This window comes from Chelonoidis abingdonii, chromosome 6, assembly GCF_003597395.2.
Source record: "Chelonoidis abingdonii isolate Lonesome George chromosome 6, CheloAbing_2.0, whole genome shotgun sequence".
NCBI classification, from domain to species: Eukaryota; Metazoa; Chordata; order Testudines; family Testudinidae; genus Chelonoidis; species Chelonoidis abingdonii.
In genome coordinates, this window is record NC_133774.1 from 4,777,710 (window position 1) to 4,848,439 (window position 70,730).

Consider the following 70,730-nt stretch of genomic DNA (forward strand, 5'->3'; position numbering starts at 1 on the left):
CTCTGTAACCCTGATTCTCTAAATGTTCTCCCCTTCCAGTCTGTTTTACTGTATTTTAGATGGGCCACTCAACTGCAAGTGGAGCTGAAATTGGGCTGCAGGTACCACTGGAATGGGCAGGGGTTTGGCTCAGTCTGAGGCACATTGAAACTGGGGCAGCAACTTGTAGGAAATTTGGATTGAACAAATGCTGAAAATGACTGACCCGCTCTGCCCCCTCCAGCCCCAAGGCCCTGTGAGTTAAACCTCCTCCACGCAGCCACTCCTGCCTGGGGTGCTGCCCTGTGCCCCAGCTGTCACTAACACAGCTGTATTGCACCAGCACAGAAGGTGCTGGAGTCTTTGGCAGAAGATGGCGGGTGGTTTGAAACCATTGGCACTTCTTTCTACACAGCCACAGATGGAGAGAAAAGGACTTTTCATGGCTCCATCTCCTTCTGCTCCTGCCCCACATCGACCCACCCATGAGGCCAGGAGATTCAGATGATTCTTTCTAATCCAGCGTCTCAAGTACAAGGATACGTGAGAAATATTTCTTGTCTCTCTCTGTTGGTTCGTATACCGCCCTTATCACTGTAGCATCTATGTGCCTTCCAGGAGTGCATTGACTGATGGGGCTGACATCTGTCTGATGTGATTTGTTTTTCCTCATATCATCTCCCCAGGGAGACAACTGTGAATTGTGTAGGGATCGCAGATGGGCTAGTGTTTTGTTTTGGTAGGTTTGCTGTTGTTGTTTTTTTAATGTACACACTGCTCTATGCTGATGTTGGAGAAGGCAGATCAGAGAAATGGAGACATCTTGTGATGGTCCTTATTTTCTGTGGGAGTTCATTCCACAGGCTCTGACTATGGTCTTGATAAAAGACCTCTCATCAAAAAGTGAGGAGGAAAAACTCTCCTGATCCTGGGAGAAAGGAAAGAGATGGCAAAGATGGCATCCTGCTAGGTAGCAACCCGACACTGTGTCGGGGATGGATATCAGTGACACACAGACACAAAGGAATCAAATCCCAGGCAATGTGCATCCCTACCATGGACAGATGTTACTTATCTCTGAAATATACATGATGTCTTTTGTGTGTGTGTATACTTTGCAACACCTATAGAGTTTGTCATGCCACCAATGTCTTGAACTGAGGGCCACTGTGCTTAAAGAACCTGCATCCACAGGCCTCTGCACTGCCCACAGGAGGGAGCTGCAAGACTAGAAGAGAGCAGACTTCCCTCATGTAAAAGTGTAGTGCTGTGTGAAAGCATCTCTGGCTGACAACCCAGTTCATCCTTTTCTACTTCCAAGAGATTCACTGCTCAGTCAGTTAGTCTGAGGAAAGGCTCTGGCGAGTGTAGTCATCATCTGCCAGCCCAGGATGGCCAACAAATTTCTGTTTCGAGAACAAAACTATTGTTGTTGTTGTTGTGGTAGCACCCGAAAGCCGGTGAGGGTGGGCCAATTGTGCTTGGTGCTGTGGACGCACACAACAAATGACAGGCCCGTTCCAAAGTAAAATAAAGTAGTAGAAGAAAGGGAATAATTTAATGAGACTTTCAAAAGACCTTTGACAAAATCCCTCTCAAGAGACTCCTACAGAAACTAACTAATTAGCTATGAGATAAAAAGCAAAATATTACCATGGATCAAAAATTAACTAACAGGTAGAAATCCAAGAGTAGAAATGGTCAATTTTCTTCATGGCAAAAGGTCAACAGTGAGATGCCATAAGCTTCTGAACTAGGACTGATATTAAGTATATTAATGTCCTGGAAAAGTTGGTGAGCACGAGGTGGCAACATTTTGCAGATGACATAAAATGATTTAGGTTAGTTGAGACTACAGAAGACTGTGAGGCACTTCAGAGGGACCTAACCAAGTTAGATGGACAACACAATGACAGATGAAAGTCAATGTGGACAAATGTAAAGTCACTAATGGGAAGCACATGGGAGCTGCCTGGAATATTTTTGTGACTATTATATATTCTTTTTGCCTGATGGTTATTGCAATGTTTTCTATTTGATTACCAGGGGCTTAATTGCAGCAGAAACTGACTTGCACAAAAACAATGCAGAAAATCAACTGCTCTGCAGTGTATACCCTGTCACAGGCTCCTCCATGGCTACCCAGTGTGCCGCGCTGTCTAGCCTATTTCTGTTACCTCCTGGCCAACATACACACAGGCTGTTTTCCTTTTACCACATGTATCTTTTATTCCTCTTCGCTTTTACACATGCCACATAACATGGACATTGTGTAGCAGGAACTTTCCACATAGCTCCTCTCCTCAGCTCAGCACAGCTAACTTTCTGAGCGTCCCTTGCTTTCTGTTTGTTCTTCTTGTATCCACCCTATTTCTGCCAATTACATAATTAGCCCAGTAATTACCACCCAGGTGCTCATAACCACCCAGACAGAAAGTGTTCAGTTGCTCCCAGCTGGCCCTGAGCCCTCTTCTGTGCTGCCCTAAAATCAGTGATAAGATGCCTCTGTTACATACTCAGCCTCCTGAAAAGCCAACCACATCAGTATGGTGAGGCTCAAGAGGCAGAGGAGAAAAAAAAGGACTGGGTGGATTTTGTAAAGGGGCACACTCTAAGTCAGAGAGAGAGGTAGAAATTGCTGGGGTGCAGATTGTGGGAGCAGACCAGAGGTGGGGTGTGTCTGGGATAAGCTAGGCCTACCTAGACAATTGGTAAGAAGGATATATGCCTATGTCTTCTGTTGTTTTAAAACCCTTTCCCCTTGTTGTGCTGTGTCCTGCTGTTGAGATTAAACAATACTTTGTTATGAAAAGGCTCTTTAGGGTCACTGCATTCAACATTGGCCACAGCTCCCACAGGGAAGGCTGGCAGGTAGCCGAAGCCAGGGGGACTTACTGAGCAATCAGGGTTAGAACAGAGGGTGTTGCACCCCAGGGAATGAGTGGGAGAATTGCAGAATCTCATCCCAGGACAGGTGAAGGCAAAATGCCAAATGCCTGACGGGGATGCACTCACAGAGAATGGGTGATCAAAGGAACAGATAGCCCTGAGTCATGACAATGTCTAACCCACTGATGAATGTGTGTTACAGGTTCCCCCTCTGTGCCAATCCAGACAGGACAAGAGTTGTTACAGTTCCCAGCTACTGAGGCTTGGCCCTTAAGCTTAGCTTGGTGTAGTGGCTCACACTTTTAGCTCTGGAGGCCCCTGGTTCATTCCCCAGTGTGTGGGCCAGCACTAATTGCTCAAAGGAAGGAATGTTTGAATGACTTATACACCTTGCTGGGTTTTAAATTAACTGTAGCAACTGAAGGGAAGGATTTGGACATCAGTGTAAACAGCTCACTGAAGACTTCTATGCATATGAGTCAGTGGTCAATGAATTAAACAATGTTAAGGTGCATAAAAGAGGAAATGGAGAATAAAATTTAAACTATTATGATGCCCTTGTATAAGGCAATGGTGAGTTGTCACCTGGAATACTGAATTTAGTTCTGGTCAGCCCATCTCAAACAGATGTAGAGAGAAGTAGAAGATTGCAGACGTAGCAGGAGTACAGAGATGAGTCGTGAGAATTAGGGGAATGGACAAACTCTCATGAAGAGAAACTGAAAACATTACTATAGAGCAGCGGCGGGCAACCTGCAGCCCATCAGGGTAATCTGACTCGGCCGTGAGACATTTTGCTGACATTGACTATCTGCAGGCACAGCCCCCCCGCAGCTCCCAGCGACTGTGGTTCACCATTCCTGGCCAATGGGAGCTTTGTAAAGCAGTAGAGATTCTGTCTCAATTCTGCCACCTCCTGCCTGGCATCCCACAACAGAAACAATACACACAGCCCTTATAGATACTATGTATTGGGACCATCTGAGCTATGCCCAGGTTGGATGGACAGACTTGGTATTCTGTTGGTGGCCTACCCTTTTGACTTCTCTCAGCCTGAGATTTTCTGTTCCAAGTGCTGCCAGCAAGACCCTTGTATTGAGAGCTGCAGTGTGCCTGAAGGCAAGAGTCTTCCTTTCATTTGAATTTCAGAAGTTCAATTTCTTCCCTTTGAAGATCACTTTCCCTTAACATTTTATGCTGCTTGTCATCCTCAAATGCAAAGGCTTCATGATCTCTCCTAAAATATTCACAAAGGCCCCTTCAAGCAGAGCGATAGCCTCACCCACGAAAACAAGGGGAAGGAAGAGCTGGGTTTGCTTTTAATAGTGGGATGTTCATCTGAGGCAGGGGTTTCCTTCCTTTCAAACAAAATCTTTGAAATCCCATTAGATGTGAAGAGCTCTTATTCTGTTAGGCCAGATCCCTGAAGTTTTAATTGGGTTCTTCCAGCCCTGAGATCAATGCCTCTACAGGGCTCTGCAAGGCGGTTCTGGAGCAGTGCTGTGGTTCTGTAGCAGTGCTGGTGGTCAAGCATTGGGAAGAGGAGGGTGTCCTGCTTGCCAAATCCAAAGACTAGGTTATTCAGGAAGCTGCGCTCTTCAGAGTTGCTATTAAACATATGTCATTGTGATGGGAATGCCAGGACAGCTGGTGTGTTGTGACCACTGATTATCATGGTGATCACAGTTATCTTATTGTTCCCTTGTGCTCCTCTCATCTGTCTGCTGTATCCATCTGTTTTCCCTCATCTTATACTTAAACTGTAAGCTCTTCAGGGCAGAGACTGTCTTTTGTCCATTGTTTGTGCATCCAACAATGGGACTGGAGTCTGTAGATGCTACTATAATGCAGATTCATAGATTCATAGACTCTAGGACTGGAAGGGACCTCGAGAGGTCATCGAGTCCAGTCCCCTGCCCTCATGGCAGGACCAAATACTGATAAGTCTCTCTTAGTATATAAATATATACTATCTATAGTATACAGTATCTCCATTGACGGTACTCATCTTAAAGTAGTGGAGAACTTTAAATACCTGGTAGTGTCATATCCAGTGATGGATCACTGGATAATGAGATCAATGCACGAATATCCAAAGCAAGCCAGGCACTTGGCTGTCTGCGTATCAAAGTTTTAAACAACCACAACATCCGGATGTCAACAAAACTGCTTGTGTACAGAGCTGTTGTTCTCTCATCTCTTTTGTACGGGTGCGAAACATGGACACTATATAGGTGTCACATGAAGCAGCTTGAAGCATTCCACATGCGCTGCCTCCGCAACATCATGAAGATCCGCTGGCAAGACAAAGTGCCCAATCTCGGGATCCTCAAGAGAGCCCAGATGACACGCATTGAAATGATGATCATGAAGTTACAGCTACGTTGGACTGGTCATGTCAGCCACATGGATGCCAACAGAATCCCCCGCCAGCTTCTGTATGGTGAGCTCTCCCAGGGCATCCGGAATATAGGTCGTCCGCGGAAATGTTACAAGGACACCTCAAAGCCAAACTGCAGTACAGCAGTATCAAACCAAGAGACCTTGAGGACGCCGCCAGCGACAGAACACAGTGGCGTGCAACAGTCAGAAATACCTGCATCGCCTTTGAGGAAGACACTGCTGGCGTCTATAAGAGGCACGCGAACGACGTCACAGAGCATCAGCAGCGCACAATCCACTGACCGCGAACTTCCCATGCGCCATCTGCAGCAAAATGTGCCCCTCTAGAATTGGCTTGTACAGTCATCAGAGGGCACATCATGAGACCAACAATAGATGATCTGCACAGATTTGTCATCATTGGATCGATGGACTACCAAGAATATATGAATTATATTATTTTTAAAGCCCACTCTGTTCCTCAAGTTACCATACTTGGACACTTACACCAGTTTTTTGATCATTTTATACTTGACGTGTAACTTAAGTTGCTTACATCACCTGCAGGAGCCAGGAAGGGTTTTTTTCCCCCCGATGCACAATTGGCTAGATGTGTTCTGGGTAGTGGTAGTTGTGTTTTCCTTTCTCTGAAGTATCAGAGATTGACCGCAGCTGGAGTTGGGACAGACTAATGCTCTGAGGTGGTACACAGAATCCTTTCTAGTTGATCAGATGGTGTTTCTTGCTCACAGGCTCAGGGTCAAACTGTTTGCCAGATCTGGGGTCAGGAAGGATGTCTCCCTGGGTCAGATTGCCAGGGACTGTGGGTTTTGTTTTGTTTTTTACCTTCCTCTGTAACATGGTGTCATAAACAGATAGCTAAGGGTTAATGTTTCTTTTACCTGTAAAAGGTTAACAAAGGGAACCACACACCTGACCAGAGGACCAATCAGGAAACCGGATTTTTCAAAGCTCAGGGAGGGAATTTTGGAGTGTGTGTCTTTTGTCTGTCTCTCTGTCTGTTGCTCTCGGCTCTGAGAGTGAACTTTCTCTCTTCAAGCTTCTGTAATTTTCTGTTTCCAAGTTGTAAGTACAAGTAGACAGAAGTAAAACTTCTATTGTTTTTTTGTATTTACATGTGTGTAGTTTGCTGGAAGTGTTTAAATTGGATATCTTTTTGAATAAGGCTGTTTATTCATTTTTTAAGAAATTGACCCTGTATATTGTCAACTTTGATACAGAGAACATTTTTATGTCTTTTTCTTTCTCTTTTATATAAAGCTTCTTTTTAAACCTGTTTGAGTTTTCTCTGGGTAAGGCTAAGGAACGAAGGGAGGGGGAAATCTCTTTGTGTTAGATTGACTAGGTTTGAATCTGCATAGCCTCTGGGTGAGGGGGGAGACACTTGATCTGTCTGTGTTTGCATTTCAAGGACTTGAAACAGTTCTCCTAGGGCCAGCCAGGGAGGGGAAGCCGGGGAGGAAATAAAGAGGAGACCAAGGGGGAGGGGGTTATTTCCCTTTGTTGTAGACTCAGGGCATCTGAGTCTTGGGGTCCCCCAGGGAAGGTTTTGGGGAGACCAGAGTGAGCCAAACACTGGAATTTTTGGCTGGTGGCAGCGCTATCTGATCTAAGCTGGTAATTAAGCTTAGAGGATTTATGCTAGGCACCCCCATTTTGGACGCTAAGGTTCAGAATGGGGATTTATGCTTATGATACATGGTATGCGGACCTCTTGGGCACACTCACCTAATCAGTTCCCTGCCATTGCAGGAGCCTCAGGCATTGGTGGCACTTTGATGTTTCCTGTTCTATCTGTGGCAAGCTGTTTAGCCTCTTGAGGTTTGAAATGCTTTAATCTAACTAAAATCTTTGGGCTTAATATAGGGGCATCTGGTGAAAATTAATGGCCTGTGATGTACAGAAGGTCTGTTAGTTGGTCTGGATGGTCTGTTGGTTCCTTTTGGCCTAAAACTCTATGAAACTATCTCCTCTGAATTTGTCTCCAAAAAGCATCCATTTACAGTAGCCCTGAAACTAGCTCATTAACTAATCCTTGCAACACCCTTGTGGGGTAAGTGCTATTATGCACAGTTTACAGATGGTGGAACCTCATGGACTGAGTCAGCATCAGCTCATTGGTCTAAAATTTCCAAGACACAGAGTAGTAGCTGAGCAAAGCTAATAACAAAACCATCAAGGTAATATGCATGGTGCAAGCCTATAGAGCTTTGCTACAGTTAAGTGGCATGAAATCCGCATTTCTCACATCACATTGACGTCTGGGGGTCTCTAATAGTAATGACTCAATAATGAGGTGCTAAAAATCCTAATGTTGAGATGATGGAAGTTATATTTTTGCCGCTGATCATCCAATAATTTGTGCAGTTAATTCAGTCTTGGTAAACTGTCAACAAACTGAGTTCCCTATAATTCATTATTGCTACTATTTCATTTTAAGGCTCCATTGTTCTAAGAAACTATGATTTCATTACTCTATATTTGTTTTGGCACTCAGCCTTTTCATTGGTGTTACTGCAGTTAAATCTTTAAGTAATATATTCTACTGAGATATTCATATGTCCTAGAAGCCCTGCAATAACATCAGCTCAGACTAAGAACTTGTTGCATCTCAAAAACTAAGCGGTTTCAGACTGAGCCCAGATCTATACTTAAAAATTCATCAACCTAGCTATGATGTTCAAGGCTATAAAAAATTTTGCACCCTGTGCTATGTAGTTAGATCAACCCAACCCCCTGTACAGACAAGCTAATTCAATAGAAAAATTCTTCCATCACCCTCACTATTGCCTCTCAGGATGGTGGATTAAGCAATGGAAAAACCCCTTCCATCCAAGTAGAAAGCATCTACACTACAGTGCTACAGCAGCAGTGCTGTAGCTGTGCAGCTGTAATGGCTGTAGTGTAGACAGTCAGTAGTTGGATTTGAGACATCCAAAGAAAATCCAAATTGCTGAGGTGATTGAGTAGCTGGTGCTCTTCTCTCTCAATCAGAACTAAACAAATGTGCCAGGATCAAGATCTAGGTCCATGTGTTGGTGAAGGTGCGGTCTTTTGAATGAAATGTAAAACCAAAAGGCCTTGAATACTTGTCTTCACTGAAGATCCCAAGATATTTTTTCTGCCAGTAGGATATAAACATTCTAGTATCCTGGCCAGATTCCAGACTGGGTGACATGTCACTATTATAATTTATTTCTATTATTGTGACACCTAGAGCCTGCAACTGAGATTAGGGCCTCACTGTGCTGGGCACTGTACACGCACGTAGCAAGAAGAGACAGTCCCTGCCCTGAATAGCTTAGTCTAAACAGACAGACAAAGGATGGGAATGGGGAGAAACAGAGATACAAAGGGATAAAATGACTTGCCCAAATCACAGCCAGATTGGCAGAGCCAGATATAACCCCCCAATTTCTCTGCTCCCAGTCCGCTGTCCTATCCAGCCTCCCTCCTGCTCCCGGGACTCCCCCTCTGGTTTTCATTAGCCACCGTAGTCACTTCCTGTCCTACACTCCCTGCGGCCAGTCCCGGGAGCCGTTCCACCGCTGACCCCCTTCACCCCGAGGGGCTGGGGACAGGACAGGAGCCAGAGCTGGTGTGTGGGGGGGGGTTATAACCTTCCCAGGCACTGGCCAGCTCGGGGGTGTCTGGTCCTGCCTACAAGCATCCTGGCTAGGTGACGTCACGCACATCTGTCGTCATAGTAACCATTGACGTCACAGGGGTACCCTATTCGGTAGCTGAGCAGCAAGGGCTCCATGGAAACGGCGGGGGAAGGCGGCACAGGGCGGGGCGGGGTCTCCTGATAGGCAGGGGGCAGGCGCTACGGCCGGGACCCAGCGGGGCCGCCATGACGCAGCAGCGGCAGTTGAGGAGGGAGCGTGAGTGACGCCAAGCGACGGCGACGGCGCACGGGGCATAAGGCGCTCACGTGACTGCGGGGGGCGGGGCGGCCAGACTCGCGGCCGTTGGCGCGCGCCGCGCGTCCCTGCCGACGTCATTCTGCGCCCCACCCCCCACGTCGCCCGCGCGACGCGCTCTTGAGCCGGAAGCCGCGTCTGGGTCTGCGGTCGGTTGCGCGTGGCGGCGTTTCGCTCCGCCCGGGAACGGTGAGAGCGGCGGGGCGGGGTAGGGCAGGTCTCCCCCGCGTTAGCTCCGGCCCTCCGCCCTCCCTCGGGTCCCGGCCCTCAGCCTCGTGATGGGGACACAGCCCCCGCACCCCGAGGCGACCGCTCCTTATCTGACCCCCTTCCAGCCTCAGACAAAATCGCCGATCCATCACCCGCGCGGGACCCCAATACCACTCCTCGCCCCCCGAGCAGGGACCCCCATTCATCTCAGCCCATATCCACAACCCTGAGCATGGACTCCCCATAACCACTCCCGCCCCTGAGCAGGACCCCCGTATCCATCACCCTGCGCAGGGACCCCATAACCACCTCCCCGCCCCGAGCAGGGACCCAGATCTCAACGCCGCAGGGACCCCCCGTATCCAACCCCGCGCGGGACCACTAACCACCCTCACCGCCGCGCAGGGACCCCCCGTATCCATCACCCGCGCAGGGACCCCTATCATCACCCCGCGCAGCGGACCCCCCGTATCCATCACACCCAGCGCAGGGACCCCATAACACCCTCGCCCGCCCCCGAGCAGGACGCCCCATAATCCAGCCATATCCACCACGCTGAGATGACTCCCATAACACCCTCCGCCGCCCTGAGCATGGGACGCCCCGTATCATACATCACCTGCGGAGGACCCATAACACCCTCCCGCCCCCCGAGCAGGGCCCCGTATCCATCACCCGAGCAGGGACCCCATAACACTCCCGCCCCCGAGGGACCCCCGTAATCCCTCACCGAGCAGGGACCCCATACACACCCTCCAGCCCCGAGCAGGACCCCCGTATCCATCACCCGAGCAGGGACCCCCATAACACCCTCCCTGCCCCCGGGCAGGGACCCCGTGACCATCCACCCGAGCAGGGCCCCCATCATTCAGCCCCTATCTCATCCACCCGAGCAGGGACCCCATAACACCCCCTTGCCCGCCCGGCCAGGGACCCCCCATATCATCACTCGAGCAGGGACCCCATACACCCCCCGCCTTCCGAGCAGAGGACCACAGTATCCATCCGCCGCGCAGGGACCCCATAACCCACCTCCCCGCCCCCGAGCAGGGGACCCCCCCATATCCAGCCCATATCCACCACCCCTAGAGCCATGACTCCCATAACCACCCTCCCCGCCCCCGGCAGGGACCCCCGTCATCACCCGCGCCAGGACGCCCCATATTCAGCCCCCATATCCATCACCCGAGCAGCCCCCATAACCCCACTCCCTGCCCCCGAGCAGGGACCCGCCCCATATCATTCACCCCGAGCAAGGGACCCACCCCTACCCTCCCCGCCCCCGAAGCAGAGACCCCCCATATTCAGCCCCATCATCACACCCTGAGCAGGACTCCCCCAATAACCCCTCCTGCCCTCTGCGCAGCGACCGCCCTATCCACCCCCATATTCATCATTGCTGAGCGAGACCCCCCATAACCACCTCCCTGCCCCCTGACAGAGACCCCCCCATCTCATCACTGCCAGACCCCTAGCACCCCCGGGACCCCAGCAGACTCCTCCCCAGCCCCCCGAGTGCAGAGCCTCCATTACCAACCCTGGCACCTCCATCACCATCCATCACTAAGCAGAGTCACCCAATACCATTCACCTGAGCGAGACCCCCTATAGCCCCTCCCTGCACCCCGAGTCAGAGACCATCCATCACTCCGAGCAGGACCCCCCTATCTATACCTGAGTAGGGACCTCCCCGCTCCTGCACCACCTAAGCAGAGACCCCATATCCATCAACCTCCAAGCAGGACCCCATAGCCCACCTGCACCCAGCAAGCAGAGGCCCAGTACCATCACCCCAAGCAGAGGACCCCCTAAGCACCCTCCCTGCCCCATGAGAGACCCCGCTCCATATCCATCACTCTGAGCAGAGACCCCCCCCCTGAGATATCACTCTGGCAGGGATCCTCATTCCCCTCCTCACCCGTGAGCAGGGATCCTCTTCTCCATCTTCTTGATAGCCCCAACGCAAGAGACCCATACTTCCCTGTAATCTATCTCCCTAATACCTCTGACAGAGACACTCCGGTTTCCATTCCTGACTCAGCAGAGATTCCTCTCACCCCTGTATCCATCACCTGAGCAGAGACCTCCCCCATATCCTTGCTTGGACCCCCTGAGCAGAGATCTGTATCCACTGATTCCCACACCCACATACACCCTGACAGGAGAACCCCCTGCCGATTATTCATTCCTCTTGGCTCCGAGCAGAGACCCCTGTATCCATCACCAAAAACCTGAACACCCTGAACAGAGAACCCTCCCCATATTCATCATCCCAACTTCTACTCCCGAGAGAGAGTTCTCCCTTCCCATAACCCTTCCTCCTTATCCCCTGAGCTTATGGCTCCCATATCCTCTGCTTCTCCATAGCAGGCACTCCTCCCCAATTCCATCACTAACTCCCCCCCCCCCCCACACACACACACCTGAGCAGAAACCCCACCCCCACCCCATATTATCCCTCTGCACTTCTGAACAGAGACCTATTGTATTGTATCCATCCATCTATCCCAGCCCTCCCACTCCCGGTATCCATTCCCCTGCACCACTGAATGGAGACCCCTCTCTCCCTATATCTAGCTATCCCAATCCACACCTCTGAGCAGAGATCCTCTTCCCTTCCCTGTGTCCCTGAGCAGAGACCCTCCCTCCCCCATATCCCTGCCTCCCATCGCTTATATCTATCCATCCCAATCCCTCCCATGCACATCCCTGAGCGGAGACCCTCCCCCATCTCCTGTATCTCTCCTTTCCAATCCTTCACCCACATCTATCCACTCAGTCCCTTCCGCCCTGCAGAGTTGAGAACTTTACCCAGCATCCACATCCGTCCCAGGCCCACTGTATATTTCCCAACCCTCCTCTCAAACCCTAAGCAGAGACACCCCCCCATTAGTTACATATCTTTTTCCCCCAAAAAACTGAGATCTCCATACTTTCACACCTCACATCAGCCAAGATCTGACCCCAGGCCTTGTACAATAACTGGCTAGAGACAGGCGGTTCTTATCCTTCCAGTTCATCCAGCCTCCTTCAGTAAAATTCCCCTTCCTATGGGCTGCATGTATCATCAGGCTTTGAGTTATTCTGGGGATGGGAATTGTTTGTCTCTGATGTGAAATATCTTAAGGTTTCATGTTGTGCTGGCTCCAGTGTCCCTCATGAGGCACAGATGTGGTAAATGTCCCATTGACATAAAAATAACAGACCTTCCTTCCTCTGAGCTCATCCAAATGACTTCATTCCTGCATTTCACCAGTGACTCTGCTTAGTTTTACCATTTCTCTGTGCTTGGGACTGCAAAACTACATCAGTTAGTTTCAGTTTCTGGCTCCCAGGTGCTAGCCACACAGAAGCAAAGCTTGGATTGCAGATAATGCATAGTAATGTTTGAATCCAAACTAGCCTGCTATTTCTTATTTACTTTTTCAACGTATCAGATTGTTCCTATGAATGTTTTGTGTGACTGTTGTCATCTCTAACTCCAGAATCATCTCTAAAATATCTAACTCCAGTACTTGACAGCATCTTACACTGGAGAATTTCATTTAATCAGGCAAATAACATTTTTAAGTAGAGTTATATGAAATGAAGGCATTTGGTATGTTTGGGCCTACTACTCAGTATGCATTCTTCTATATCGTGGTACCTGTAGGTGCTTAAAACTGTCCTGATCATTTCCAAGCAAATCTAAGCAGCATGAGTAAATATCAGAGCAGAGACTGTCTTCCTATGTGTTTGTGCAGCCTCTCACAGAATGAGATCCCTGGGTGCTGCCAAAACACAAGTAGTTGAATATGAATTAAGATACTGTTCAGATTGAGTTCAGCTAAGTACTCTAGAACAGGGGTTCTCAACCTTTTTCCTTCGGAGACCCTCCCCCCAATATCCTATAAAAACTCCAAGGCGGGGGGGAGGGGCTAGGCTTCAGCCACTGGAAGGGGGTTGGGAGCCCCAGGGAATGCGGGGCTCAAGGCTTCTGCCCCTTGGGGTTGGGGAGCATCTGCTGGGGCACCAGTGATCCAGGCTTCAGCCACTGGGGCTTGGGGCTCCAAACACTCTGTTTGGCGGACCCCCTGAAATAGCTTGTGGACCCCCAGTGGCCCACCCAGTTGAGAACTGCTGCTTTAGAACACGCTAGAAATCAGAATATAGTATCTAGCACAATGGGATCCCCGTCCATGACAGGGTCTCAGGTGGTATGGTAACACAAATGAATAAAGTGTGGATTCTGCTCAACTTTTATCAGTCAGGTAATGTAGCCTGTGAAATTAGGTATGTTGTCTTTGTGAATCATAATTAGAAATATTCATTGATGCTGTTCTTCTCATTTATAGTGGTCTGTGATGGAGAATTATAAGAAATCCAAGATTGTGGAGAAGCCCTCTCCCCTTCCATTCACCAACCTGCCTTCAGATATTATCGAGATGAAAGTGAAGGATGGCAGCAAAATCAGAAATCTTATGGGTTATGCCATCAGCAAGATGGAGTCGGACTCAGTTAGGCAGATTCTTTTCACTGGCTCTGGCAAAGCCATCAGCAAGACTATCACTTGTGTGGAAATCATGAAGCGACGGCTCACGGGACTCCACCAAATCACCAAAGTACTCTTCAAACAGACTGAAGAGATCTGGGAGCCCATTGTCCCTGAGGCTGGTCTAGACACCTTGACAGTGAAGAGAAATATTCCTGCCATATGTATCTTGCTGAGCAAAGATGCGCTAGATTCCCAAGAGCCTGGGTATCAGGCCCCAGGCTCTTTTGATGCCTTCTGGATCGAGACACTTAAAGCAGAGTCCCAGGGACAAATTAAGAGAAAGCAGGGTGGAGGAAGGGGGGCTGGCCGCACAGGAAAGCATCCTAGATCTGTTGGAGGACGTGGAGAATCCTACAAAAAGCCTTGAGACGAAGATAAATCAGAAGCAATTGTTAATGGCATCAAGAACAAAAAAACCAAGCCACCGAGTGTGGCTCAAGTGTTACCACCAAACACAGAGTGACTGAGCTCCTTGGTAGAGAAGAGCTGAAACCTAGCACAATTGGGAGAGGGGTGAGGGGCATGTGAAACAGATATGGTCATAGCCATGGCAAATAAATTCTCATAACAAATCTGGCATTCTCTTTTGACAAAGTTTTTTGTTGAAGACCTCCTTGGTGATACTTTGCTGCTTATGCTTTAAAAATGAGGCAAGATAGACCGGACTTGCCGAAACTCTGTTTAATGGTAATTTGCCAGAAGTCATGAGGCCAAAACTAATCTGCATTAAATGGAGTAGGTTTCAGTTGCCATGGATGTTGCTTTGAAGATGAAACATGCTATGGCGCAGTCTGAGTGAGCCATGCGTCTGTATTAGAGATGAAAGGGTAGTGGGCTGTGTTATAGAACTCTGAGCTTGAGGTTGCATTTTTGGCTTTCCCTGCCAACTAGCTATTGCAATAGCATTTTGTTGGACTGGACCTCCTAACAGAGCTTTTGGGCTCAGTTTCCCTTTTTTTGGGTATGCTCTGCTAATTCCTTGAAAGAGATTGGTGATCTGAATAAGGAGCTGGGATCTCAGCTCTGGCAGTTAGTGATTGTGTGACCTTCAGGAAGTCACATCCCTTCTATTCCTCATTTTCCTTGTCTGGAGAATAGGGGATGTTGTATGTGTGTCATAGAGGTTTTGCGAGGATAGTAATTGGTATAAATCATCTTGACATACAGCTCTGTATAAGTGTTCGATACAATTGTTAATAGTGAACACCAAAGCAAAAACTATTTAAACCCTGCTTTATGAATCGTAAAGGGGAAAATAAAGTTCCCTCTTGTGTTTTACATTAGAAATCTTGTCTCCGTCCTTTTTCTCTTTTTTGCCAGAGGCCATTAGTAACATTTAGAGGACTGGACTAGAGACATCACTCTAGGCTGAAACCTGAGCACACTCAGCTGTGGTTGAGGAGGAAGGGATTAATATGTTGAACTTCTGTTCTTCTTAAAGAATTGTAAAAGGTTCCAATAGGTTGTTTCCCGTTACAAATCATCTTTAAAGCCTCAGAAAGGTTAACGCTTGTGTTCCCTAAAGGGATTGTGGGGCAGCTTTTTGCGGTTAGGTGTTCTTAAATCTGTTTAGGTACTTTTGAAATAGTTCTGAAGCTTCAGAACTTTGCTGAAAGAAGCAGAGGAAATAATTTAGTTTCCTTATTATGCCATTTCATTTTATGAATATCTGTTTCAGTTAAACATGAGTCAGGAAAAAGATTCTATAGTTGTAATTGAAAGATTGTTACTTGCAAGAACGAATCTTATAAATTGCTTTCTGGATGATGTCCATAATTTCCACTCTCCTGTTAAATGCATCAGCAATGAGACACTAACAGACTCCCTTCAGAGCCTGCCAAAGCCGCTGTTTACTTAAAATAACACTGCTAGGTCAATTGAAGTCAAATGTAAACTTCTGTAAAATCAAGGATTTACATAAATCAGTATTGGAGGGAAGTATTAGTGTGTCTTGTGTCACATTAAGTGAGACACTTTCAGAATCAAGAACAAGTTTTTTTTAATCTGCATGCTCACCAGCACACAAGGTTGACTCACCTACCTACCTCTAAAGTCAAGCATGTAAGTGTCTGTTCAATCATATCACAAAAGTCATGTTTCACAACACAAGTTGCATTCACGATCGCATAAAACTTGATATTTTTGTCAGCAAACTCTTCCTCACCTATGCATTACTCTTGGTGCTTTCATCTCTAATAAATATAAATATTTCCTTGAAACACACAATACCATGAAAATTTTTTTGTGAGGATATAAACATTTGCCTGTCAGTGTTGTGTTCCAGTGCTAATTTATGAGAGACAGAGTGAAAGTGACTCTCCTATATTTGTCCAAGCTGAATGAAATACAAAGTTATACATAGTGTCAATGGTAAAAAGTGAACCAGATTTGTGAAACTTTTTTTCTTCAAAAAATTGATTGTTGATAGTGCGGGGAAAGAAAGTTGGTCAGTTTTCAGAATGGAGAGAGGTAAATAGTGGTGTCCCCCAGGGGTCTGTACTAGGACCAGTCCTATTCAGCATATTCATAAATGATCTGGAAAAAGGGGCAAAAAATGAGGTGGCAAAATTTTGCAGTTGATACAAAACTACTCAAGATAGTTCAGTCCCAGGTAAACTGCAAAGAACTACAAAAGGACTTCACAAAACTGGGTGACTGGGCAACAAAATGGCAGATGAAATTCAATGTTGATAAATTCTGAGTAATGTACATTGGAAAACATAATCCCAACTATATATATATATATATAAAATGTCAGGGTCTAAATTAGCTGTTACCACTCAAGAGAGAGATCTTGGAGTCATTGTGGATAGTTCTCTGAAAACATCCACTCAGTGTGCAGTGGCAATCATAAAAGCTAACAATGTAGGAAATATATCAGAAAGGGTTAGATAATAAGATATTTTCTATCATATTGTCTCTACAAAAACCATGGTACGCCCACATCTTGAATACTGTGTGCAGATGTGATTGCCCCATCTCAAAAAAGATATACTGGAATTGGAAAAAGGTTCAGAAAAGGGCAACAAAAACTATTAGGAGTAAGGAACAGCTTCTGTATGAGGAGAAATTAATAGGACTTTTCAGCTTGGAAATGAGACAACTAAGGGGGGATATGATAGAGTTCTATAAAATTATGACTGGTGTGGAGAAAGTAAATAAGAAAGTGTTATTTACTCATGACACAATAACTAGGGGTGAAATTAAAAGGAAGCAGGTTTAAAACAAAAGGAAGTATTTTTTTCACACAGCGACAGTCAACCTGTGGAACTCCTTGCCAGAGGATGTTATGAAGGCCAAGATTATAACGGTTCAAAAAAGAACTAGATAAATTCATGGAGGATGGGTCCATCGATAACTATTAACCAGGATGGGCAGGGATGGTGTCCCTCCCCTGTCTGCCAGAAGCTGAGACTGGGTGATGGGATGGATCACTTGATGATTCCCTGTTCTGTTCATTCCCTCTGGGGCACCTGGCATTGGCCACTGTCGGAAGACAGGATACTGGGGTAGGTGGACCTTTGCTCTGACCCAGTATGCCACTCATATTCTTATGTCACTTATGGTTTTTAACCTTATGGTTTCATTTTTTAGCTGGTGAAGATGAGGTTTTCATAAATTGCTCCCTTTCAGAGGCTTGCTGTTGCCTTTCCTGTCGTCCACTACCAGAATAATTAAATCACATTATAAAGCAAATGTACAAAGATGAATAAAATAATCTGCCTCTCTTGAAAATTATGACCTGAAGATGCTGGCTGCATCTCATTACTCAGGTTCCCATAGCCTGAGGCTCAACTGATTTTTATTAAGATTTGATTGATCTGAAGACAAACGTACTCAATCTTATATGCTTTGTTTAAGGATCTTGTCTGATTCGAAATTATAACAGGAGTTAAAGCTGCATGAAGTCTGTAATGCAGATTTAGAATTTATCCATGTAATTATGCCATGAGTAACAGCCTTGCGTGTGTTTGTGTGAGAGAAATTCATGAGACTTGGAAGCTGCTTGTGAAATTCTTTTTTTGTTTTCAGAGTCTAAAAAAGAAAAAAAACACTGTCAATGAAGTGTCTGTATATCTTCAAGACGGATACAAATTGAGGCCCCAATTCAGCAAAGTACTTAGAGAGAAAACCTGGCAGACTGAATATAAATAAATGCACTTCCACCAGAATAAACTTACTCAACAAGGTATATGAGGGCTAGAGACACAACTCTACCTCAATATAACGCTACCCGATATAACATGAATTCGGATATAATGCGGTAAAGCAGCACTCTGGGGTGGGGCGAGGCTGCGCACTCTGGTGGATCAAAGCAAATTTGATATAACGCGGATTCACCTATAACGCAGTAAAATTTCTTGGCTCCTGAGGACAGCGTTATATCAAGGTAGAGGTGTATTTTGAAGATGAAGATCTCATTTAAATTGAGGTAACTCGTTTTCAGAAGAGGCATGCTAGTCCTAGCCGCTGGCACAGATCTCCTGTCTTCCTTAAATCTAGGGAGAAGCTTGGTTTTTGTTAACTAATTAGCGGAGATAAGTAACAAGTGCCAAAGACGCAAGCACAAGGGACTGATCAAGCTGAGTGTGTCTAGTAAACCTATTGCCAGAGGGCTCAAATTGCTTTTGTTTTCTACTAAAATACTCTTTTGAAAGAAAGCCAGATCCCAAAATGGCATGTGTAATCCTCTTTAGTGTACCACTTAGCATGTAATGCCTGTTAAAGCTGCAGAGTGTTTTTATTTTTAAGTAGGTGTTTAAGTTAGAAAACTACCATATCAGGTTATATCAACCCACCCTTTTTGACTTATAGAAACTAAGACAGAGGCTGCACTGTTATTCCCAGTGAAGATTTTTGTGACTTCCTACACCACACGAGCTCTGTGATGGCACCAGAACCCAGAGACAGAATTACTTTGAATCAGTGCTGTTAAGAATCTTTCTCTGGAAAGCTATGGATGTCTCTAATTTCCCATCACTTACACATATAGGTACACTTGCTATTTACACAAAAGGAAGCCATGCTGCTGATTCTCTTTGAGAACCCCACAAATGTAGCCACAGAATTACGTGGCAGTTGCAAGTCCTGCCTCCTCATGGCTGAATCAGAGCAGTAAATGTGGCTCTGTTCTGTTGGGAGGATGGAATAGGTTGGCTTGGTCACCCAGTGGTTGTTGCTCTGCTTTGTTCTGACATGCAGGTGATCGTTTGATTCCGGTTCTGTATCCTTTCCTGTATCCCGGGGTGGGCAAACTACGGCCCGTGGGACCATCCTACCCGTCCGTCAAGCTCCTGGCCCAGGAGATTAGCCCCTTGCCCCTCTCCTGCTGTCCCCCCTTCCCCACATCCTTAGCTCGCTCGCCCTGCCACCGGCGCAATGCTCTGGGCAGTGGGGCTCTGAGCTCTTGGGGAAGCGCAGCTGCAGAGTCGGCCTGACCTGGTCTCTGTGCTGTGTGGTGGTGGCGGCAGCAGCGTGGCCTGGCTCCAGCCGGGTGGCGTGGCTGTAGCGCCGCCAGCCACTGGTGCTCCAGGCAGCGCGGTAAGGGGGCATGGAGCGGGGGGGAGGGGATTGGATAGAGGGCAGAGGAGTTCGGGGTGGTGGTCAGGGGGCGGGGGTGTGGATGATGGTCGAGAGCAATCGGGGTTGAATGGGGGCAGGGGCCCTGGGGGGCAATCAGGAAAGGGGGGTTGGATGGGGTGGCAGAGGGCAGTCAGGGGACAGGGAAAAGGGATGGTTGGATGGGGCAAGGGTCCTGGAGGGGGCTGTCAGGAATAAGAGGAGGGGTTGGATGGGGCGGCATGGGTTCGGGGGCGGTCGGGAGAGGGAGTGGGATGGGGGTGGATAGGGCGGCGGGGGTCCGGGGACAGGAGGGGCAGATAGGAGAGGGGGTCTGGGCCACAACCCCCTGCCCTAACCAGTCCTCCATACAATTTACTAAACCCGATGTGGCCCTCAGGTCAAAAGTTTGCCTGCCCCTGCTCTATCCATTGGTTGGCAGGGACTGAGACTGCTGATGCCCAGGAGATACAGGAGAGAGGATGTGTTATTTGTGTCAACATTAGACACAGGTAAACATCTGGATTCAGTGTTCTGCCTGTTGATGGCACACTACTGTGCATGCCAAACCAAGGGGTCAAACTCCTAGAGGGGCCCCATTTGAGAGACTGTTTTGTGGATACCCCTCATCTCACTTGCTCCCCTATAATATCCCCGTGGCAACTACAGCAGTTGCTTTCATAGACGATGGAGAAAGGAAATTGCGTAATGGATTTTTAGCTCTCTGTGCCATTTGGCCGCTGGAAACAAGGAGCAGAGCCACCCTCATGTGACCAGCCAGCTCTCTGCTGACCACAGTTTAAGAACTAGTCTAATTACTACTTGTGTTGTCATAAGAGCCTAGCAACCCCAGTCCCAATCCAGGCCCTTGCTGTGCTAGGCACTACGCAGACACAAAAATAGCCCTTCCCCCAAAGTGCTTACAAGCTAACTGTAAGCAAAGTCTCATTCAGTATCTGGCTTCAAGGTTTAAATTGATAATCTACAGGGGTCAGGAAGGAATGGTCCCAGGTTGTGGTAAGTCTCCTTCATGTCTACACTGCATTCTGGGAGTGAGCCTCCCTGGCTGGGCTGGGCTCCTGCTAGTGTTCCAGAAGTAGCTGTGTAGACATTGTGGCTCAGGCTGGAAGCCACAGGCTCTGAAGCCACAGGAGAGAGTGGTGGGTGGGCTTGAGAGCCCGAGCTGCATTGTCAATGCAACATGTCTGCCGCTATTTTTAAAGTGCTAGTGTGAGTCTGTGGACCAGGGCTGGGACACTCGCTCCCAGAGGCAGTGTAGATGTGCCCCTTGAAGCCTGCAAAGCCTGCTTTTATAAACCAGCCAGAAGTCCCCTCTCTTTCCTGTGCCCATCAGTCTGCAGCATCCACAGCACTCTGGCCAAGCAACTTGGACCCTGAACAATTTGCCATCATATGAGGAGTGTTGTCAGATGCTCCTTGTGTGGTGCTCTGCTCTTGTTCGATGATAACAGTAGGCTGCGTGCGTGTTCCCCCTGTGTGCTGCCCCGGCTCTGTGTGGATCACAGACCCAGCAGACCCCGAGAGAACCCCCAATGACCACAGACTCTAGTAAGGTACGAAGGCACCCAGCCAGATTTATTGTCAGAAACACAGCCTCCAGCTCCCTGGCATAGAAGTCCAAGGTGCTGCTAGCTAGTACATATGTGCTCCCTGACAATGGACACAGCTCAGTCAGTGACGGGACTTTCCATTGCCCCCTTGGTTGGACAAAGACAACTCCTCAGCTGTGCATTCTTATACACTGGTACAAATTACACATCACTCCTGACGTATTGCGGTGCAATCCCTCTGTATAGCAAGGTGCCGCCTCTCACCTCGTACATGTTGGTTCGAACAAACCAACTCTATGCATCATATTCCCCTTTGGCCCTGTCAGTGGGATGGGTCAGCTTGTTCCTTGTTACCTGTGTGGTGTGTACAACTGTGCGAATGTTTTGATATCTGGTGTCCGGTACCTTTTAAGTGTGTCTCTTTTCACAGCATCAGCCCTTTCCTTGCCAGCTTCTGTGAGCAGGGCCTGCCTCTGGCTTACAGCTTAACTTTGCTTTATGTTAGCAAAGTCTTGACCATTACTTTAGTTCAGGCCTCATATTGGGCCTCTGATAAGGGTTTATGTTTCAGGGCCTCGTCTTACTACAAGGAGTTTGCTCCGGTGTTAGATTGGAAGGCAGGCAACTGTATATTCTGCACTGGATTCTTAAACTATGCTTTTGGGGGAGAAGGGCATTTAAGAACTACTCTTATCCCTTTGACAAGATCACTCAAGAGAGACAAACTGTTTAGGCTGCTAAATGTGCAACTCCCACTAGTGATGCACCACGTAATGATGCCACTGGGTTGACATGGACAGGTACTATGTGTTAGGACCATGTAAGCTAGCTCCAGGTTGGATGGACAGAATCTCAGTGTTACTGTCTGTTGCCTACCTGTCCTCTGTCCCAAGTGGTGCCATCGAGACTCTTGCATTGGGAGCTGCAGTGTGCCTGAAGGCAGGAGTCTTCCTTTCATTTGAATTTCAAATGTTCACTTTCCTCCCTTTGAAGATCATACACTTTCCCTTCTTTAACGCTGTCTGCTGTTTATCATCATCAACTGCAGAGGCTTCATGATCCCTCCTGAAATATTCACAAAGGCCCCATCAAGCAGAGCGATAGCCTCACCCATGAAAACAAGGGGAAGGAAGAGCCAGGTTTGCTTTTATTAGTGAGATGTTCATCTGAGGCAGGGGTTTCCCTCCTTTCAAATAAAATCTTTGAAATACCTTTAGATGTGAACAGCTCTTTTGCTGTCAGGCCTGGTCCATGAAACTTTAATGGGGTTCTTCCAGCTTAGGAATAAATGCCTCTACAGAGCTCTTCAAGTTCTGGGGCAGTGCTGGGGTTAGTGGACCCTGGTGGTTAAGTGCTGGGAGCAGGTTGGGTATGCTGCTTGCCAGATTCAAGGACAAGGTTATCCTGGAAACTGTGCTCTGCAGTCCCAATACTAAACTGGTAAGAATGTAAAATAGATGTAGCCCTTCCCCATGCTTCTCTGCCAACAAGACTTGCCTCATCTGCTGTCTTCATACTTTCTTCCACATTCCTCCTGCCCTCACTGAACTGATGGATAAACCTCTACCCTCTCCACCTCCAAATCCATTTGCAAGGCCCACTCCTGCCATGACACCTGTTAAGACATCAGCCAGCTAACTCTGGACAGCTTGACAAGCAGTTGGGTTTAAGAACATAAGGACTGCCATACTGGGTCAAACCAATGGTCCATCTAGCCCAGTAGTCTGTCTTCTGACAGTGGCCACTGCTAGATGCTTCCAAGGGAATGAATAGAACAGGCAATCATCGAGTGTCCATCCCCCGTCATCCGCTTCCAGTCAGAGGTTAGGGATACCCAGAGCACCAGGTTGCAACCCTGACCATCTTGGCTAATAGCCATCGATGGACCTATTTGATTGTTTTCTTATATTTTTTTTTAAACCACTAGTTTATGGTATTAAAATTGACCGTACCGTGGTTGCATTCCTCCCCCATGCCTTTCAAGTGTTGTCTTAAATTGTAATCTCTTTGGAGAAGGGACTCTTCCTGTGTGTTTGTACAGTGTCTGATTCAGTAAACCTTGCCACTGGTTGGCACTTCTGGGAGCTGTCACAATACAAGTAACAGGCAGCGTGGTACAGTGGCTTGAGCATGGGACTGAGAGTCAGGGAAATTGAGGTCTTTTCTGGCTTTGTCACTGATCTGCTGTGTGATCTTAGGTAAATAAGGCAGGTGAGGGAATATCTTTTATTGGATCAACGTCTGTTGATGAGAGAGACTAGTTTTTGAGCCACAAAGAGCTCTTCTTCACGTCTTTTCCCCTCTCTGTGCCTCTGTTTTCAAAATATAAGATTGGGGACTTTTGTGCTTCTTGCCTTGATATTAATGGATGCGAAACTCCACAGCAGGAGTAAAAATTAGCATCAGTGGGAGCAGAGTTAGACCAGGGCTGAGTGATCTTGAAAAACCCACCCCTATATTCTCCATATCCAATCCTGCGAAGTGTCGAGTACCCTAAATTCCTATTGACTTGTGGGGTGCTCTGGACCACAGGATCGGGCTGTCAGGTGCGAGTTTCCTGAGGCTGTGCCCAGCTCTGCTCACGTGTCTGTCCCCTTCCCCTGCTAATCTGGAGGCACGCAGTCCTATCCCTTCACAGGGAGCATGCTCCAAGCAGCTCAGACTACAGGAGCATCTAAAGATCAACACAAACATCGCACTCCACTCTAGTAGGTCCTGTCCCAGCTACTCAGGCTCCCAGTTCTGTGTCTTCAGAGAAGCCAACGTGCTCGCTGTGAAAAACTATTAAACAGCATCACATCTCACCAGCAGGCTCTGCAGAGAGACAGCAGCCACCAGATGGCCCAAGGCGCCTGATTTTTATATGCAGACAATGTGCCACAGCCACAGCTCTTGGCCTAACCCTGCCACGTGGTTTATTTTTGCACTCAGGCTCCTAAACAGAGCTTGTAAAACACTGGAGAGAGGAAAGCTGCTTCGGGCTAGATGAATGGACAACCCTAGCCAAATGCAGCCAACGTTTTAAATGACAATGCGGTGTTTGTGTTTGTCCTGATTCATCCTCTCCGTGTTCCCCCACCTCCTATCTCACCACCCCTAGGGGCCCTGATGGCTGCCCTAGCTAAGAAGGGGGTAGGACTGTCTCTCTTACACAGTGGGTTGCAAATTCTCTCATGCCATGGACCATTTCAAATCAAAATCCTTTTAGGCCCATTTCCACTCCCACTCCTGAGCCCTCCACTTCCTGACGTAGCTAGCAATGGACAGGTCGTTAAGAAAACAAGATGAAACTAAACTCTCACAATGTTACCTGGCTGGTTACTTCTTTCTCTCATCCCTCTTTTTTCTGCTCGGCTGTTTTCTTCCTTTCCCTGAATTAAGGGCTTGACATTTATCATCCTCTCATCTCTCCCATTATTTGTGTCCTCTATGACCAGGATCACTCCAGGTCCCTGTGCCTCTGGCTGCCTAGGTGTATGCTTCCCTTCAAATGTTGGGCTCATCTATCTAGCTAATCACAGCTGATTTGCACTAACAGACCCCCACACAAAGGGGGCAGAGAAGAACTTTGGGGATTTTGAGTGTAAATGATGGAAAAAGCATCTGCAAAACCCAAAGACTCTCAGGTTAGGTTACAAATTGCTTAAAGCATCGGGATTTGCAATATCACTGTTGTTGCAGCTTTGAAGCATATCTGCAGGCCACCTGGAACTGCTCCCAGACACCCTGGGTGCCACAGATTAAGAGCCAGTGATCTAATGGGACAAATGCATTCATCCTAATATTGTTATGCTGGAGGGTGTTGGTAGCAGCCATCAGGTGTGTCTTTTCTATATGGGCAATCACAGACCTTGTTAAGTGTGTGCTAGCTGCCTTTCATTCAGCCTAATCAAGGGAGCAAGTAACTGTCCCTTTGTTTAGTGATTGCTGAACCAGTAGAAGCTACTGCCCAAATCATGGACAGGGCTGGAGCAGAAACTGGGGCACTGAGCACTGACTGGATTGAACAGTGTGTCAACTACAGAAAAGCCAGGAGACAGCAAGGAAGTTCTGGTAGCGTGACCCTGGGAAGAAACCCAGAGAGAGAGCTTTTGGGGGGCAGAGTGCTGACTGGAAACAGGATTGGATTTCCAAACAAGAAAACTGCCTGTTGTTGTTTATTCCTAACCTGTGCAGGGAAACAGACTTTGTGAGCATTCTTTGTAAATAAACTGGACTGCAGCAAAGACCTAGCTGACTCATATAATCAATTTCTCCTCCTAACTGAAACAAGCCGGCAAGGCCTTGAGTGTGAGCTAGCTGCTTGGGTCAAAAGGGACAGCACTATCATGCTGTTTGTATTAGGCTGTTGCCTTGATGAATTGTGACGCCGTTTGCTGCATCATGGTCCCTGGAAGTGATTCTGACCCTGCTCCATGAACACCAGGATGATGCCAGAAAACCTAGGCTGATCAGCGGCCCTACAGCCTATTGCTGCTATTCCGTATGGATTCCATAGCCAGAAGGGACCACTGTCATCTAGCCTGACCTTATATGGCTGGCGGGGACATTCCCCTCCTCAGGTGTTCCCAAGGCACTCCAAGCACTGAGACAGGGTATCTCACCTGGCTCTCATCAGGTGACTGCTCACCCCCAGTCGCCCTTCTGTGTGAATTTGAGCACACCCAGGGGCCCAGACTTTACACCACCAGTTTAATGGCTCACCACAAACTTCCCCTTTCTGTGCCTATAAAAATAAAGAGACACGAAGGGGGGACGAGGGCAATGGGTGGGAGGAGCCTGGAAAGTCACTTGACCCCTCCCCCAACACTGGGGGGCGGGGGGGCAAGGGGCTAGCAGCTGGTAGGGCCAGAGCCTCTCCTCTTCCAGTCCTGCTGCTGTGCCTTCCCACGCTACCTGAGAGGGGATGCTGCCAGGCGCGGTGCAGAGCAGTGGGGCAGAACTCCCCCCCACACACCAAGTAATGTGGGATGGGGAAGGGACGGGACAGGGAGAGCATGGGGACCCTGGGATGGGGCTGAGGTGGGGAGGAGTCACATGGGGGTGTCATGGTGATTCCACGTGCCCCTCTTTGCTGTTGCCCCCTTTATGTCCTGCCCCACTAGTTGCCACCGCGGGGAGTTAATACCTTTCATTGGCCCAACTTCTGTTGGAGAGAGAGAGACATGCTTCTGAGTTGAAGAGCTCTGTGGAAGCTCAAAAGCATGTCCCTCTCACCAACAGAAGCTGGGCTAATAACAAAGATTATTCCCCCCACCTTGTAGCCTGTGTTGGTCCCAGATTAGAGACACAACAACACTGCATCCCTATAAAAATAAACACACCCAGCTGTGATGTTTGTTCTCATCTGTACCACCCATTTCTCCTTTGGGTTCACATGGACCTCTCAGGCACAGAACAACAATGCTGAGGTTGCAGAAAGGGTCTGGAAGAAGTAGAGAAGGTGGCTGCCAGGAAGGCGTGGGGAGCAGAATCTGGCTTGAGCCACAGCCCTCTTGTATGGCCTGAGTGCTGTTTCAGGATTGTGGGCACGGGCACCTTCTCTGAACAGCCCTTAGCAGGGCCCAGCACCGAGCAAAGCCCCTCAGCCTTTAATGGGAATCGCTGGTCAGATGGAAGCCGGTCAGGTCCTGGTGCGTTTGCAGAAACTCATTGTCTCCGTCCTAATAGGAGCTGCTGCCCTGAGGCTGGTTCAGCCTGAAACTGGAGGCCTGGATGGTCAATTACGAGGTGCGATGCTTTCAGTGGGTCGCAGTTTGAAATGCAGAAACTCTGGGCTAGGGTGACCAGACAGCAAATGTGAAAAATTGGGATGAGGGTGGGAGGTAATAGGAACCTATGTAAGAAAAAGTCCCAAAAATCAGGACTGTCCCTATAAAATCAGGACATCTGGTCACCTTAATCTGGGCGGGGGTCAAGAATGGCTAACGGCCCTTCAGCCCGGAGGGAGCGGCTGCGAGTCCTCACTGGGCATGGTGGGGTGTAACTGAGACAGCCATGGTTCTGCAGGAGACGACCACCAGGCTGCCTCCCACTGCTGCTCTGTCAGGGCCGTGATGCCAGCCCAGGGGCAGGGACGGATTAACCCATATGCTAATATAGCAATAACCTTAGGCCCTCCTATTTTTAGGCCCTACTGGTCAGGCAGAGGGTGCGGCCAGGGTCGGGGAAAGGCAAAGCTTAGCAGGAACTCAGCTGGCAGCCTGCTGCATCGCCCCGCGCTGCAGGAACACATTGCTGGGGATCCGGTTAACACTGGTGACCAGACACTATAAATCCAGTTACCACAGGAATCCGTGCAAGCTGTGGGTGCAGTTTGAGCACGCATTGCCCCTCTACTCCCCCCACCCCTAATTTCTGCAGAGCTCTGCTTAGCTGTCAGGGAGGGAAGAAGCTCCCTCTGTCCCTCTCCTGGGCTGAGGCTGGCAGGCAGCTCCAGGACACTGCCTCCCGGGTCCTAGTGCTCTTCACCATCATCTTCTATGTATGTTGGGTCCCGTTTCTGGACAACTGGTGAGTGCCGTGGTGGGGTGCAGGGCCGGGCGGGGTAGCGGGGGGGAGAGGCAGCACCAGCGCAGCAGGGTGGAAAGCTTGCACAGAACCTGCACCCACTCTATCCAGCTTCAGCCAGAACTACTGCCCTGCCCATGTCTAAGGAACGAATTCCCACACATCTGTAGGAAAAACAATTCATCCCATTCTGGTTACCAGTCCTGTAACTTTTACAGAACCTTCCATCAAGGGGCTTCAGAGTTGCAATGCACGGTGTTCAATACTGCCTTGAACTGTAATAAAAATCAAAGAAATCCAACTTCTTTCTTTGATGTATTTTTCTGTACTGGGATGCACAGGCCACCAAGTTCTTTCCTTACGCTGAGCCTAGCGCCACAGGCCAACACAGCTTTGTACTTTTAAGGGGTTACAAAAGCACTGGAGGAACCTAAACACCCAATGTTGTAAGCTTCTCCCTCCCCTCTCCCTCAAGGATTCTAAATCCACTTCTTAGCATGCTCTGATACAAGGACTGGCGGAACAGGCTAAAAGCAGGTTCTGTCCATTTGCTGGTTCGCTAGCAGTTCAATCCATCATAAAAGTACCTCACATTTGATTTCTTTTGAGTTTCATTCCAAAAACTTAAAGCTAAATAAACCTGAAGTTAGACCTCATTTTTCTGCCCCAACTCAAGCTCACTTCTTTCCCAAGTGGAAAATGGTGGGTGAGCCTGGAATGTGATTCGAGAAGGAATGAGAACACAGGCCAATCGCTGCTGACAGGTACACCTGTGTAGCCTTATTGACTTCAGGGAGAACAGATTTTTGCACAAGACTAGATTTTGGTCCCTTCTGCTTTTTCACATCTGATATAAGCAGAATCTCATTCACTTTCTTCCCCTAAACTCAGAGCACTTTAAGGAAAAAAAAATAAGCAAGGACTGCTTGATTTACACGTGCAAAGGAAACAGGAAGCTCTCCCTTCATTCTATACCAGCCCTAAACAAACACCAGACCTGATGTAACAAGGGTGTCACTACAACAGCTGTGGTTGGACTGTTCTTTTGAAAGATCCTTAATGGTTCTTTTAAGATGCTGATTTTCAATAAAATCTTTTAGTTGGGAGTGGTGGTGGGGGAGGGCAGGAGAACACAACAGGGAATAGCTCTGTTTTGTTAACTCCTAGTCATTCAAATGCTGAAAGGCTTTAGATTAAGTTTGTTTCTTGCTGTACAGTGATTTTGAAGAGCTAACATAGTACAGAAGTGCTAAATAGTGTGACTGGGCAACCATCTAAAGAGCCGTGTCCCTTCTAGCTGTCACCTTTTTCTTACAGAAAGCTTAAAACAAACAAATACAAAGCGTGAGGGGCTAGTGCACACAGAACTCATTCTTTAAAACCCTCATATCAGAGCAGCTGATCACACATTCTAGAACAGATCAGCTGAACGTACTGAACTTTGCACCCAGAAGGCCTACACTGGACAATAGAAACCATGTCGAAGAAAGGAGCTGGCAGAAATTAAAGGAGGCCAAAGACAGGATGCAGTGCTGAAATCTCTCCTCTCCTAATGTTCTTTCCTCCTACCAAGACTGGTGGTGAGGAAGTCCAGGCGACTACCAGCCCAAGTGAACCCGCGGCACCCACACCTGGTGAAAAGGAGCAGCCTCCTGTGGCTTCTCTAGCTTCCCTAACCCTTTCCCAGTGACAGTAATGCAAAAAATCCTTCTCCAGTGATCCAGGCGAGTGGGACATGACTTCTCAAGATCTCACTGCATATTGGACTGAGAAGGGCCCACAGAAATGCCAGAATCTAGATGCTGACTTTTCATTGACAATGGGGATACACCAATCAGAATCGTTACCTGACCAAATCAATGTTTGAATATAACAAACGGATTGGCAAGGGAGAATGGCCCATCTATGCGCCTTCTACGAAGAAAGTGAACTGTTTTTATTGCCACCTATTTTCTGATACCAAAAGGTGGGGAATGCTTTGCAAAGGCTGCAATGGGTGGAAGAATACTGCATGCATTACCAATCATGCAATGAGTGAGCAGCATACATTGTCTGTTAGCGGCTACCATGCCTGAAAGAAAGCGAGTGGCAGAATTGATACCCAAATTGAAAACCAGTTTTGAAAGCTCATGCTTATTGGAAGAATGTTCTCAGGCTGTGGTTCAAGGCCATCTTCAGAGAAAAACCTTTCCTAGTTAGTGCCCCTTCTCCCCTCAGACACGCAGCCAGCAGTGCCTACCACTTCTCACTGTTCCACACTGTTCCAGCCTCTCCAGGGGCCAGAACGCAAGCTTGATTTGTCTCTGCCTTGGTGCCCTGCAAAGAGCCATTGCTGACTTATTGCCTTAATAAAGCAATCTCCCTCCGGCAGCAGACCATGCCCTCCTGGCCCCGGTTAAGGAGGGGGAGGGGGGAATGGAGCTCCAGGGGTTCTGGATTTTTCCAGAGATTAATTTTCCCGGGAAAGCAAAGGTCTGCTCTATTTCTTAACCTGCTATAAAACACAAGCTGAGTGCTTGAAAGAGCTTGGGCACACAAAGTCACAGAGCATCCCTGGGCTCCAGTGGTTCCAGGAGACCACGGTCCTCCTGGTGCCTGTAATGTCAGTGTTACCCACCCCTGGCCCCCTCTTTCCACCTCTGCTGGGCTGGTGGCATGATGTAGCCAGGCAGCCCTTGGTCAGGAGCCGCTCTCCTCTGCCTGCAGCCCGTGGGCACAGCGCAAGAGTGGAAGGAAGACCCATGCGGGCTGGAGCTACAGCAAGAAGGCTGCTGCGTGCGTGTTTGGGAGCCACAGGCAGGCTTAGCCCCCATCTTCCCTCTATCAGACTGCAGGACTCTGGCCATCTGGAGATGATCCTGACTCTTCTCTGAAGGCATCAGTGAAGGAAGGGAATCTCCAGCAAGAGCCAGAGAGCAGTGGAAGGAACAAGGGAGCTGGAGGATTCCTACTGTGCAGCTCTCTGGGCTCCTTGAACTCCCCTTCCCTGTGCTGTTGGGCTCCTGCACGTGGCTCCTTGACTAGGGCAGCACAGGGGGACAAGTGGTGGCACCTCCTACATAGCAACCATTTATGGCACCAGCCTGAGTCATCGCTCCCAGTGGATCCTGCAGATCTGTGACTCTCCCTCCCTTTTCTGACAGGAGCAAACAATGAAAGAGGCAGCAATGCTACCATTTAGATTAGCATCACTGTGCGGCTGAGTTACCCCCTCTCTGAGATGAGTGGGACAGTTCACACCTCTGTGAGCTATCGCTCCAGGCTCTCCGCAGACTCGGCTCTCCTGTGTCGGTTGCACGCGGGTCGCATTTTGGAGGGTTTTTTTGCAAACCTAATGGCTGGAGACTATCTTAGTTTTTTAAATGACAGCTGAGATTCTGGGGAACAAGTTAGCAGTTCGACAGAGGTGCCAGTCTGCTGTATTGACATTTACCAGCTCGAGCCAAGGCCCCCAGTCCAAAGGAACCAAGCTTGGACTGGATGACTGCCAAGGTGGATATGAAACTCGAGAGGGAGATGGAGAGTCATAGGTGCCCCACTCCGATCATGAGGAACAATCTCATTGCAATTGGGAGCTGCAGCAGCAGGGAGGGTTTGTCTGGCAGTCAGAGAGCCGCCCCCTCTCTGTGAGAAGGCATCCAGCACAGCAGTGCAGGTTCCCCACGGGACTGGGACACGAGTTGTACGGCTCTAATGCAGCTGCATTATTGGGCAAAGATGAAGCCAGGTCTGAGCGATGGGCGGACATTCACCCATCAAAGCCATGAATCACAGATCAATTTCCATTAAAGGCAAGAAGGTTCCCTGCCTCTTGCTAAAAATAAACCCTCAGAGTGCCGGCTGGGGATAGAACTGACTGAGAGACAATAGCATCTTCTCCAGTAACTGGCTGGTGCAGCTGCTCAGCTGCAGCATTGCATGCACCACTCGGCTCAGTAGCACGGATTCCTTCCTGACCCATCCTGAGTGTCTGCTCCAGGAGTCTAAGGATCATCCTCTCTTCTCTTCATCTGCTTTGCTGTTCTCCTTTCTCCCATCTTCCTTTCTGCACATCGCCGCCTGCGTCCTCACTCGGATCCCTCTCGTCTTTCCATCTTGTAACCACAGACTGGGTTACAGAACGGTTTGGTTGCAGCTGCCTGCCAATGGTGCTCTAGGCACTGCATGGAGAGCCAATCTTTCCTCCCTCAGCAGATTCCTATCCTGCTTCCTTTCCATTCTCTGTCAGGGCCGGCTTTAGGAAGTGCAGGGCCCAATTTGAACAGTTTCGATGTGGCCCCAGCAGGGATGACTGAAAAAAAAAAACATAAAAAAACTCATGGGGCTTGTACTCACCGGGTGGTGCTCTGAGTCTTCGGCGGTGGGTCCTTCACTCGCCCCAGGTCTTCAGCGGCACTGAAGGACCTGCCGCCAAAGTGCCACCGAAGACCCAGAGCAAGCGAAGGACCCGCTGCCAAAGTGCTGCTGAAGACCCAGAGCAAGTGAACGACCTGCTGCCAAAGTGCCGCCGAAGACCTGGACTGCCACCATGTGAGTAAAAATTAAAAAGGCGCCTCTAGCCAGGGAAGGGATTCTCACTTGGCGTGGGCCCCTCTTGGGCACGGGGCCCGATTCGGGGGAATTGGTGGAATAGGCCTAAAGCCGGCCCTGCTCTCTGTGGTTAGATAATGCCCCAGTCTTTTCCAAGCTGTTTCAAGATGGAGCGCTCCTCGTTACCCAGGAAGACACTCACTACCATGGAGCATTCCTGAAGACAGTAAGTACTGGCTGCGCTCTGACCTCCTGTCTCCTGGACTGGAGCGTCTTCCCAGTACCACACAGGCTCTAATCAAACACAGCAGCAGTATGTGGCAGGACACGGAACTACAGCTGACTGACTAGGGGCATAACCCTGTCCCCTGCTAGCTGGCCGGATGTGCCGAGGCCAGTTTGAGAGTGGAGAGCAAAATATTGTCCATGAGCAGCAAAACCTCACCCGAGGGAGACGTTTCCCATCCACAGGCAACCCTGTAACGTAGTGAGAAAAGCCAACAATGTTTCACGACGGGCTGAATTCCGTCTCAATTCTGGGCCCCTTCCAGGCTGGGGTGGAAAACTGAAGGTCACCTTAGCTGCTGGTTGGAAAATAGAATTTTCCTTTCGTGGGAAACTCGAATGTTTCACAATTTGTTTTAGTTCCAAATTGAAACAAATTGTCAAAATTTCTCGTGGAAGGAAAATTCTGAAAAAATTCAGTTTGGAGACATTGAAACATTTCACTTCAGTGTCCAGTCATTTCAGTTTGTATAGTGTCAGCACAGTACCAGATAAAATGTTAAATATAATATAGACAAATATATACTATTAACATGAATATGTCAAAATGAAATTAAACCAAATTAGAAAGTGTAGAAATTTCCACACTTCCCCCTCTAAACGTTTGTTGACATTGACACAGTCCTTATATTTTAAAGACGCCTCAAACCTGTGTATTGAAAACATTAGAATAAGGACTCTAGAGCCAGTTACCTTGTGGCCACCCTTTCAGCATGCAATGGGATGGATGGTCTAGTGGCTCAGGCACTGGCTGGGACTCCAGTTCAATTCCCAACTCTTCTATTGACTGCTTGTGCAAGTCCTCATTCCTGACACCCTGTGCAATCCGGAGCTAACACCTCCCCGTCTCAGCGGCACTGCGAGGTTCACCTCTGTTGGTGAGCGTGAGGTGCACAGATTCTCTGGTGACGAGGGCCAGATAACTACCTAGACATGCGCTGTTTTGTTTCTGCCTAATGCCTGCCAGAGGAACTCAGCATTGTTCCAGGAGTTGTTTTTCTGCCTGATGTTCTGCAGTGACAGCTGTTCAAAGAATAAGATCTTTGGCCTTTCTGCAGGACATTAAGGACAGCCCTGGTGATTTCCAGCATTGATGTCTGCTGCGTCTGCCGAGCTATCCGGAGTAATGCCAAGGCACTTGTTGTTATTGTTGTTGTTAAGGCCAAGATAAAGAGCTTTCTTCCTATGTCACTGCCAGGTCTTTTGGCAAAAGGTCAAGATCTGCTGGGAAGGAGAAAGCAACTGGAGATCGAAGATATCTCAAGCATCTCTTTGATGACAAGAGAGTCTCAGGGTTGATTGTTTATTTGCTCACCGTTGCTTTGTACCAGACAGTGTCCCACATGTGCAGCAGGCTTTCAAGTCAGGGGTATTGTCCTCGCTCGCCTTCGTTTGATTCTTTCGCTGGAATTTGATGTGTGTTTTACGGGGAAGCTGGTCACTCCACAGTGGGTTTGTGCTCATCAGGCGGTGCTGGACTCCGTTAATGCTGAAGTCAGTGGGAGCTGAGGGGGTTCTTCAGATACTCCCAGGACTAGGTTTGTTAAAGGCCATTGTGAGTAGAGATATGTGTAACTCACTGTTCTGGGGTGTGTGTGGGTGTGTGTGTGTGTCACTTGTGTCTGAGCCACACAAAAAAGAAGTCTGCTACACTCGGGGCAGGGGAGGGGGTGAGAACAAGTGCTTTAGCTTTCGCCATAGCGGCTTATGCCTGATGACCAATATAACAATCCATACACACGTCCATGTGGAATCCTGCGCCCAGCAAGGAAGGGGTGAGGTTAGAGGGACCCACGTGGCATAAGAAAGAGAATGTGAGTGTGGCCGGAGAGGGGGTAGGGGTTAGCGCTTCATGCTGAGAGAACGAAGGTGACACAGACTGCAGTCAGGAAGGTGGGATGAGATGAGAACATGCACGTGTCACAATGTGACCTATGTACCATGGGCCTCAGCGGGCAATGAGCTTCACTAAACACACATGGCCCTGCCGTGGGAGCAAAGGGGCGCTCCTAACAGGGTGACCCTTATCTTCCACGGGTGCCCACCCACTAGAGGGTGACAGTGCTCACCCACGCCTACAAAGCCGGCTGGGTCCCAGCACCAAGACCACGCTGGTGGAAGGGTGGAATTCGTATCTGATTAGGGTTGCCAATTGTCTAATTGCACAAACTCAAGCACCCTGTCCCCACCACCCCCACCGCCCTTTCTCCAAGGCTCCACCTCCCCCGCTCACTCCATCCGCACTCCCGCTGTCGCTCACTCTCCCCCACCATCACTCACATTCACTGGGCTGGGGCGGGGGGTTGAAGTGCAGGAGGTGGTATGGGGTGCAGGCTTTGGGAGGGAGTTGGGGTGCAGGAGGGGACTCAGGGCTGGGGTGGGGATTGGGGTGCAGAAGAGGGGTGGTGGCAGGCTCTGGGAGGGAGTTTGGGTGTGGGAGGGGGCTCAGGGCTGGGGCAGGGTGTTGGGGTGCAGAAGGGGGTGGGGGCAGGCTCTGGGAGGGAGTTTAGGGGTGAGGGGCTCAGGGCTGGGGCAGGGGTTTGGGGTGCAGAAAGGGGCCAGGGGGCAGGCTCTGGGAGGGAGTTTGGGTGCAGGAGGGGACTCAAGGCTGGGGCAGGGAGTTGGGGTGCAGAAGAGGGTGGGGGCAGGCTCTGCGAGGGAGTTTAGAGGTGGGGGGTTCAGGGCTGGGGCAGGGGGTTGGGGCACAGGAGGAGGTGAATGGTGTGGGCTTCTGGCAGCACTTACCTTGAGTGACTCCTGGAAGCAACTGGCATGTCCGGCTCCTAGGCTCAGGGGTGGCCAGGTGGCTCCGCGTGCTGCGCCTGCCTGCATCACAGTCCCTGCTACAGTTACCGCCCCGTGGTTCCCGGACAGTAGGAGCTGTGGAGCTAGCGCTTGGGGCAGTGGCAGTGCTCAGAGACCCCCTGGCCACTCCTGTGCCTGGGAGCCAGAGGGACGTGCCAGTTGCTTCTGGGAGCCACTGGAACCAGGGCAGGTTGGGCGCCAGCCTTAGCCCTGCTATGCTGCCGGCCAGACCTTTAGGAGCCTATTAAAATCTCCCGGCTTGGTTTCAGTAGCCACTGGGAGATCGATTCTGATTCTGGGAGACTCCTGGCCAGTCCAGGGGGGTTGGCAACTCCATATCTGATGGGCAGGTGCCGCTGTGCACCAGTTCTAGCTGGTGCACCCTGGGATACAATTACTGTTCTGCACCAACGACACAGGGCTTGGGAGCCTGGGTATGAACTCGGCACCTTCTGCATCAAGAAAAACACAGGTCTCCACTGTCTGAGCTAACGGGATCCTCGCCTAGCACCTGCAAGGTGAGGATCCTCACTGGGCCCAGCCACAGGAGGGAGATACACTCAGACATAGTGAACCAGTCTTTTACGTACTCCCCTAGAAGAAAAGTTGTTACAGGCATCTGGGCCAGATGGGCGTTCAGGACCCATCTTGGGAGCTGCTTTGCCAATAGCCTCAGTCCTACAGATATTCACAGTCATCAGCAGGTCTAGAGCCTGGGAACGTCTGGGTTCACGTGCATAAGAGAGAGGAGAGACCATCACATGCACGAAGCAAGTGCCTGACACTCCTGTGCACATGCACACACATTACCGCGGGGGCTCGGGCTGGATGAATTGTTACACCGATGTGGCATGGAGCTGAGATTGTAAAGAGCAAGCCTCACATCTGTGCAGGATTTATAATGGAAGATGACGACAGAGGACGAGCCAAGTCGCAGACAGGTACAAGAATATTTACAAATAGGTGTGAGGTCTTAGGGCACCCTGCAGCTCCGGGACACTTCCTAAATCATATGCTCTAGCTCCACCCCCCTAATTAGCACAACCACCCCATGCCAGGCACTCATGGATAAATAGCCTGTCCTCCACTGTGAACTGATGGGGGCGGGGGGGGATAAGGCAGAGGCAGGTAGGTAGGTTTGGGAGTGTGATAAGCATCTGGCCATGCTGGAGCAGACTGTGCCCCCGCTGGCCATCCTGCCCTCCCCCTATGGCAAACACTGGGGAAAAGCCGGTTCCAATGACACACAAGCCTTTCCTTGGGGCTTTCTGGGGCAGGGGTGGACTATGCTGGGGAGGCTGGAGCGGCTGCACAGAGAGCAGAGAGCAGGGATTGGGGTCAGCAAGTGAGCCCTGGGCAGCACCCCCATGGCTCTCGGCTGGAGCGCGGCTGACTATGACTGAGTCCTATGGGGGCGAAAAGGGTGGGGTGGAGCACCTCTGGGCCGGGCAGCTAGGGACAGACACAGCAGTGGGGAACTGGACACATCCAGAGCGCAGTAGGAGAACACGGGACATCAAGCTTCGGGCTAGGGAGCCTGGCAATGGGGGGTTTGAACTGGGACTCTGCTGGTGGGTCTAGCCGCCGTGCAGGGCGTTGAGCCCCCAGGTGTGGGGAAGGCTCCTGTCTCTGCCTAGCGTTCTGTGTGCCGAAACACTGGCACCTGAGCCGCTGGGGGCTGCATCTCCTGCCCTGCCCCCGGGGAGCTGGCCGTGGGCTGGGGCCTGGCAGCCTGCTCCTGCTGTCAGGGAGAGCGAAGGGGAGCTTTGCCATGGATTTCAAGGGAAGCAGGTGGGGGCTCTTGGGGTGGCTGGGGCAGGAAATGGGAGCGGCCATAGGGAGTGGGAGAGAGAGCACGGCTCTGCCAGCAGCTCCAGGGTGCTGCAGCGAGGGCAGGCAAGGCCTGGAAGTGAAGAGGCCTCGGAAGGTGGCTGGTATCTAGGAGCAAGCTAGTCAAAAGCAAACACCTGCTGCTCCACTGTGCCCGCCTGCTGCGTTGTGAAAGTTGTGCCGGCGCATCCGATCACGTAGTGGCTCACAGCACCACCGTCTGTGCACGAGGCAGGGCTACAAGCGGCACCCGGCTACTGCCGCTGCTTTCCCCATCCAGTCTCCGAAAGGCACCTCGGTGCAGGATTACGGCTGTTTCGTTGCAACGGGAAATTTGCAGGGCGTCTAGGGAAGGAGAAAATCAGCATTGAGCGTCCAGGCCTGCGCTGAGCCGTGTGGAATTGTGCCCACAGCTGCACACTCTAGTGATGGTGAGCTGGCCGCTTCCGCGTGCACTGGGGAGTGAATGCACAGTCACTGCCCCTGTGCGGGAACTGCTCTCTTGGGCAACGCAGCAGGGACTGACCGGGGACCTCCAGAGCTGCACGTGTGAGCGTCTAGAGCCAGAGCTGACGCCGAGAGCCTGGAGCTAGAGGGGCTCCTATTATCTGTGTGTCAGCGCAGAGCAGAACCTGTTACCTATGCGGAATGTGCCCATGTGTCTCTGAACAAGCACAGTTCTAATAATCTAGGGTCCCAGTCTGGGCTGGCCCTGAGCAGACCAACAAGAACGACCCCCCGCCACACACACACATCCTTGTGCCCCAGCCCAGCGGTCTTACAGCACGCAGGGCTGGCAGTTCCGACCAAGCTAGCCATCATCCAATGCAAGCAGGGTGGGATGGAGGCAGCGCCCAAGTCCCACCCCTGCCCTGTGTGTCAGAGCTGGCCTGATACCAGGGGGTGTCTCTATACTCTTTCAAAGGGCGGAGGTGCTGGCATGATGACAGACGCTTCCCACAGAGCCCAGCCAAATCCAGCTGGGGCCCCCCCCACCAGCACTTTAAGAGCTGGTTAATCGCTATTACATTACAGGCTGGTGTGGGGAGGCACCGGGACAAGGGGGTTGGAGAAGGAGAGCGCTGAACTCCTGTGGCACTTTCCAGCTTTATCTACTAGAGTGGGGTTTGCAACCAAAGCTACAGAGAGAGACTGGAGCCAGGAAAGTGCTCACTGGCAATGGTTGGACCCAGGCGGATAGGTGCATCAGTGGGGACTGGGCAAGGAGCAATTGCTCCAGCGCTAGGCTTTTGGTCTGGCTGATTGCTGCTCTAATTACAACGTGGTTGGGCGAAGTCTGCAGTGAAACAAACTATAGGCCCACTCTCGCTCCCCTTGGAATTGGTGGGAAAACGCCCACGGACATCAGCAAGTCAAGCTTACCCCCTGCCCTCTACCCAGCCTGCTGCTGATAGGCATAGGATAGATTTCAGATGTTGAGTAGCTATAAAAGTTTAGTTTCCAGCCATCCTGGAGCATGTGTGTTCATCTGTGATCTGATCTTACTGTGTGTGTAAACCCCCACACTTGCATTGCAACAGCTTCCATATGAGGACAGATTAGTAAGACCGGGACTTTTCAGTTTGGAAAAGAGATGGCTAAGGTGGGATATGATTGAGGTTTATAAAATCATGAGTGGTGTACAGAAAGTAGATAAGGAAGTGTTATTTATTCCTTCTTATAACACAAACACTAGGGGCCACCAAATGAAATTAATAAGCAGCAGGTTTAAAACAAACAAAAGGAAGCATTTCTTCACACAATGCACAGTCAACCTGTGGAACTCCTCGCCAGAGGATGTTGCGAAGGCCAAGACCATAACAGGGTTCAATAAAGAACTAGATAAGTTCATGGAGGATGGGTCCATCAATGGCTATTAGCCAGGGTGGGCAGGGATAGTTCCTTAGCCTCTCTTTGCCAGAAGTTGGGAATGAGTGACAGGGGATGGATCACTTGATGATTCCCTGCTCTGTTCATTCCCTCTGGGGCACCTGACATTGGCCACTGTCAGTAGACAGGATACTGGGCTGGATGGACCCTTGGTCTGACCCAGTAGGGCCGCTCTTATGTTCTTATGTAAATAAGGGAAGCCACTGGTGGCTACATAGTGCCTGTTTTGTTCTGGGAACTCTGTGGCCATGTCTACACAGCGTTTTGGAGCGGGGCCACAAACTCGGGCTAGCAGGGCCTGCACTAGTGCTCTGCAATCAGCTGTACAGACAGCACTTTGAAGTAGTGCTTTGGGCTCTGAAGGCCACCCCCCCATCCCTAATTTTCAGCTGCAACTTCAAAGCACTGTCTATACGTCTGTTTTTACAGTACTAGCGCACGGCCCTCCGGCCGTCTGTGGCCCCAGGCTGGGCAGCTCACTCCAAAATGCTGCATGGACATGCCCAGAGTTCCCAAAACAAGCACTATGTAGCCCTCAGGTTCTTCCCTTATTTACCCCACCAAATGCTGCAGATTTCCCTGGGCCGGGCAGGGTGACTGCTGGGTGGGCCAGAAACATCCAGAACTGGGTGTGGCAGGCACTGGGTGTGCTCATTCGTTGCTTGAAGCTACCTAGGTGTTTTCCATTGTGGGCAAACAGCCTGGCAGGACACAGCTGGAGTCACTCTGAGAGTGGACCAATGGGAAAGCAAGGGGATGAGGAGGAGTTTATAAATAGGAGCAGTGAGCGCCAGGTGCTGGAGTGGAGGACCCTGCAGGGCAGTGGAAGGTTCTGCTATGAAGATTGTGTTCCAGCGCCAGTTTGTTGGATTCAGACTGCAGCCTCGTGCACCGCGCCAGAGAAGGAGAGGACTAGAACTGTTGCAGGCTGTGCAAATTGCAGACTGTCATTCCAGAGACGCAAGGGAAGTTGGAAGGAGATGGTGGGGTTATCCTCATTCCCCAACTGTAAGCCATTGGCATGCCTGACGGGGGGGCTTGGACAGCATTCCACAGATACTGAGTAGGGTAAGTCCTCCCAGAGATGAGCTGTACGGGTGAAGATGTATGTGCCGGCAGGCACAGAATTATATTTTGCAACTGAACTTGTGATAGTAACAAGCACTAAAACTTGGGGATCCCCACCCCTCAAATGTCTCTCTTTAAAAAAATGATTATTGACAATAAGTCTCAATAGTTTCCAGAGTTATGAGGAAGAGTGTGTGTGTGTGTATTTGCCTTTAGAGGTTTAATGTCATTCTCCTTCTATCAGAGATCTCACACTGTATAATAATTATCATGAAAAGGCTAACCTCTGATCTGTCCCACAGCAGAAAGGTAAGCTGAGATACAAGAAGGGGAAAGATACTGTACTTGACACTAGCCTATTAAAATATGGAGATATACATATCTCATAGAACTGGAAAGGATCTTGAAAGGTCATTGAGTCCATTCCCCTGCCTTCACTAGCAGGACTAAGTCCCAGATCCCTAAATAGTCCCCTCAAAGATTGAATTTATAACCCTGGATTGAGCAGGCCAATGCTCAAACCACTAAGCCATCCCGCCCCCCTTCCCTAAACTTGTTATATATATAGCTAGAGGCACCTGCAGTAACTCATCTCAATGGCAGTGGCTGGGACATAGAAAGAGAACAAGGAAGTGGGTTATGACTCGACAGAGGGGATGATTACTGAATGTGTTGTACACGTAGGAGGTGCACCCAAATCTAGCCTGCCTGATGAGTTAATATTCCCTGTGTGACATATTCAGATTCTATGCAATTCAAGCTTTCCTTTAAAAAGAAACAAAACCTCACCACTTTTTATGGCTCCACAGAAGCCCTTCCAAATGTGCACCAAGTGCAAACTGAGACAGTGTTGGCTTCCCGAGTCTGCAGTCACTCCAAGCGGTGCTATCTCCCATGCACCCATTAACCCTGTCAGAGCGAATTCCCCACTCTGGCACTTTCACTGCAGAAGGTGGTGCCCACAAGGATTCTCAAAATTAATACTGGCCACTCCAGGCTTGTATTAAACTCCCAAGGTTACAGCTTCTCTCTGACCTCGGATGGGTAGATGCTGCCACCACCCAAGTGCAGAACCCCTTTGAGAGGCCAGGAAGGCACACTTGGGAATTCCTTCCTGTGGGGCACCCTCAAGTCCTTTCACCCCCTCTCCGGGGAAGAGCTGAGACAGAGAAAAACAAGGAAATCAGCTGTTGCCACCAGCTAATTAAACAACATGTACACAAATCTCTTAGGGACACAAAAATCCAATCCTGTTCTTAAAAAGGTAAATTTTATTAAAAGAAAGAAAGAAAATACATCTGGGAACTCTGGCTATTGCTAGATTTTTAAAAGAGCAACTACAAGGATTAAGCACCAAGAATAACTGTCCTGAGGTCCAGCTTAAAGGTTACAGCAAAACAAAGGTTAGCACAGAGGAATCCACAAGTCATTAAGAAATCAAAGGGATAAACCTAACCATGGCTTCCTAGACATTTCCTGATCTACTTACATATCTGGGGTTTTAAATGAGTAGTTTCTAGTGTTAGGGAAAATACCCCCCCCCCCCATTGTCTTAGGCTCTAGGCCTTTGAGCAAAATAGTTTAGAGCCTTAGTTTAGCTTGTTTTACTGTATAAAGGGCATGCCAAGGCAGAAAGATGTAGTCAGGGCCCCCAAAAGAGGAACTAGAATTGGATAAAGGGGAACCAGGAGATCTGTTAAGTTACAACAGCTGAGCCTGCTGTCGGGACTACAGAAAAAGTGCTAGAACGGTCAAACCGCAGACTTAACTGGCAAAGACAATAACAGGAAAATAGGAAAATGTGTGAGAGTTGCTTGCTAAATAGCAATATGTATGCCATAGGGTAAATATTAGTCATGCTTTGCAGCATTAGCAATTTGTATTCCAAATAAGGCTGTATCTATGTGTGACGTTTTGCGGTTTTAACCTTTATAAGCTCAGTAACATTTGTAACAGGCAGAGCAGCTTAACCCTTGCTAGGGTGACCCGCTGGCTCTCCCTGTGTGCGCACACTTGTAATCAATAAAGGTGCCTCAGGCTATCTGATTCAAATTCAATAGAGTGGTGGTCTTTTCCCCAACACCAGGTATGATACTGATGATTTTTTCATACTTGGCCCAAGCTTCTTACAGCATAACTGCTGCCTGTCTGCCTCTCCCTGGGACAACACAGGCAGACAAACTCTTTTTTCTTGGTTTTAAAAAGTTCTAGCCTTCCCATTGGCTTTTTTGGTCAGGTGCCCACTCGCTTCCTGTTACCTATGCATCACAGTGAGACTTTTTAACCCTTTACAGGTAGAGCAATTAGAGAACAGCTACTAAGAGGGATTTTATAGCTATTGGCTGGCTGAGTGTCCGTAAAAGGAAGCTACCCCCCCTTCATTTATCACATACCCCATTAGATGTTAATTCTGAAGCCCAATGATGTCCCGTTAACTATTAACTATTTCACTGCTGATTACTTTAGGAGTGACATTCCCAGGACGGCATGGGGGTGGCTGCTTCAGGGAAGGTGCTGCATAGAGAAGAGACATAAAAATTGAGATGAACTAGAGAAGCAAAGGGCAGGGATAGCAGCAGTTCGAAAGAGGAACAGAATTTCTTGCTGAGTGATTAGTCATTTCAAGCCTTGGTTTAAACCATCCCTTGATGCCAGTGGGAGCTCGGCTGCAGACTGAGGGCATTATGTAGTCTTACTTCACATCCTTCTCCACAGATCCTAGTAACTCGCCCTCCCCAAAATGAGTTCGGCTCCATTGCCATGTGCTGTCTTTTCCCTGTATTGTATAGGACTTTACAGCTTTGATTTATTGCAATAAGTGCTTAAATCTTGCTCAGTAGCTGAAGAACAGGGACAGCTCCAGGGGTTTGGCTGCCCCAAGCAGCCAAAAAAATAATAAAAAGGCCGTGATCGCGATCTGCGGCAATTCAGCAGGAGGTCCTTCACTCCAAGCGGGAGTGAGAGACCCTCCGCTGAATTGCCGCCGAATATGTGAAAGTGCCGCCCCTCTCCGGGGTTGCTGCCCCAAGCACCAGCTTGATAAGCTGGTGCCTAGAGACGGCCCTGCTGAAGAATACCAACGTGACCCTTCCCTGGACAGGGATTGATACGACTCTGTCTCAGGAAACTCTACCTCTTCCATCCTCAGTGGTGAAGGAAGATTAATTCGTCTGCATGTGGCAAGATACATGGTATCTTAAACACAACCATAGCGTTAGGAACAGGAAACACTGATCACATGGAACATGGAAACTCACTAGTGCCCTGATCTGTGATGTGTGGAGAGACCTCACCTCCCAGAAGCCAGTGAATGACTTGGAGGATCAGATCCATCCAGACAAAGGCAGACACCTGTCCAGTGACCAGGCCAAAGTTAGTTGGGGAGGCCAGAATACCTCTCCTCTCTGGATGGATGTTAGACCAGGAAAGTCATGGAGGCTGCAGGGAGTCAAGAAAACAGATTTGAATGTAACCGTCCAGCTAAACCACAGATATCTAAGAAACCCTTTGAACCCATGATGGCCCTCAGAGTGCGTGTGACTGACGTATCACATCAGACTCTAACACCACATCTCCTCCCTGCCAAATAAGGAACTCCTGCCCCTCTGCGTTATTGCAATGGTGTGTATGCTGGCTGGGTCTCTGCTTTAGTGACATTAATTTGATAGGAATATACTCTTTATCACCTGGGGTTCAGCCCCCTGGCTTTCTAGAGCAGTGAACATCTGAAATGGATTCTTCCGAGGGTCGCCCCTCACGGGAAAGCAGGGGGAAGGCAGGATGGAGTTTGGTGATGAAGGAAGCTCCATGGGCTAGATGGACCATTGGTCTGCCCCAGTGTGGCGGTTCTTATGTACAAATACCTACACAGGGGAAAAGATTGTTGATAGTAACAGGCTCTTCAATCTAGCAGAAAAAGGCACCAGGAGAGCCTATGGCTGGTATCTGAAGTTAGAAAAATCCAGATTAGAAGTAGCAGAGAATCCTGTGGCACCTTATAGACTAACAGACGTTTTGGAGCGTGAGCTTTCGTGGGTGAATACGTCTGACGAAGTGGGTATTCACCCACGAAAGCTCATGCTCCAAAACGTCTGTTAGTCTATAAGGTGCCACAGGATTCTCTGCTGCTTTTACAGATCCAGACTAACATGGCTACCCCTCTGATACAGATTAGAAATAACATACACATTTTAACAGGCAGGGAAATTAGCTCTTGGACAATTTACCAAGGGACATGGTAGATTCTCCTTCACTTGGAGTCTTTAAATCAAGACAGGATGTCTTTTGAAAAGATACGCCATAGCTCAAAGAGAAGTTATGGATTGATAGAGAAATATTTGGGTGAGGTTCTTGGAACTGTGTTATCCAGGAGGTCCTACCAGGAGCAGCTTCTTCAGAAGAAGGTGCCAAAAACTCCAAGCAGGAAGTTGTGGAATAACTTACCCAGCGGGACCTTTCCCGTCTGCTCTCCAGTAGAGCAGATTGACATTTTTCAAACTAAAAGAGCGTCCTTGAGACAGGGCCATTTGGTTCCCCCTGCCCAAATCAAAAATGTTCCTTAAAAACTGGTGACTTTTGGGGGTGGTGAGGGGAATAATGAGAATGTTCCCAAAGTTTTTAGTGAAAGTTTTTCATTTACCCAAAAGCTCGTTTTCAGTCAATGAAAAGTGTTGATAGCATTGTCTGCAAAAAAATTAATTAAAAAGACCACAAAAAATGGGCCTGTTTTGCATCCTGAGAAATGGAAACAGCTTCACCCTTTTAAAAGTTTTTGGCTCTCTCTCTTGCCTCCAGAGGTGTCTAGTTGTGTCCTGTCTTGTCCGTCCCATGGTGGCCCGTGCTGGATTGTTAGAACTGGAGACAAGTATTGGAGGGGTAGCCGTGTTAGTCTGTATCTACAAAAAAAAGGTGCCACAGGACTCCTCATTGTTTTTTAAACAGGAGAGGCTACAGCAGGGAAATGTCCCAAGCCATGTGCCTCCCAGCTCTCCTCTCTGGAGCTCAGTACATTTTCACTATCAGAAATATTTCTTGATATTCAGGCTACATTATCCTAAATCCAGATGTACCCAGGTGCCCTCAGTTCTCGTCAAGTCTCCCTTCCTTCCCATGTTGTTCATCTCCTTTAGACACATATAGCTGGTCCTTTATTTGTCTCCCAACCAAGCTACGCATACTTAGCCCTTTTAATCCCTTCTTAATAAATCCATCCTTCCAGCCCTTTAATTTGTGTGGCTGTTACTGAGAAGGATGTGCTGGATCCAGGCAGTAGCCCCAAGGATTTTAAGGGGACTGATTTAATACTCTCTGTGCAAAAACTTGACCATCGGGGCGCATCTTAAAAACCACCGAGCACAAATGCCCATCTCTACATTTAGGCTGCAGGCGGCTGTGCTGAAAAGCTTGGCTGTCTGGAAAAGGAGTGCCATGGGAGGGGAAAGTGAGGCGCAGACGAGGGAACTCCCCTTGCAGTCTCTGTGCAGCAGGCTCTAAAAAAAGCTTAAACTCCAGACAGCTGGGGTTTGTGTTCTGCCTAAGCTATGACAGGCGACGTTCTTTCCTCTTGTCTGGTTAACACACGCTCCAGTGCCTGCTGCTGCAGACTGACAGCTTCGGCAGCCCACCCCAATCAATGACACAGGAATGGCAGGCAGATTGAGATAAAAATAGCTCCTCTTGTTAGAAAATTGGGGGCGATTGTTCCCCGAGAACTGTGGAGCGAGCAGTGCTAAGAGTGGGAAGGCACAGAAAGATCTAGGAGGGGAGGGGAGCTTCTGGGCAGCTCCAAGGGGGGCAGACTGGGAGTAATGGGGTGAAATGAAGTGGCAGGCGAGTCCCAGGGAAAGTGTCCTAAAGGTGAGGTTGATTAAATGTGTCTGAGTGGGGAGGATGGGGAAAGCTCTGGACTGGGACACAGGAGATCTGAACTCAGCTCCCACTGTCTCCTTGGGCTAGTCACGTCATCATCCCGGGCCTCAGTTTTCCCCACCTGTACAATGGGGATAATCACTTTTCCTTTGTCTGTCCTAGCCTTTTAGGTTGTAAACTGTCTCTTGGTGTGTGTGTGTGTGTGTGTGTGTGTGTGCGTGTACAGCCTAGCAAACTGGGACCCAGGTTTCAGCCAGTGCTACTGCAACACAAATAATTAGGTTGTAGAAAAACCCTTCAAGAGAAGTGGTGTAAACATCATAGCTTGGGATTGTACTGGGCAAAAGCCTGAGGAGGAGATTATAGGGCCTAACCCTGTGCTGACCACCAGCTGGAGTGGCCGATCGAATGGGTCCTCTCCATCGCTGGGTCCTCAGCACCTTTGTTTTGTGTATATTTGACTCGGCCACACCACGAATCAAACCATCAGGACTTCACTTGATTTCACACGTCTCTAATCTTTGCTCTTAGAAGTGACCTTGGAGCTCCCAGCGTGCCCCCCCCCCCCCCGGGGCAGTCAGGCAAAGGGCAGGGTGATGCAAACCCATCCAATTCTGCGTGGACCGGTGCTGGGGAAGGGCAGAATGGGGGTTACGTCTCCCCCGTTATTTTCCCTAGTGTGAAGGGCTGACAAGCACCTGGTTTCACTACATTAATCGGGGCTTTGCTGCTTTTCCAGGAACCCTGCAGCAACCCTGTTTGATCTTCCTGATCTCATGCAGGTTTGGCCGTTGGGCAATCTCCCCTCACCTTCTTTATTCTGGGGTCCCTGTGCCCCTGACGTGAGCTTCCATCTTTTCTCTTCCCTCCCCATGGTGCCCTCTGCCCCCGTGGCCTCTCTCCAAGGAGCCAGAGACCAGTCCTCCTTGGAGATCAGCCTCATGATTAGAATCTCATCAAGCCAGCGCAGTCGGATCCTTTAACTGTTCGCTCCAGCAGTGCACGCAGGAGACCCTGGCAGTGGGGGTTCCCACACCGCACCAAGCACGGGGACTCCCGGCTGGTGGCAGAATGAAATGACCCCAGGATTGTCTCTGCAATGTCCCTCTGAACTTTATTCCTGCTTTAGATCCTGGGAGTGAATTTAGTGCTGGTTCCCTCTCTGTCTAGGTAATTCCACAGCCTCTGTCCCTGTAGTAACCAAGCCCCTCACAATCTTCAGTGTATCCTCCCAACTCTCGTGTGAGGCAAGGCAGAGCTGTCATCCCCATTTGACTGATGGGAAACTGAGGCATCGGGAGGCTAAGGGACTGGGCTGTCACACTGGAAGCCTGTAGCAGGGCAAGGAATTGACCTTGGGTCTCTCAAGTCCTCGGCTAGCGCCCTTACCACCTGGCCAACATTGGATGCAACTCAGACACTGTTGAGGCAGCTAATGAGATGTCAGCAAAGTGCAGGCAGACCAAAGGGCTTGCTCTGGTGTGTTCCTTACCCGCCTCCAGCCCTCTGGAGGGTGGCCGGTTTTGTCTTTAGGTTTCTTATCTCATTCAGAGGATGTCATATTGCTCCACAATCTTTCGGCTGCGATTGCTGTAGGTGGGCAGCAAGCAACAGTTTGTGGAGGATTTGATCTCTCAGGCATCCTGTCTCCATCTGGAAAGCATGTGGGTTATCACTTACGACACATCAAGGTGAACTTAGAAATAAGTTTGTAATAATGTCTGTGGCCTGAACGGCCCAAGATGACCAGTGATTTTCATAGTCTCAGGCCAGAAGGGACCAGTGTAGCCCTTCTGCCAGGTGGTTTTGGCAGCAACAAGGACTGGATTCAATATCTAGGAGATCCTCTTAACATTACAAACCAGATCCAGCTTGGGCTCCTGCCCAGAACTCCGGGCAAACTGAACCCCACCCCTGGGCGCCTCTACGAGGCCAACCTGCCCCATGCGCGAGCAGTGCTGTGCGTATAACAAAAGGGAGTGAGAATGAGGCATCAATTTGGGCAGACGCCTCACCCGCTATTCAAAAGCAGGCAAACCATATGCAAATACCTGGCCCACAGGACGCTGGGTCGTGCCTCAGTTTCCCACCTTGCAGCGTGAAACTCCAACAGATAAAAGTCCCTTTATTATGCCACTGCCCTTCATCTCTGCTGCGTCCCGCTTGCCGTTGGCTGGCCGAAGTCAGCCAAGCCCCAGAATTCAGGGATGCGATAAAGTGGGTTCATCTCCCCCCACCTCGAACTGGGGGGTGGAGAGGGAGGAGTCAAGGAACACCTCCACTGCTGCTGTCTCTGCTGCCACCTTTACAGCTGTCTTGCCTCTGAGGCGGTTCCACCACTTAGCCCAATTCTTTGTGGTTTCACTGCGTGCCACGTCCCCTGCCTTGTTTTTCACTGCAGTGCCGTCTGCACACCGGGCTCAGCCCCTCAGCCTGCGCAGGAGTGAGTTCAGATCTAGAAACAGTTGAGCAGGAACAAGGATTTTCAGTTGTCCGATCAGCTCCGTCTTTACACACTGGGTGGGGTGAGGACTGGTACCTGCTGATAGTGGGGAGGCGCAATGTAATTGGGCAGAGCTTGGTGATACTAGATGGCTTCTTAATCTAGCAGAAAAAGGCATCACATGATCCAATGGCTGAAAGTTTAAGCTAAATTCAGAGAAGGCATAAGATGTACATTTCTAACAGTGCGTGTAGTTAATAGTGAGTGTAGTGAGTGAGTAGTAATAGTGAGTATAGTAGGGCTAAAGCACCCCAGAACTGTCTGTGCTATGCCCTAACTGAGGGGTGGGGTTTACCGTAACCGAAACCTGTCTTGCTAAGCAGGGGGAGTGATGCAAAAGCCAAGGGAAGTACCCAAGAGGCAGGCAGAGGTGTTTCTATATGGTGGTATGGAGGTTGTTTAAAGAACTCTCAGAGGTGACACATGGGGTCATTTGTCCCCTGCACCCCCCAGATTTCTGCCACAGTTTGCCAGCCAGGGTCCCTCTCTTTGCGGCAGCTCCTGGAGCTTGTCAGCTGCAAGCTGTGGCCGTGGGGAGAGGGAGCGTAACATGCCATGGAGCCTCACCTGGTAATTTCTACATCAAATCCCTGACTTCCGTTTGAGCTGTTTCAACAGACATCCTGCCTTTGTTTAAAGCCTCCAAATGATGGAGAATCCACCACTTTCCTGGGTACATTGTTGCATCGATTAATTACACTCACTATTAAAAACGAGGAGGCCTTGCAGCACCTTAGAGACTAACAACTTTATTTGGGCATAAACTTTCATGGGCTAGAACCCACTTCATCAGATGCATGAAGTGAAACATACAGAAGCAGGTATAACGACATGAAAGGATGGGGGTTGCTTTACCAAATGTGAGGTCAGTCTAACGAGATAAATCAATTAACAGCCGGATACCAAGGGAGGAGAAATAACTTTTAAGTGGTAAGAGTGGCCCATTACAGGCAGTTGACAAGAAGGTGAGAGTAACAGTAGGAAGAAATTAGTACTGAGGAAATTAAGTTTAGGTTTTGTAATGACCCGACCACTCCCAGTCTTTAGTCAGACCTAATCTCATGGTATCCAGTTATTCCTCATCTGAATTTAGCTTCAACTTTCAGCCCTTGGACTATGTGATAGCTTTTTCTGCTAGATTAAAAAGCCATCTAGTATCACCAACCTCTTCCCCATATAGGTACTTGCAGACCTTGAGCTAGTCACCGCTCTTCTCTTGGCTAACTTAACTTGACTGAGCTCCTTCAGTCTCTCATTGTTAGGCAGCTTTTCCAGTCCTCTGATCATTCTCAGGGCTCTTTTCTGAACCCTTTCCAATTTTCAGCAGCCTTTCGGAAGTGTGGGCATCAGAACTGGGCACTGTATCCAGTAATGGGCTCATTAAAGCCACGTGCAGAGGTTATCCCACTTCCCTGCTCCAGTGTTAGGTGACTCAACTTCTGTGTGACTAATCTGAGACTAGGGTGACCAGATGTCCCGATTTTATAGGGACAGTCCTGATTTTTGGGTCTTTTTCTTGTATAGACTCCTATTACCCCCCACTCCCATCTGGTCACCCTATCTGAGACGTCTGAACGGGGGTCTTCACATTGCTAAAGGAGTTTTTTCTAATGAAGCAAAATTTTTAAATTTGAAGAAAAACTTTCATTTCAGTTTCCAATACCCCTCACCTTTAACCTTCTTTTCCTCACTGCAAAAAGGAAAAGGAAAGAAGCAGAAAAGGTAAAACCAAAAGGAAACAATTTTCTTTTAGTAAACAAACAAACAGACAAACTGAAAACCAAAATTTGAAAGGAACCAAACATTTCATTAAAATGTTCATTCCTTTCAATGACAACTTTTTATGAGCAATAGTGCCAGGCAGTTCTGAGCGCCCTTCCTCTGAAAAACCAGATGGCAGCAGAGATAATCGGTCAGAATCGCTAATAGAAACTGACGTGGCCAAGGCAGACCACGTTAGATATTTTCTGTGGGTTACATTCAATTAGACAGACTTTAAGGACTTCCAGCTCCTCGTTCTGGGAGTCAAGGAGTTTAGCCTGTTTGCTCTTGAAGCACATTTTAGTGACTGCTAAGGAAGTCATTGCAAGTCACAGCTGTAATACTGCACAGGGCCAAAGTTAGTGTCACTGGGCACAGTTCCGCTAATCTCTATGGAGCTGCACACAGTTCTGCTGCCTGCACTTGGTTCCGAGGAACAATGGGCAGGAGGTCAGACTAGCTGAGCACAATGGTCCCCTTTGGCCTTAAAGTCTCTGAACTCCAGGGTTTCAGCATCAGAGTTGATTTTGAATCTTATCAGGTTCACAACATTACACTCATATGCTGTACTGATGGGGCCTTACCAGAACCTCAGCAGAGAATGAATACACAGCGATTCCCACAGCAACTCAGCATCAGAGATGAGGTTAGAACCTAGGTCTTCTGTCGCGCAGTCCATGTTCAGCTTTTTAACCAAAAACAGGCTGAAAATACTGATGGTATGTGTAGTGTTCTAACTGCCAGACCCTGCTTCTCCTCACCTAGTGCTGGACTCGATATGATGCAATATACAGAATATCAATAACTGGCACACTGTTCCCAAGCTTTATGCAGTACCTTTTATCGAAATATCCGAAAGCACAAGGCACATTTTATACAAAGGATTCACTTTACCCACCGCTGAAAGGAAACCACCTCTTGGGTAGAACATGGCAGCTGCACAACAGCTTACAGCAACATGGCACAGGACAGTGCCTTTCGTTCATTCCAGACCAAAAGTAATTAAAGGAGGGGGTCATAAAGGAACCCTGAAGGATCCTAGTCAGTGTGAAACAGGCATGATCCATGTTTGGCGTTTAGACTGGATCAAAGTTAGAACTGGTGCCGACTAGAATTTTCTGTCCCACGGGAAATTTTGTTATTTTGACAGTTGTTTTCCCTCCAAGTCAGGAAAGTTGGGTCACCAGGGGGGGGTCACCGAGCGAGCCCTGGTGCCCTCCCTCTGTACAATGTGCCCACTTTCTCCTCCTCAGCCCCAGGGATCTCCCTGTGTCTCTCTCCACAGGCCAGCTCAGATTTCTGCTGAAAACACCTCTCCTCTCTGTCCTCCTCTTCTCATCGAGACACTTTCTAACTCGACAAAGCATTTGAGACACAGACACTATAAAAATGAATGTCTCTCTCCTATCCTGCCACTTACACAGGCAGGAGGTTGTCAGGGAGATGAACGCAGGCAGCAACTCACAAGCATTCACTAGAGTCTACACACTCAACATAGCCTTATAATTCCAATACCAATGTTAACAATACGAACTCCCAGGTGAGCCAGACAGGTCCCAGCTGGGTGTCTGTTAGGGTTCAGTTGACACATGGGGACTTTGGCATGAGCTGGTACCTGGTCTGCCAGCATCATAAGCACGTCCCCTTTCTGTGCCTCAGTTTCCTGCCCTGTAGAATGGGGTGATGATACCTATCCCACTGGCTAGAGCACTTTCAGCGCAGGGGAAGAGAGGAGCTCTCTGAGCACAAAGGCTAAAAGTTCAGTCTCCCATTCAGACGTGAAGGAAGAGTTTTAAGCAGTTGCCGGAAGAGAGGCTTTCTCTGACCCAAGGTTGCCAGTGAAGCAGAAAAAGCTCCGAGTGACTGCTAAAAGCACATAGCACGGATCAGCAAGGGGAAAGAAGACACGTTTCCCCAGCCTTGCTAACCACGGCAGGTGGCAGGAGCTGGAATTACCCTCCCAGCTGGCAGGAAGTTTGGCATGACTAGGACCCTAAAGAGATGCCATCAGAGAGGGGCTGTGAATAGACTAAACACCTTGGCTCCCAGATGGTTGCCAGAGTACACGGATACACGTGTGCACACACCCATAGAGACCTTTAGCACATGGATACACACACACAACATAGATGCTGAGCACGCACACACACACACACACACACACTGCCCTTCAGTATGTGTGCAGATCCTCACCTACATTCACATACTTACCCAGGCAAACAAGCAATCCTGCCATCTACATGCAGCCAAAGACAGATGAATGCCGTACCTGGGGTCCCGATTCTCTGGTGGGGTGACTCAGCTCCATTGCGCCATTAAAGTCAAAGGCGCGTGGCTGCGTCACACCAGCTGAGGTTCTGGCCCTGTACTGGTCTGTCTCTGGTGCACAGATGCACACGACAGTCAATGGGGTGCATGGGCTGGCCAGGACCTAACAGGGTTAATCGCTCCAGTTTTTCTGATGCTTTGATTACTTTCCACATGGATTTCTTTTCTGGGTCTCCCAGGTGGTAATTCCTTTAGTGCCTGAGGTGGCACGGCTTGTACCCAGTGGCAAAGGCTTTGGCTGAGAAGGGGTTAATGCTTATACACAGCTACGTTTCCACCCGATTCAGCTGCAGGGCGACCTAATGGCTCCTGACATGCCCAGCGGCATGGGGAGGAGATGTTAACAGCTCCTGGGGCAGTGCCACCACGCAGCAGGTATGAAAGGCAGCTGGAGGCAGCGTTTGAGACCATTTTCCTGCTGGGTTCAGGTGGTCCCATTAGCTGGCTCCTTTCCAAGCACGCTCTGTACTGTCTCTCATCTCCTTGCCCTGCTCTGCTGCACTGACAGAAGGAATTTCCACTGCCTGGGGCACAAGGAATCCCTGGTTCCTTGTTTCTCCAAACTGAAGTCAAACTGTTGGGATTGTAGCATTGTCTTATGTTCAGAGGGCTGGGCAGGACGAGGTCCCCCTGCCAGGGAGGGTAGTGAGGTAATCGGTGACTGGGTGAGACACGCTGGTCCATGGATGGAAGTCACTGTCCAAGTGCAGAGTATTATGAGCTACTCTTTTAGTCACAGAGCAGATACAGCAAAGGCCGCCCCTGTCCTGCCCTGCAAGTGTCACAGACCTGTGACTCCCAGCTTGCAGGCTTTGTTCGTGCCAAACTTCCGCTGACACCAAGGAGTTCGGGGCTGCACATTGACTCCATATGATGTGATGTATGTTATGGCCACCCAGTGATGCATCCATATCATGCACATGCAGCATGCACACCCATGACACACGCATGTGTTCACACAACAGACGCATAATGCACGGGTATGTATTGTACACGGGACAGATGATGTGTGTATTTCACATACGTACAATTCATGGGCACTCACATGCATGTGTGTAGTACACACATGAAGGGGTGTGTGTGTGTGTGTGTGTGTGTGTTTCAGGTTCACACGTTTGCATATTACACCTAGAGCAGACACATCCATGACATATGATGCATGTATGTTATAGTGCCTACATACAATTTGAGCACAGAGCCGAGCTAGTATTCAGAAGCCCCCCCTTTCCCCCCCACCGCTGTCCCTAATACAAGCCATTCACTCGTGTAAATGCGTCTTCCCCAGCCCGCTGTCCTTCTTGCTGATGAGGCTGACATGAGTTTAATAAAGGGCTCCGGCTGGTGTAATTTGGCTGTGATTAGAACAGGGAGCATTGCTTGATTCATGGCAGAGACCGACGTGCTGACCTGGCTCTGGCTGCTCTGAAGTGGCTGGTGTTTTATAGCGCTGTGATTACTGGGGCTTTCGGCCCAGAGGATTTAGAGGCCCCTCAGTGACTAGCCAATGCCTCATGCAAAGCACCCCCTTTAGCAGTGTTTCTGCTGCTTATTAGCCCCATTGCCCGGCTCTTTTCTCCCTCCCTTGAGCAAGAGACTCCGCGAGAGCTTGTGCTGGTGTCTGCTGGGTCGCTCCGCCTGTTCCCAGCGTCGTCGCTTTCCAAGCAGCCCAGCCTGGCTTCAAGGAGCCGAGGGCAATGGCAGGCAGGCTCCTGGTGCTACCCTGGTCATTGGGCATGGCCGGAAGCGAGTTCAGGGCGTTAGCGTGATCTCAAAGCAATGCCAGGTCTGTCGTGGCCCAGCCGTGAACTGTCACTAGCTCGGGCCTGGGCCAGCTCGTTTAACTGCCTTTCTCAAGCGAAACCTCCTGACAAAGGGACCAGGCAAGCGGGTTTAGTCTGAGGGAGAAGCAGCAGAGCGGGTGCCCGGGGGAGATGAGCCTGCACAGAGGTGACCTGGGGCCAGCACCAGCACAGGGCTGAAAAACGGAGCGAAGGCAAGCAGGTCAGTGAATGGGCTACGGGATTGGGACTCCGAAGACTTGGGTGCTAGTCCTGGCTCTGGCATTTAGTTGCTGTGCGGTCTTAGCCAGTCGTGGCTTGGCTCTGTGCCTCAGTTTCCCCTCAGGATAATGACCTTTACCTTTGTCAGGTTTATTCCACACCTATCAGGCACATGTGTCTGCCCCAGGCACAGCAGATGCCCTGTTGCCAGAAGCACTTGGACACTGAGAAATGCAGGAACACATCACTGGAGAGGGAGGACTTGGGGCAGGAGATATGCCAGGAGACTTGCTTATTCCAGCGGTGTCAAGTCAGCTGCCTCCCCACACCCACCTGTGTCCAGTCACCCTCAGGGTGGCCTAGTCTGGGTCGGTTCATAATCCCAGCTCAGCCCGAGCCTAGGGCTAAGAAGGATCATTCGTGCACAGACAGCGCCATCGGGTCTCAGATGGGTCCCAAAGTCTTTGCTCCAGCTGTCACATCGCTTCCACTGCAGTAGGCTACAGCCGATGCAAAGGTTTCTGGGAAAGCATTAGGTCATCCTGTCTTGGGGACATCCATTTAAGAAATATACCCGCTGTTTTCATGATAGTGTCTCAGGAGGCCGGGAAAGAGGGAAGCTCACTCCCCACCGGCTCCTACCCTCCCATGGAGGGCAGGACGGACAGACACCTGGACTGAGACAGGAACAGTGAGAGCAGCCACAAAGGACCTTATGCATGGACGGGACAATTTACAACCAGACAGCAAAGCAGCTCCAGAGCCTGGCATACATCCCGCCCCAAGTCGTCCCCTTGGCAAAGAGCTGGCAAACTCACTGCAATCAGAGGCTGAATTGCTGAGACAAAGGGATCTACCTGCCCCACCTGTCCTGGCGGGATTTGAACCTGTAGCCCAAAGAGAAGGCCTGAGGGATACCCAGCTCACTCTGCTCAGAACTGGGAGCCCTGCCGTCCACAATAAATAGCTGCTGTGTTTCTCTCCAGAGGTGGCTGCATTTCAGTCAGGGGTATGTGCACCCCCGTAGCTCTGTGGAAGGCTGGAGGGAGCTGTGTACATGTCAGAGGTGCCGTGACTCGAGGGTATATAATGGCTAAGGAGACATTTATGTTTCTGCTGTCTAAGCCCCTAGGAGACACTCTAAATCCAGAAGCTGGAGCCAGACTGGCTGTTCTTCAGGGGCAAGGCTCTATCCCCTATGTTTCTACCCCCACCCTGGGGGAGCTTGTGTATATTGTGCCAGAGCTGAAACCCCACTGACAGAAGTGGCACAAAATCAGCACATCCCCCAGCCCCTTTTAAGGCAGTGTTGCTGGTCGGCAGGTCCCCGGTAGAGGGGAGGAAGCAGCTCCCTTGAAATGCTTTCCTTCCCCGTTAGCCAGCCAGGCTTACCTAGCCTGGGTATAGGAATCATGTCACCCAGCGGAAGGCAGCAGCTGTTTGATAGTGCCCAGCAAGTCTACGTGCCAGTTTAGGACAGGAAGTGAAGCAGAATTCTGTGCGTTACTGAAGCAGCAGAGGGGTGCACCTAGGGTTCCCAGCATTGGGCTTTGGCTCTTGTGTAAAGTGCCACAAAGCCCCATAGGGTGCGTCCACACTGCACTGGAAACCCAGGTCTGTGGGAGCTGGGCACGTGGAGTTGGTGTTTCCAAGCCTGCACTGGAGCGTCCACACTGCATTGTAAATGTGGGTTCACAGTCACCGGAAACGAGTCTCCCAGCCATGGTAGCATGTCCACACTGCACGACGCAGCCTTCTGACTTGGGTCTGTGGCTTAAGCTGCGTCCACACTGCAAAATGACAGGGCTTAGACTTGAGTCACATTGGGATGTGGGCTCTGACTCACCTCTCTGTGAGGGCCCTAGGACCTGGGTCCTGAGTGCTTGCTGACCTAGTGTGATAAATGAAGAGAGAGAGGGACAGCCAGCCAGCCAGTTAGCTATAAAGTCCCTCTTGGGGGCTGTTCTCTGCTTGCTTTACCTGCAAAGGGTTAAAAAAAAAAGTCCCCTGGTAAAGGAAAGGGAGTGGGCACCTGACCAAAAGAGCCAATGGGAAGGTTAAAATTTTTTAAAATGGGGAAAATACTTCTTCTTTGACTCTATGTGGTTCTCCAGGAAAGAGGGGAACAGGGAGCAGTTATGCTGTAAGAAGCTTTAAGCCAGATATGAAAATCATCAGATCATATCCAGAACTACATTTAACAACCCAAATATGTAAGTAAATCAGGAAATGTCTAGAAAGACGCGATTCAGGTTATTTCTTTTATTTCTAACTGGCTTGTGGACTCCCCTGTGCTTTTGTTTTGCTTGTAACCTTTAAGCTGAACCCCAAGAGAGTTAGCTTAATGCTTAATTTTGTAACTGGTTCTTATAAGATCTAACTAAAAGCCTCAGTTCCAAATGTATTTCCTTTCTTTCTGGGTTTAATAAAATTTACCTTTTTAAGAACAGGATTAGATTTTTGTGTCCCAAGAGGTTTGTGCATGTTTTTGAATTAGTTTAATTAATTAATATGTTGTTTAATTAGCTGGTGGCAATAGCTGATTTCCTTGTTTTCCTTTCTCAGCTGTTCCCCGGGGCGGGGGGGGGGGGCGGTGAAAGGGCTTCAGGAAAGAATTTCCAAATGCGCCTTCCTGGGCTCTCAAAGGGGTTCTGCACTTGGGTGGTGGCAGCATCTACCAATCCAAGGTCAAAGAAAAGTTGTAACCTTGGGAGTTTAATACAAGCCTGGAGTGGCCAGTATTAATTTTTAGAGTCCTTGTGGGCCCCCACCTTCTGCACTCAAAGTGCCAGAGTGGGGAATCAGCCTTGACACCTGGGTCAGACTGATTTGTGTGTGCATGGAAGCGGGGCCTGGGTTCATACCAAAATCAGGTGCTGGGCTTAGTGTGCAATGTAGACACGCCCTTTGTGACCACAACTAGTCTGGGCTTTGGCTTCACGTCTCCTCTGAAGGAGAGCACCTGTCAAATCCCTGACTGAGCCTTGAACCTGGGCAGGATCCCGGCAAGGGGCAGTGCAGTTCGGAGCCTGCCCTCCCTTCCATCTGCTCTGGGTTTGCATGCTGAACGGCTGCAGCCCAAAGCCCCCAACAGTCAATGCCAGCCCATGCACCCTAACGGGGCGCAGCAGGACTGGTCCACTGGCTCTGCGGTAGGGAGTGTCTCCACTCCTCACCCTTAGCCAAGGTCAGCTCATGCCACGGCTCATGGATGATTGTAGAGTTTATTCTATTCCTGAAGTGACACTGCAGGAGCCTTGGCATTCAATCCAGCCAGATCCCTGAGGATGCTTGGCCTTGGGGCACTTTGCATTTCTTATTACCCACCACCGGAATCAGCAAACTGCACCTGCGGGATAGCGAGGCCTGATGATTTCTGATGCATGTCTCCCCTGCCACCTGCCCTCTGCGTCCTCCCCATCATCCCTGACCAGATTTCTGATGCCCTTCCTCAGCAAGGTCATTAACACGACTCTGTGCGGGGCCCAAGTCCCCTGCGGTTTGGAAATCTGCTTGCTATTTCTCAGAGTACAGCGCTAAAAAACATGCTTTCCCGCACCCCTTCATTGGCCTTGACTGTTCACAGGGTTTAAAGACTCCGCAGGCCTTCTTGCAAGATCTGGGTGTTATGCCTGGTATCCCAGCCCATTTCCAGCGGGGGTGGGTGCATTCTGGCTTTCCAAGTGTTCCTGGCCATTTTAGCCGAAGACATTTACTCTCCACTTCCTTTCCTCATGTTCCACGTAAGAGGCAGGTAAATGAACCCTGCATGCACATTTCATTGGGATCCTTCAGCGTGGCTGCTGCTCCATAAATATAGGGTGGACTCATCCTGGGGATGGGACTGTGATTCTGTGAGCCAGGCATTGGACTAGGACTCCCGGGTTCTACTCCCAGCTGTGCCATTGATTGGCTGGGTGACCTTTCCCACGTCCCTGGACCTTGCTTTGGTTTAGTTTCCTCACTGGGGCTAACACGGGTTCGCACCCCTTTCTAAAGTGCTTTGAAAGCTGAAAGCACAGAGCATTGGTATTTCATGCTATTAAGCTCCCTGTTGGCTATCAAAATCCTTCCATGAAAGATCAGGAGTTCCCAGAAATCTAACACTCTGCTGCCTCCGATCTCTGGGGGCTGCAGTTGTGCATCCTGCAGAAATTGGCTTTCATGGGTTGGGGGGTTTCAGCACCTCGGACAGTGTTTAGCAGAACAGGGAATGGAGTCCCAGGCCAGTGCCCTAACCATTGCACCATCCTTCCTGTCAGGCCCAGCTCAGATTTGGCTGCCACCTTGCAGAGGCCTTTCTACAGGAAAACAGGAGCTCTGTGCCACTCGGGGGCTGCAGGGAGCAGCCCTGTGATTGATACCACTTACGTGGGGAGTAAATCTTTGAAAGCCAAAGGGTGGTGTGAAACACAGGACTAAATCCCTCGGTGTTACGGGCCTAATTCTGCCGCTCCTGTATGGTGTTAAGTGGTACCTCACTCTTGTGTAGCTGTATTGAAAGTAGGTAGTGTAAGGTACCAGTCGCTATGAGAAAGAAGCGCAGAATCGGGCCCCAATTCTTTAAAATGCTCTGGCTCTAATGATTATTTGGTTCCTTAGAGAACCAAACTGAGATCCGGGCCCCCTTGGGTGAGGGGTGCACTGAACACACACGTAGCATGAGACAGCCCCTTCCTCACAGAGCTCCCAGTCTAAACAGATGGGAGACAGGAGGGATTATCACCCTGATCTGACAGATCGGGAAGGAGGCCACAGAGAAGAGAAATGACGCACACAAGGTCCCCTGGGAAGCCTGTGACAGACCAAGAATAGAACCATCCCCAGGTCCTTAACCCCAGGCCCATCCTCCTTCTCTGCAGAACTCAGCAGGAAGCAACTATGTTGGCAACCCAATGATCTGTGTCATGACAGGAAGTTCAGGGCTGCAGCCAAAGACCTGGGGAACAGGCACAGATGGCCACAGCTCTCTTTAGGTAAATAGACTGTCGATCTGCCTAGCAGGAGTTTTGGAAATTCCCCGCGGTTCTCTAGATCAGCTTCAATCCACCTGCATCTCTGATCTCGATACAAGCGAGTTTTTCCTATTGGAATTACCAGCTGCCCAGTACATACCAGTGGAGATTTTTGAGACATTCAGGAATACAGATATATATGTAATAGTGCTTTGGAATTTTCTTGTTGAACTTGTACATTCTGAGTCAGTGGGTTTTTTCCCCCCTCTAGTCCTTTAAAGCCCTGATCCTGCAATGAGAACTAATGCAAGGGAACCAGTTGCAAGAGTGGGGCCTAAGGCTGTACCGAAAGTCTCTGCGCTTTCCCCTCAATGCTGTATATTTCTGCCATATGCCTCCCCCTCAGGAACTGAACTGGCTGGATGTGATGGCTGCCCCTTCACCCCGAGCAGTTTGCCAGTATTCGGGCCCTGGCAGGGTTGCTGCCATTAGGAGGAGAAATCAGTGATACAAGTCAGGTCAGTTCTTGGTTAATCTTATTTAGAGAATCGTACAAAAGTCCCGTTTCCCTGGACCCAGGAGAAGCAAGCAACAGCAGGCAGCTATCTTGCTCAGAAATCTCCATATCTGCCACTCCAGTGAGCTCTGTGCCCAAGAAGTCCTCTCTCCCTGCATCCTCTTAGGGTCATGCTTTCAACTCCTCCTCCTTGGCTTTTTGCCTCCAGCACACACAGCCTGTGATCAGTAGCCTGGGTCCCCACATGTGACCAGGTCATCTCTTGTTATTTTTCCTTGGCTAACTCTGGCCTGCCATACAGCCTATTGTTTGGAGTGGTCACCACAATTATATGTAGTTATTTTTACTACATGATGGGGCGTGATTGTTCCTTCCATTGAGCCTGAAAGAGCAGTTGTCACCCACTAGTTTTAATGAGGTCTTGATTATCTTCGGATCCAAGACTCACCTGATGGCAGCGATTCACGAGTTACTGGACTCTCAGTACAGGGGTATTTTGGTGAAATTTAATGGCCTGTGATACATAGGAAGTCACAGTAGATGATCTGATGGTTCCTCCTGGGAAACAGTTCTATGAATCTATGAACGAATTCACCACCTTCAGCATAACATTATTAAAGATATGGGAAATGTTTGCAGCAAAAGCAGAAGCCACAGAAACTGCACCTGGTTTGGGGGATTCTTACTAACCAAGACGAATGAATTTCAGAAGCAAAAGTCACTCTTCCTCCGGTTCCCATGAGCTATGCACCCAGGACAGACACCTGCTCCATTCTAGCCAGACTCAAAGCTGGTGGCCAGGGCGGGAGAGGTATCTTTTCCCAGCTCATTGGTTCTCCATCTCTTTCCTTCTGCAGGCCATTTCATAAGAGACAAATAGCCTTCAATAGATGGTCTTATCCAGTTCCCAAACAATTCCCCACAGTCCACACTGACTAGCACTTTGCTAGAAAACTCAGCTGAGGCTAAGGGCTGAATGGGCCTCAGAGACTGAACGCCTGTCTCACTCCTAGAGGCTTGTCTTCACAAGAAGATTAGGTTGTGTTACTTAACACACGGTTATCCATGATTTAGCAGTCAATGTAAACAGGGACAGTCACGCCTGCTGGACATAGGTAAATCCTAGTGGACCCCTGGGCTGTGACCAGCTGACAGGATGTTAAGATGAGTTGGCTCCAGTCTACACTGGTGCAGAGTCGTTAGTTAGCATGTGCCCCTGAGGTCATGTTCTTACCGTGACCTAAGTCTTAAGTGAAAATCGAGCTCCTAGAGATCTGTCCTGCAATGGCTCAAGAGCACAGGTTCCAACCTCCGGGCAGACTGAGAGGAAACACGCAACAAACCCCTAAACTGGTATCATGTGCCAGCAATGCCCCTCTGCCATGTACATCGGCCAAACCGGACAGTCTCTATGCAAAAGAATAAATGGACTCAAATCTGACATCAGGAATCACAACATTCAAAAACCAGTGGGAGAACACTTCAACCTATCTAACCATTCAGTGACAGACTTGAAGGTGGCAATTTTGCAACAAAAAAACGTCAAAAACAGACTCCAAAGAGAGACTGCTGAACTCGAATTAATATGCAAATTAGATACAATTAACTTAGGTTTAAACAGAGACTGGGAATGGTTGGGTCATTACACTAATTGAATCTATTTCCCTATGTTAAGTTCTCCTCACACCTTCTATGGGTCATCTCAATTATCACTTCAAAGGTTTTTTTTCTCCTGCCAATGATAGTTCATCTCAGTTGATTGGCCTCTTACAGTTGGCATGGCTACTTCCACCTTTTCATGTTCTCTCTGTGTCTAAATATCTCCTGTCTGTGTGTTCCATTCTGTGCATCCGAAGAAGTGGCCTGTAGCCCACGAAAGCTCATGCTGAAATAAATGTGTTAGTCTCTAAGGTGCCACGAGTACTCCTGGTTTTTTTAGGTATCTATACTTCGTTTTCACCAACAATTTACTCAGTGTAAACGCCTCAGGTGCTGAAACAGCCAAGTCATGGAGTCACAGACAGCCCCTTTGGGTATTTCGATCCGTCTTGCCACCCAGGCAAGATACTTGGTCCCTTTCCCCAAGTATCACAGCAATATTCCGGTTACTTCCCGTCCCAAAGGACCAGTCACTGATCCCAGATCTATTGCTCCTCAGATCTCTCACCAAAGACAACTCTTGTCGCCAATCCTATAACAAACCATTTACAGATTTGTTAACTAGGAAAAGGAAATCAGAACGTTATGTACAAGGTTAAAGCAGGTGAACATATAAACACAAATGAGTTCCAATCTTACGTTTCAAAAGGGAATAGAAGCTTCTGTGATAAGCAAGGTTTATATGTCCTTTATAGCTAACCCAGGCTAAGCACTGGGGATCTTCTGCTTAGTAATCCTTGCCCCTCAGAGCAGCATCAAGAAACACATCCTTCTGGTTAGTGCTTTCTATTCCTTCCCTCCTCCTGCTTTGAGTTGCAAACTCAGCCGATGGGAGGAATTCACTTGCACATCTACTCTTCATGGGGAGGGGGGAGCAACTCACACAGCTGTCTGTGGGCCTTCTTACACCTGTTGGAGGCTAGTATTTCACGTTAATGAATGCGTCTCTCCTGTCTGGCACTTGTAGAGGCTTACAAGGCAAATGCTTCAGATATTACCTTACAATACGGAAGTTATCAGGGAGATGAATGCAGGCAGCAACTCACAAGCCTTCAATAAAGTCGAAACACATTTTTATACATCTAATACCTATTTTAACAATACGACCACCCAGGTGAGCCAGACTGGTCCCAGCTTGATGTTTGTCACGGTTCACTGGAGACATGGGGAGTTTGGCATCGGCTGGCACCTCACTTGCCGTGTGTGTGTGTGTGTGTGTGTGTCAGACACTTGCCTGCCTGCAGTACTCCTGGGGGGGGGGGGGCGGGGGCTTCATTTTTATAAGCTTGCAACCTGACACCTTTAGTCAGCGCTAAATTCATGCTGAATTTAAAGGCAACATACAAACGTCCTGCTACAAAACAGTCAGCCAGGCACTTGACCCTCAGTCGAAGGCCTCCAGAGCGTACGTCTCAAACACGCTCAACAGGCTGTTTTGTGTGTATGTGGCGGAGGGTTGGGGGCGGGGGCAAAATTAATCCAGGGGAAATTCGGGAAAGACAGACTCTGTGTTGCCAGTAAAAACAACAAGGCATCCGGTGGCACCTTAAAGACTCACAGATTTATTCGGCCATAAGCTTTCGTGGGTAAAACCCCCGCTTCTGCAGGTGCCCGTGTAACAGAGCAGGCCAGCCCTGAAGGGGAGTGGGGCTGTGGGGGAAATTCCTCTGCTCTTTACTCTCTGCTGTAGGCGCCGCTGGAAGCAGGGCCCCCCGACAGCCTCCGTTATGGCCTCAACACAGTGATCCTGCCTTCGTGTTGACAGCAGCAAAGCTGTCCCGCTCCAGCTGCTGCAGCTGCTGCCCTGTCGCTGCAGCTGGGGAGAAGTGGGGCCCAGGGCGCCCCCCCCCTTCTCAGAGGCCACCCCCCATCCTGCGCCCAGCACAGCAGGGGCAGCCAGCTGATGGGTGAGCCCCCCCACGGGGCGGGGCCCGCCCAGTGCCTGGCCAATGAGGAGCCCGGCGGGTGCCAGGCCGCCAATGGGAGGGGAGGAGGCAGAGGCTTGGCCCGGGAAGCCCCGCCCCGGCTCAGACAGCTGGAATTGGGGCGGGGGGCGGGAGGGGGATGAGTTGTTTTTTGGAGCTCGCGGCCCAGCGCCCGCCTCGCTCCGCGGAGACTCCCCCTCCCACCCCCGTCCTTCTGCAGCATCCGCGCGGGGGGCCCCCACGCGCGCTGGGGGGGACTCGTGGGAGGCGCCGGCTGCAGAAGTCCCGGCAGCCCCCCCCCCCTCTCTCCCGAGGAAGCGGCACCCGAGCCCCGTTGCACGCGCGTGGCCGTGACACGCGTGGGACCCGCCTGCAGGCCAGACCTGTAGCGGGGGGGGCACCCCCGATCGCCGTGGAAAGGAGGTGAACGCTGACCGCCCCCCACACGTCGAGGGACCCAGGAAGGGGCCCCCTTGCTGTGCCGGAGCAAAGCGGTGCAGCCTGCACCGGGGGCGAGTGGAAAGTGGTGGACGTGAAAACTCGCGTGGAATCCAGGAGCCGAGCAAAACTGCCTGGAAGTTCTGCAGCGGGCGCATCCCCGTCCCCACCGTCCGGGGCGGAGGGCCAGCCGGGGGGGTCCCTCTGCTCCGCTGCCCCCCGGGGCGGGGCTGCTGGCGCGCGTGGGGGCCCCGGCCCTGATGGGGCAGCGCCTGGCTGGCTGAGGAGGAAGAGGAGGGGGGAGCGGGCTCCTCCTCCGGAGGGTGCCCTGGCCATGGAGGCAGCGGCTAGATCGCCGCCTCTCTGGCTCCCTCCCCCGCTGCTGCTGCTCCGAAGTCTCTGCTGCGATTCCCAGCTTCTTTCCTCCGGAGCCGCCTGCCCCCCGAGGGCTCTTCTCCGCGGAGCCTGCCGGGGCACTCACCTGGGGCTGAGCCGCCGCTGTCTCCGGGCAGGGCTGAGGTGACCATCCCCGGAGCACCTTCCGCGCAGAGCCAGGTAATACACCCCCTTCCTGGGCTGGAGCCGGCCAGCCTCAGTGCTCTGGCCTCCCCCCTTCTGTGCATGCACTGATGCACACGCACCCCCTTTGGATGCACACAGACACACACGAGCACCCTGTCCTTTGCACACGCACCCCCTTTGGATGGACGCAGACACACACGGGCACCCCAGCCCTTTGCACACGCACCCCCTTTGGATGGACGCAGACACACACGAGCACCCCTGTCCTTTGCACACGCACCCCCTTTGGATGCATGCAGACACACACGAGCACCCTGTCCTTTGCACGTGCACCCCCTTTGGATGCACGCAGACACACACGAGCACCCCAGCCCTTTGCACACACACCCCCTTTGGATGCACGCAGACACACACGAGCACCCCTGTCCTTTGCACACGCACCCCCTTTGGATGCACGCAGACACACACGAGCACCCCAGTCCTTTGCACACACACCCCCCTTTGGATGCACACAGACAACCCCTTCCTTTGCACACGCACCCCCCCGTTTGCAGGTATCCACGCTCTTGGGATGCACACAGACCCACGAACGCTCCCCCTTTTTGCCGGCACTAACTCACGGGCTTCGATTTAGAAACAGGTTTGAGACGAGCGTTTGGTGCTGCTTTGACCCCGCAGTTAGTTTGGGGCTGCAAGATGGGACCTTTCCAAGTTTTATTATTCTTGAAAAGTTGCATAAGGGCCCATGGGGAGGGGGGTGGATTGGGTTTCCCTGGCGCTCTTGGCCAAGGCTCACTCCACTCTGGCAGCTGAGCCAATTTGGTTGTTTTGCTCTCCTGCTTTTCCATAAGTGTTTCCAGCTCTGGTTGTCTGCGCCTTTGCAATAGGCTGCAGCATCCTGCTGGGATTCGCTGAGCGCGCTCCACAGGTGCCTGGTTGCTCCTCTCTGTACAGAGGTGCAGCTGGCTGACCCCCAAAGGCCTCTGGGGAGGCATTGGCCCAACCGGGAGGGATGTTGGGGTGGGCGCTGTTGCTGGATTGTCAGGGCGCTCTAACAGGCCAGGTGCTGCTGCCATCTTCACTACAGAGCCTGTCCAACTGCAGCGTTCGGGGGCAAAGGGGAGGCGGACGGGACATCAGCAGAGTCAGATGTTGGAGCTTCAGAGAGCCCCAAACAGGCTGCAGATGGAGATCCTAAGGGCATTCCTGCCCCCAGCTTTCCTGGGGCGTTATCCTGCAAGCTGCTCCCATTGGGGTTCTCTGTTGGGGGCACTCGGCACCTCCCACGCTCTGCCCGGGATACAGCGTGTCTGTCAGCCCCAGGCCCAGCTTCAGCCGGGGACTTGCTGTATTGTCGGCAGGTTCTGTGCACCCACCGCTGAGGGCGTGGGACGTGCACCACTGGAGCAGGCTGTCTAGTCTGGCCCAGGCTGTGACGGTTCAGAGGAATGTGACACTCCCACCCCTGACGGTGCCCCTAGCTGAATATGGGTGTGAGCAGCAGTGAGTGGGAACCGAATGTCTGACTGGCGCAGTTTACCTCTTTGGGTAACTCCGGTGTTTGAGTCGCGTTATTGAGTGCCAGCCCCAGCACTGGCCTCTGAGACTCCGGTAGCATGAACACACCTGGCAAGGCATCGTCCCCTTTCCCATGTTCTAAATGTGCTGCCTGGCCAGAGCCCCTGGCTATGGGACTGCTCAACTTTCCCTCCCCCCGTGGCATCTTCCTTTGGGGAGTGGGGGAATGACCCCCACGCATCCCTTTCCCCACAAGGCGTTTTCAGGGTGAGTGTGGTACTGTGTGGTTTGGGATGGGAAGAGGCAGCAGCAGGCCCTTAAAGCGTAACAGGAGGTGGACGCATCTTATCAAACGCACTGAGCCAAATTCATCCCTGCTGGAACGCCCTGATGGCCTCTCACCAGGGATGATTTGGCCTGCTCATGTTATATGAGGTTGAGAGAGATGCTTTGGGTGCTGCTGCGTCCTCTGAAACCCTGCGGGAATCCCTTGCTTCCACCTGTTGCAGTAGGAGGCTGGAATATGGTGGGAAAAGGCAGAAGGTGGCTAAGGGCTCATGTACCCCACTCCGTGATTACAGTGGCATAGATTCCTCCCATTACAAGTGTCCTGCCAGGCACTAGGAATTAATTCCAGATCATGTTGGTCACTCTCAGAGAAAATGCCCATGCAGAAAGTTTTATACGTACAGGGTGGGGGGGTCCCTGCCTGTGTCCGTAGGGCTGGGCACTAAATGCTGTCCCGTCCTATGAAATTTCCATGATTTAAAAAAAAAAAAAAATCCCATGCCAAACTGACGAGAAGTCGAAATCTCAGAAATTTTCACAAGCCGATAATCCAAACACTTTTTTCAGATCAGGTCAACTGAAATATTGTGTTTTGATGTGGACTTTTTTTTTAAAAAAAACTTTTTAGAAGTCTAACTAAACCTAACCCTAAACCGAAAGGCCATTTCAGACTGAGAAAGGACACGTCATGTGGAATTTCTAAACGTGGACATTTCCCGACCACCTCCAATTCTCTGGTCCTTAGCCCCAGATTTAGGAATTTTTTTTTAAGAGCAAAAAAAATCATAAAAACTTGTTTCTACTGTTAGTTCCAGTGATAACGTCTTCAAAAAACCAGAACAAACGCGTCAGTGGTGCTGGGGCATGAGTAAACTGAAAGTGAAATTGCTAACTGGTCAAACTGACTCTTCAGAGGAACTGGTGGGGCTAGGTCTGTTATCCAAACTACGGGAGGCAGAAAATACAACATCATAAAAAGCAGAAAGGGGGTTCGATTTGCTTAAACATCCCATTTGTAATCATCCTGAGCTTTGTTAGCAACAAGAAGGAAGGAAATTTGTGCTTTGATATGCAGTCAGAGATGCTGGATGCCGGCCCTGTCCCTTGAAGAATGCACACGCGGCGGCCCTTTAAGATTTCACACACCACGCTGTGTTACACGTGAGTGGAGAAATTGTTTCTTGGCTTCGGATGAGGGAGAGAAGTGTTGGGCTGCCCCCTCCACTCCCCGCTGCCTCCCAGCTGCGGGCGCACTGCACTTACTCCGGAGTTTGTGTTACTGGCCCAGGAGCCCAGCGATCGTCTCAGAGATGAATGAGCTTGAAGTTTATGTGGGGCAGAAGGTGGCACGATGGCCTTGCAGGGGCAGAGGGAGCTGGACGGGTGTGGGAGAGAGCAGGGCTATTCAAAGCCAGCCGTGGGTGAGGCAGCCTTGCTCTGCAGCCTGAGAACGGGGTTTTGCTTACGTAAGGAGGCTGGCAATGGGTTACTGCAGGTTGAATAGCTGTGGTGGGAAAGGAGGCAGTTCCGAGATGCTTCCTCATTGTGCATGCAACACCAGAGCGGAGTTTGGTCCTGCTCTCCCTCCCTTTCCCGTCGGTGCTGGCCTGGGATGTAGTGTTTGTGCAGACACCCCTGTCCTGCACCCTCCCTCTGCCCTGGACAGCACAGCTCCATACCCTCCCAGATCTCCCCACTGGGGGGTGTTTCCAGAGTTTCACCTGAAATGTCCCAGGGCTCAGTTTCCCCCCAATACTCCAAGTTCTGGACAGTTGCCTCCTCTCTGTGGTGGGGCAAGGAGCACAGTGGGCGGCCTGAGCTTGGCCACGCAGGCTTTGACCGATGTGCTGCAGGAATTCCAGTTGTCCTTCCCCCGTCCCCATCGTATCTCCGTGTAGGGATGGTTCCCAGCTGGGAGCAGAGCCTCGGGATTCCCCTCAGTCTAGCTGGATGGAGGCATCTCTCTGGTTCTGGCAGAGCTCCTCTCTCCAGACCCCGAAGGGCTCAGTTTGAGTCTAGGGTGCACCTACATAGGGAGCTGTCCCACTCAGCTCTGCAAGGCTCTGAGGATGCTTGGCACTTCCCAGGAGGCACTCAGCACCCTGGAGGATTAGGCCTGTGCTGCTGTGAGACGAACAGAGACTGGATTGTGGAACACCGTGCAGGACTCCCATGGTAACATAAAAAGGCTCCTCTGATGAATGACCGCAGCGCCCTGAGGTTTCCTGGACGATTGCTGTGAACTCTCAAATATTCCCCCTTGTTGCTCTGTGCAGAACCTCCGGCTGAGGCGTTCAGCAGCTGAGCTAATGAATCCTGCATAAGTCACTTCTGCCTGTCCCAGCTCGTGGGGATGGATTTAAACGTCACACAGTCTGTTTCAGGTGGATTTCGTGCTGGGCAAAGGCTGCTGGATTGGAGACAGAGCACAGGAACTGCCAGACTAGCTCAGACCCCAGGTCCATCTAGCCTTGTGTCCTGTCTCTGGCTGTGGCCAGCAGCAGGTGCATCAGAGGAAGGTGTAAGAACCCCACGGTAGCAGATGCATAGGGCCCTACCAAATTCACGGCCCATTTTGGTCAATTTCACAGTTATAGGATTTTAAAAATAGTTTCACATGTTTAGAGGTTTACATCTGAAATGTCATGGTGATGCAACTGTGGGGGTCGCGAGCCAAAAGGGGGTTGGGGGTGGAGTTGTGGGAGGGTTATGGGATTATCACCCTTATTTCTGCGCTGCGGCTGACAGGGACACTGTCTTCAGAACTGGGCAGCCAGAGATCAGCAGTTGCTGGCTGGGACCCAGCTCTAAAACCAGCACCACCGCCAGCTGCAGTGCAGAAGTGAGGGTCATAGAGAATGGGAGGGGTGAGTTACCATCCGTCCAAGTTTTCCCAGCACCCTACTGCCTAGGTCGGGGGCTGACAGCTGGGGCCACGGCCTCTGCGCCCGGGTCGGGGGCTGACAGCCACCATTGCTTCTGTGCTGCCTCCAGAATTGGGCTCCCAGCCAGCAGCCGCAGAGCTTCCTGTAGCTGGAGGAGGTTCCTGGAGGTGGGTCTGACTCAGCTCCAGGAGTGGCCCCTGCAGGGGAAGAAGGACCTGTCCCTCCCCAGCCTGGGCTGGGACTAGCCGCTGGAGCCTGGTGCACAGTAGGAGTCCCCAGCTGGGATGCCACATTTCATGGGGGAGATCAGATGTCATGGTCCATCCATGATGCGTTTTTCATAGCTGTGAATTTGGTGGGGCTCTGCAGATGTGAGATCATCTGTCCCTTACAGCTCTCAGCTTGGTCTTTCGTTGTTTGAGATAGGCCAGCCTGCTGTATTGCAAGGTTTAATCTCCCTTCCAAAATGTTTGGTGTCAACAGGGATTGCTCAGGCAGTGGCAGCACGAATTCCCCGTTCATGTGCTTTCCCACCAGTGTGCTGCACCCCGAACTACAGATTTCCCACTTCAGTTCAGTCTCTTTCCTCCGTGCAGTCCTTGGCCTCCTTCTTGCATCGACAGGGGGCCCGGTTAGGGCCAGCTGTCGCGGCAGGTTTTGTAGGGACCTGTCCGTGTGAACTCAGAGGATACCCACCCAAATCAGTTTAAACAAGGGCTACCGAACAGCCGTCAGGTGGTAACTGCTTCTGGGTCCCTGTGACCAGGGTGGCCCTATGCCCCGTTTCCAGCCCCATGGTCAGTCCCATGCAGCCAAGCCAGGGGAGGGCAGAGCATGAGGAGCAGACGGGAAGCATTTCAGTGGAGACACGTTCAGTACAGGGTCTCTGCAGAGCAGGGTGGAGGCCCCTGGAATGTGCCTTTCTCCCCATTCTGCTGGGTGTATGTAACCGTCCCTGTGGCTTAGCCTATGTCTTTGGCTGGCCACGTTTGGGGACATGACTTTATCCCAGGGGTGGGCAAACTTTTTGGCCTGAGGGCCTTATCAGGGAATAGAAATTGTATGGTGAGCCATGAATGCTCACAGAACTGGGGTTGGGGTGCAAGAAGAGGTGAAGGATCTGGTTGGGGATGTGGGCTCTGGGGTGGGGTTGGGGATGAGGAGTTTGGGGTGTAGGAGGGTGCTCTGGGCTGAGATTGAGGGGTTCAGAGGGTGGGAGGGGGTCAGGGCTGCGGTAGGAGACACAGGAAGAGGTGCAAGTTCTGGCTGGGGGTGTAGGCTCTGGGGTGGGGCTGAAGATGAGAGGTTTGAGGTGAAGGGAGGGCTTCAGGCGGGATCGAGGGGTTTGGAGAGTGAGAGGGGGATCAGGGCTGGGGCAGGAGATTGGGGCATGGGGAGAGACTCGGGGTACAGGCTCCGAGCAATGCATACCTCAAGCGGCTCCCGAAAGCAGTGGAATGTCTCTTCTCCAGCTCCTATGCGGAGGTGTGGCCAGGCGGCTCTGCGCACTGCCCCATCCATAGGCACCGCCCCTGCTGCTCCCATTGCAGCACACAGGAGCCGGAGCAGGGCCATGC

General features: G+C 50.3%; 1 protein-coding gene and 3 long non-coding RNA genes across 5 annotated transcripts in view; 3 read left to right on the forward strand and 1 right to left on the reverse strand.

Annotated features, from left to right (window-relative positions):
- The first annotated feature begins 9,298 nt into the window (after positions 1-9,298).
- On the forward strand, positions 9,299-16,164 carry RPP25L (ribonuclease P/MRP subunit p25 like). Its single transcript, XM_032780937.2, has 2 exons — positions 9,299-9,383; positions 13,739-16,164. Exon 2 carries the CDS (start codon positions 13,748-13,750, stop codon positions 14,303-14,305), a length of 558 nt encoding a protein of 185 aa, XP_032636828.1. The 5' UTR covers positions 9,299-9,383; positions 13,739-13,747; the 3' UTR covers positions 14,306-16,164.
- Positions 16,165-17,630: 1,466 nt separating this feature from the next.
- LOC142046961 (uncharacterized) lies at positions 17,631-25,296 on the forward strand. Its single transcript, XR_012656047.1, has 3 exons — positions 17,631-18,127; positions 18,754-18,931; positions 20,852-25,296. It is a non-coding gene; the product is annotated as an uncharacterized LOC142046961 (long non-coding RNA).
- A 10,520-nt stretch (positions 25,297-35,816) lies between these two features.
- On the reverse strand, positions 35,817-48,325 carry LOC116825177 (uncharacterized). 2 transcript variants are annotated; one of them, XR_004373784.2, is made up of 3 exons: positions 47,906-48,325; positions 47,347-47,507; positions 35,817-37,373 (listed from the first exon to the last, which is right to left on the reverse strand). It is a non-coding gene; the product is annotated as an uncharacterized LOC116825177 (long non-coding RNA). The 2 variants fall into 2 exon arrangements; XR_004373785.2 differs by lacking the exon at positions 35,817-37,373 and adding an exon at positions 41,289-43,849.
- Positions 48,326-63,628: 15,303 nt separating this feature from the next.
- Positions 63,629-70,730, forward strand: part of LOC142046962 (uncharacterized) — an 11,708-nt gene continuing 4,606 nt past the window's right edge. Inside the window, exon 1 of the long non-coding RNA XR_012656048.1 lies at positions 63,629-64,495. This is a non-coding gene — a long non-coding RNA (uncharacterized LOC142046962). The remainder of the gene's footprint in view (positions 64,496-70,730) is intronic.

Coding starts and splice junctions, on each gene's coding strand:
- RPP25L (XM_032780937.2), top strand. CDS start 13,748: ATGGAGAATTATAAGAAATCCAAGATTGTGGAGAAGCCCTCTCCCCTT.